This window comes from Gossypium arboreum, chromosome 8 (genome assembly GCF_025698485.1).
Source record: "Gossypium arboreum isolate Shixiya-1 chromosome 8, ASM2569848v2, whole genome shotgun sequence".
NCBI classification, from domain to species: Eukaryota; Viridiplantae; Streptophyta; class Magnoliopsida; order Malvales; family Malvaceae; genus Gossypium; species Gossypium arboreum.
Window position 1 is genome coordinate 21044544 of NC_069077.1, and position 72089 is coordinate 21116632.

Below are 72089 nucleotides of genomic sequence, written 5' to 3' on the forward strand. Positions count from 1 at the left end.
GTTTACGTTGAGGATTCTTTGTTTTCGAGTTTTCGGGATTTAATTTTTTTATCTTTTATACTTTTCGTTCTTTTGCCATTATAATAAAATTATCTTTATTCGTAGCTTTTTAATAAAAAAAAGTTGAAAAAACTCAGGCTGCTTTCATGCATCCGTACACATGCAAACACAACGCACAGGACTAAATTAGATACAAAAGCGATGAACTTAGATCAATATAATTTCTGTTTAGGTAGTTTTGATGACATGGATGTAAGATTTCTTTTCTCTATCAGGTTTTCAGATTAGGGGACCAATCTCTCTTGTATAACGATTTTAGTTTACAAGAATATAGTGACTCATCAGTTTAATAGTGTGAAAAATGTTCCACATTCCTGGGGTGTACAAACAGCTGAAATAACAGTGCAACACTTGGTAGGATAAGATAATTTATAGATTACTAGAGAGAAGAATTTGAGTCATTAGTCACCCTCGACATTGATGCAACTCGTTGATTACTGGTTGTAACAATGATTTTTCTTTCCACTGAACCTACTTCAAAAGAACTGAGAAGAATCATAGAATGATTATAGTTCTCATTCCAAACATCATCTAGAACTATCAGAAAGCCATTCTTAGACAGTTTCTCCTTCACTCTAACTTGCAGCTCGTTTAAGTCATTTACAGCAGAAGTCCTTGAAGTCAAGGATTCCGACAGCGTTCTCACTTTTCATCATCCTAACAACATCAAATCCTCAGAGACACAAACCCAGGCTCTCAAATTAAAGGGAGTCTCGACTCTGGCATCATTATAAACAAGTTGGCATCAAGTTCAAATCATAAGCCACCCTCAACAGCTGATCAGTGGCCTCAATACTGTAAACAGGCTGCACAAACAAACAAAAATGCAGTTTGCAAGGCAACATGGAAATGCAAGTTACTTTTAAGTGAGGAGAATCAGAAGAGACTAGTGTATGAAATTCATATAAGAGTTTCTGATTATAGAAATTTAATACCAGAGGCATAACAAAATACCTTAAGTAGCCATAATTCGGGCAAAGCTCACAAACTCAAAGAAGCAGAGTCTCTGATTATCAACATATTTAAAGTGGACTTGACTTCAGGACATTACTGAACAGAAGATGTCATGAATGTCAGTCACATAAACTATTATTCTTTAAAATCTCCTTCCATAACTATGTTTCCTGAGATGATTTCATTTTTTCTTTTTTCCTAAAGGGAAGTACAGTCTGCACTCAATGATATGGATTTCATAGCATAATTTGCTTTTATTTCTTCTATCATCAAACTGTTAACAGCAGTAATATATGTTTTCAATATATGATAACTTAATAACAATAAAAATGCATTAGAATTCTACCTAAAAATGAGTGTTTATTTGTCATGTTGATAGAAGTCCAAAGTTTTCTTATCTACTAAGTATGCTTATTGTGCTATGCAAGTATCTTTACCCTTTTCCAGGCTGTCTTAAAACTTATCTTCAGTTAAAGATTATGCTGTCAATTGGTGTACCTGAATGACATCGAGAAGGGTTACTCTGTAACACCCCTAACCCACATCCGTTGCCGGAACAGGGGTACAAGATGTTACCGAAGTTTACGGAATAATTACACATAAATTTCATTATTTATTTATATTCACATCAAAACTGTCCACTCGAGTTATAGTCACTAAATTATTTTTATCTTAAACTACATAATTCTAAATTAAGATCCATAAAAATAATTTGAAACTAGACTCACATATCTTTCTACCATAAAATTTTCAGAATTTATGGATTATCCAAAAAGTACAGTTTATTCTTCAAAGTTACCCTTGTTCTGCTATTTGATAGTTTTGACCTTTCTTTACTAAAAATTAATCATCTCATAGTACAGAATTAAAATGATGTTCTTGTTTATTTCTTTTGAAACTAGGCTCATTGATGATTCTAATCATATAAATTATAATCCATAAATATTTTTTTTACAATTTTTAATGATTTTCCAAAGTCAGAACAGAGGAGCTCGAAATCACTTTGACCTTGTCTCACAGAAATTCAAGTATCTCATAATATGAAAGTATTTTGCTTACACTGTTTCTTCTATGTGAAACTAGATTCAATAGGCTTTAATTTCATATCTTATTCAACCTCTAATTCGATTTCCATAATTTATGATGAATTGTCAAAGTCAAATTACTGCTACTAACCAAAAACTGTTTTAGTGCAAAATATTGTTAACTAGTTTATAACATCTTTGCTTTATTTCATTTAAACTCTATACATGCCAAATAAATCTTTAAACATAAGACAAAAGCTACCGAAATTGATCTGGATAGTGAGCTTTGTTGTGATGATCCAATCTACCAACTTCACTTCAATTCAATCTGTACAAAGACATCAAACACACACAGATAAGCTTATTGAAACTTAGTCAGTTCATAGGTTCAAAAGTAAAGCTTACCAACATAACATTTCCAAACAATAACAAAACATTTACTAAACTTCCCTGCCATCCACAACCACTGTTATTATATTTTACATAGTTGAACTCAACATTAGCAACTACACGATCCCTTTTCATTTTAGTTCACACCTTATATATTACTTATTATCAAATTAGGAAATGTCTTACGAAATTAAGTACGTCGTTGCTCAGTACCACGATTCACAACTCAGTATGGTTTTCCTCATTGAAATACCATACCTACATTTCACAAATCGGTATGGGAAATGCCATACCTACGTTTCTTAACTCAGTATGGATAATACCATACCAACATTTCACAACTCAGTATGGTTAATACCATACCTACGTTTCACACTTTGCCATGGATCAACCATGGTCTTATCCGTCAATTCATTACAAGTCACGATACGAACGTACTCTATCCTGCGTTTTTCTTAATTTGAATTTCCACCTTTATTCTTTCGTTTTATAAAAATTTTCACAATCCCACAGCAAATTCATATTTAATAGAACATTATATCATTCAATCATTCACAAATAAACATGTAAATTCAACCATATGAACTTACTCGACTGATTTGTAGAAGATATTGAAATTTGAGGACTATTCCGCAACTTTTTCTTTTCCTTGTTCTTCTTTGGATTCTTGATCTATAATGTAAAATATTTTCACTCATTAGCATTTATTTCATTTCTATTTTACTTCATAATTTATACTCTTCAATTTTTGAAATTGCACTTTTACCCTAAAATTTATAGTTTTTTTTACAATTTAGCCCCTGCTCAATTCACCCATCAATTGAACTAATTTTTCTCAATTAACACTGTATTTTATCATTATACACTATTTCACAACCTTTGATATTCTAAATTTCAACACCAACCTCTAATTCACAACTTTTTCACAATTAGGTCCTAAATACCATTTTCTATCAAAATCACTTAATAAAACCACCTTAATATGAAATTAGAACTTCAATTTCATAATAATTCATCATAAAATCCCCTTACTCATCTAGGATAACTTCCAATTTCACCCACCAAATAAAAAACTAATGAATTCTATAAGTGGACCTAATTGTAAAAGTCATAAAAACATAAAAATTATCAAGAAAAAGTAAGAATTAAACTCAAATGATGTAAAATATATAAAAAAACAGCTTTCTCCAGACCTCCTATGGTGTTTTTGCTGAGAAAATATGAAGAGATCTCTAGATTTTTCAATTTTGTCCTTATTTTAAAAGTTAAAATTGTAAAATTTCCAATTTTGCCCTTATTTCCCTTGTTTTTCTGCTGATTTTCTTGCCCTTGCCGTCCAGCCTATTCACTTTTAGGCTTAATTTCCCTTTAAATCCTCTTTCTTTTAACACTTGAGCTATTTAATCCTTCTAGCAAATTTTGTATTTGTTACAATTTAGTCCTTTTTATTTAATGGACTACCCAAATGTTAAAATTTCTCAACCAAACTTTAATACTAACTTAATGACACTCCATAAATATTTCTAAAAATATTTATGGCTCAGTTTTCAAATTCGAGGTCTCGATACCTCGTTTTTAACCTATTTAACCTAATAAATTCTTTTAATTCACCAATTCACAAATTCTTCTAAATTCTTACTTGACTCATAAATATTAAATTACTATCTTGTTCAATCTTACTTTTCAGATTTAATGATCTCAAATCACCTTTTTATGACACCACTGAAAATTAGGCCGTTACAACTCTCTCCCTTTAAAAAAAATTCGTCTTCGAAATTTGTTACCTGAAAATAGATTTGGATGCTGTGATCTCATTGACTCCTCTATTTCTTAGGTTGCCTCCTCCATACCATGTTGATTCCATAATACTTTAACCATTGGTAGTCTTTTATTCCGCAATTCTTAATATCTTCACTTGTTCCTCTGAAAAAGTCATATCTGGTTGAAGCTCAATTTCAGTATGAGGAATTATGTGTGAAGGATCTGACCTATACCATTTTAGCATAGACACATGAAACACATTGTGAATCTTCTCAAGTTCCGGAGGTAAAGCCAACCGATAAGCTATAGGACCAAACCTTTCCACAAATTCTGGCCCTATAAATCTCAGACTTAATTTTCCTTTTCTGCTGAATCGTAACACCTTCTCCAACGGTGAAACTGATAAGCCATAATATATACATATTTTTATCTCATGCTTGACATATTTTTGGATAATTTATCATAAGATTTAGTGAATTTGATGCTCCTGATCCTTTAATTTCATTTTTTTATACTCAAGTGAGCATAGGAAGGTGAAAAGAGTAAGAAACGGGCCAAAAACAAACAAAATGGGCTTATCTCAGTATTTCACATGGTCTAGGTATTTTCACACGGGTAAACCACACGCCTATGTGATACACACGGGCAGGCCACACGCCCGTGTGTCATGGCCGTGTCGACTAAAAACCAACTCAGAATTACACACGGCCTGAACACCATCACACGGGCATGCCACACGGTTGTGTCCCTGTCGAGCCCAAGTCTAATTCTATTCGGAAAAGGCTAATTTTGAGGGTTTTGAAGCATTCCAAAGTCTATATAAACACCCTAGAAGAGGATTAAAGGGGACACGCAGAGTAGAAATGAGAAAATACTCAAGGACAGCTATCGGAATCAGCTCGGAAGTAGGATCTACTTCAAGACTGAAGATCTCTATTTAATTTCCTTAAAAGTTCTTTGGGTTTCTTTATGTTTTGTTGTTGTCCCAATATTGAGATGTTTTCCATTATTATGAACTAAACTCCTTAAATACCTAAGGGAGATGAAACCTAAGACAGATCTTATTACTATTTGAATTATATGATAAATACTCGTTCTTATTCTTGATTGTGAGATTTAATCCTTGTTTTAATATTTCAGAATATTAATTCAGGTTTTGATTTGCTTATTCAGTGGAGCAAAAGTCCCTGTTTAAGAGTAGATCATTCATAATTAAGTAGAGTTGCATGCAATCCTAGAGATAGGACGACATGAATTTGCCGGATTAGAGTCAAATCTAATAAGGGAATCCCTAGATCGAGTTAATGCGATAATAGGGGTTTTAATTTGAAAGATATTTCGATTAATCAACCTAGAGTCAGTTGTTCTTAGTCTCGAGAGAGATATTAACATAAATTAGAGATTTCTACGGAATAAGTCAAGTGAATAAATTGTCTAATTCAGAAGTGATAAGTGAAGTCTAGGTGGATTCTTCCTTGGGTATTGTCTCCTCCATTGGTTTTCTAAAAAGTATTTTCCAATTTTTTATCTCTGTCGTAATTTTAGTTAATTAGATAATTAGTCTTAGTTTAAAACATTCTCTTAATTGTTAGCCTAGATAGTAAAAAGATAGCAATTATTAGTACTTTTAGTCCTTGTGGATACGATATTTCCAGTCTTACCATAACCATACTACTGTTCGATAGGTGTGCTTGCTGATGGTCGTGAAACTAACTAAAAATTTGACTTAAGGCAAGCGCACCTATCGAACAGTAGTATAGTTATGGTAAGACCGAAAATATCGTATCCACGAGGACTGAAAGTACTAGTAATTACTATCTTTTTATTATCTAGCCTAAAATTTAAGAGAATGTTGTAAACTAAATTAATTATCTAATTAACTAAGATTACGACAAAGATGAAAGTTGAAAAATACTTTTGAACAACCGATTGAGAAGGTAATACCCAAGAAAGAATCCACCTAGACTTCACTTATTACCTTTGACTTAGATGATTTATCCACTTGACTTATTCTGTAGAAATCCCTGATTTATGTTTTATCCCTTTTAAGACTAAAAAAAACTCCTGATTTGTGTTTTATCCCTTTTAAGACTAAAAAAAACTGATTCTAGGTTGATTAATCAAAATCTCTTTCTAATTAAAACCCCTATTGTCGTATTAACTCGATCTATGGATTCCTTTATTAGATTTGACTCTAATTTGGCAGATTTATGTCATCCTATCTCTAAGATTGCATGCAACTCCGTTTAATTATGAATGATCTGCTTTTAAACATGTACTTTTTTCTCCACTGAATAAGCACATAAAAAAAACCTGAATTAATATCCTGGAATATTAAAACAAGAATTAAAACTTACAATTAAGAATAAGAACAAGTATTTATCATATAAATCAAAGAGTAATAAGATTCATCTTAGGTTTCATCTCCTTTAGGTATTTAGGGAGTTTAGTTCATAATATTAATAGAAGACATCTCAAAGTTTGGAAAACAGCAAAACATAAAGAAACCTAAAGAGCTTCTAGGAAATTGGATGGAAATCTTCAGTCTTGATGTAGATTCTAGATCCGAGGTGATTTTGATGGCTATTCTCGAGTATTTTCTACCTCTAACTCTGCATTTCCTTTTTAATCCTCTTCTAGGGTGTTTATATTGGCTTTAAAATGCATCCAAACCCTTAAAAGTGCCCTTTTCCGAGTACAACTAAACTTGGGCTCGATAAGGACACGACCATGTGCCATGCTCGTGTGTAGGTGCTCAAGCCGTGTGTAATTCTGAGTTGGTTTCTAGTCAACATGGTCATGACACACGGGCGTGTGAATAACCTGTGTGGAAGTGCTTAGGCCATGTGAAACACTGTTTTAAGCCCAATTTGTCCATTTTTGGCCAGTTTCTTGCTCTTTTTGCTATCCTAAGCTCTCTTGAGTATAAAACATGAAATTAAAGGATTAGGAGCATCAAATTCACTAAAACCAAGGAAAAATCATTCATAAATATGCCAAGCATGGGGTAAAAATATGTATAAATTATGGTTTATCAAATATCCCCACACTTAAGCATTTGCTTGTCCTCAAGCAAAATCCTCAACTCACAATCAAAATAAATTCTTCTCAACTTATAATTCTCATCAATAATGTTCTAAATAATTCACAAGTAATGATACATTAAAAATTTAACTAAAAGAACATTAAAGTTTCAAATAGTCAAAGTTGAGCATTTTAATCATAAAATTATAGGCATCCCCCTTTATCTAAGCAATTATATTTAATTCCAAATTGACATTGATTGATAGCCTCACTAAAGGTTCACTCAAATCACTCAATATATTTAGGGTTCAATGATTAAGTGCTCATTAGTCAAACATGAAAAGTTATTACCATAGGCTTGCATGAAAATCAAATCTCCACCACTATAAATGAGATGATACACGAATCAAAAGTTCTTTGAAGGGTTGTAATTGGGCTTTAGGTTAAAGGTATGGATGAAGGCTGAAAAAAGATGGTTAGAATCGAGATTAAATTGATAAATTACCTAACTGGAAAAATAACTAACATCAACTGAATAAACATGAGCTTCTTCTCAGAATATGGAATTAAATACTTAAGCTCAAAAATAAAGAATTACTACTAATATGTATGTATGTATGTATGTATGTATGTATTTTTTTTTTTTAAGAATAAGAACAAGTACAAGTATAAGAGAGAATTAAATGATTCGAATGAAAGAAAATAGTTAGGCAATTAACCAAATCAAATCTCGACAAGAAGGGATCCAATAAATTAGGAAAAATTCTCAACGAATCAAAAAGTATGATATAGGGGTTAAAATTTAAGGTAAATTAAAAAAAAAATTGTTAAGCTCAAAGGGGTTCACTAAGTGTTAATTATGAGGGTAGATTTTTTATAGGGTAAATGGGTTAAAACCTAAGTGCCTTTATCATTTTTGTATATCAAATCAAATGTGTGGTCTCGACATGTATAATCAATGCAAGTTCTAGAATAACAAATCAATGTTGACACACTCATAATCAATAAAGTCAGTGAGCAAGAAAGATATATGCTGTAAAAGGCTCAAAATCTCACGAAAATTATGGGTATTTGATGTCAATCCTGTAAATTCAAAACTTCAAGATAATACCTCAATTCAGGGAAACAACCTAGCAATTTTAATTCTAAAAAATTTCAACTTATCATACTTGATTCTCTAATGTTTTAAAGTTTAAACAATCAATGCACAGTGATTATGATTTAATTCAAAACATATCAATAAAAATCATAGATTAATCAAAATTTACTCCAATAATGATATGAGAAAATTATTTGAGAACAAGATAAAAATTCAGGGATTTTCTGATAATCACATAGATAACCTCCCCACACTTAAGATGTACATTGTCCTCAATGTACAAAGATAGTTAATAACAATATAAGTATAATATCAGAAGAGAGGGAGAGAAGTGAAACTGCCCTGAATATTTGGATGAGATCCTTGGAGTAGTGAGAGCCAAAATTGTAGAAAAAGCCGAATAAATGGCATGATTCTGAGGTACTAATAAGAAAATAAACACCACTATGGAAGAGAATTAAGGTATAATTCGATAATAATCATAAAGATAAGCAGAGTTTAAAACATAAAACATAATTCTTCAAAAATAAATAAAGGAAAATAAAAAAATAAAAAAAATAAAAGGAACTCAAAGGTCCTCATCATCAGAGTCGTGAGTTGGTGGTGTTGGAGAAGACATATGAATGTGGTGGCAAATCTGTCGGAGAGTGGCATCGATATTGTCGAATCGCTCGAAACACTGTTGCTCAAAGCGAGTGAATCGCTCGGATAAACCTGTCAAAGTGGCAGCAGGAGGTCGGTGACTCGGTAGTAGTGGTGGGGGTGGGTCCTCGTGAGGGGGAGGGACACCGTCAGTAATGTCCTCTGGCTCATCCTGGTCAGCAGAGTGGATGAGTTTGTACTGAGGAGGGTCGACTCCATGGTGTCGCTCTATCATCCGCATGTGGATCATGCTGGAAATTCCCTGCGGAGACATCTGGTCGACTAATGTGAGTGTCGATGACATCTCTGGAATATCGAAGAGGCCGAAGTGTCGAGCGAGGAGAGTTACGTAAGGGCCGAGGCAGATAGGGCCTCTCCTATGGCGATTTGTCTGGTGGCAAAAGGCAAGGGTGATAAAATATGCCAAGTCAAATACATGGCCAGTCGCCATGCTCCACAGAAAGTATGCGTAAGTGGTGCTAACTACTCCGGTGCTCTCTCTCCTCCCAGTCAAAGTATGAGCCAAGATGGCATGGATATAGCATAGTGCTGGTGGGAGAGAAGTCGCCTTCGAGCGACTTGCGCCATAGGGAACCGTGCTCGCCGTAAGGTCGGTCCAACAACAAGATGACAAATAGTGTATGTGACGGTGAAGTTGTAGAAAATTCTCTGAAGCCATGAACTCCTCCGTGTATAGGCCCAAAGTAGCTCCAAATTCGGGTACACTCATATGCCTGACAAGTCCTTGAAGTCTAAAAACGATAGTACTAGCCTTGTCATGTGTGTTCATCACGTAAGTGAAAAGTAGTGTAGAACTCCAATGTCAACTCTGAATATGTTGGCTTGATGATTGCAAAGAACCGATCCCATGGGGTGGTATTGAGATGGAATCAAATGAGGTGAGAAAGTTGGACCTACTCCAAAGCGGCCTAGTAAATACATTGGCCCACTCCCAATGGTCGTACACATAGTAGCTGAAACAAGTTGTCCTGTGGGCTGGAGGAGAATCGAAGCAATGGGTGACGAGCTTCGGTCAAGGCGCATGAGGAGGTTGCGCCAGGACCTTTCCACTTTTTCGAAGCGGGAACATCAATTTTCTTGCCTCGTGTGTTTGTCATTATAGGCCTATAAAATAATAGAAGTTAAATATCGCCAAATATTGAACCATGAGTCAACAGAAATAAAATTCTAAAGTAATAAAGCTATAGTCCTAAAAAGAAGATTCTCTAACACTAATCATAATAAAGACTAGAATAATAAAATAATAGAATAAAAACAAAAAGTATTAAAGAATAAAAATGAAACAAGAACCAATAGAAGTTAGTACTAATACTAATCAACCTGGAAATAAAGCAACAAATTAGAGAACTATAATAAAGTAATAGTAATAATAATAAGAAAAATAATCATAAGAATGCTAACAAAATAGAATGAAAATTAACAATAATAATAAGGAGGAAAAGAACTAAGTAAAGAAAATAAACTAAAATTAAAATGGAAGAATGACTGAAAAAAATAACAAAGGAATAAATAAAAATAAATAACTAAAATAGTTCAAGGTAAAAGAGGAAACCCAAAAACAGTGGTCAGGGTGTGCACAGCAGTAGACGGAGCTGCTGGTCAGAGTCAGTGCGATTGTGGATGGTGGTGAGTGGGGGAGGACACGGGTGTGGGGAGGTAGGCCGTGTGACACGATATGGGGGCGTGGCGTGAAGGTGGAAGGGAAAGAAAGAGAGGGAGTTTGGAGAAGAGGGTCAGCTAGTGGTAGAGGCATTGGTCAGAGCTGCTGGTGGTCGGGGGGGTTCACAGGCATGGAGGAGAGTTTGGAGGGCTGCGGCGGTGAAAGGGGGAGAGAATTGGGGAAGAAGACAAGGGGAAAAGATTAGGGTTTGGGGGTTTTAAAAAGGGGCATGGCCGTGTGAGGCCCGTGTTGGGCCACACGGCCGTGCCACACGTCAGTGTGGCTCGCACCCAGCCCGTGTTTATCGCAAAATTTTGTTGCCCACTCGTCACACAGCCTGAGGACACGCCCATGTGGTCAGGCCGTGTGGTGCACACGGCCGAGTCGCACGGCCGTATGCCAAGTCCTTCGCGTCTCCCACGCCCGTGTGTCTGAACACATGATAGTGTGCTTTGCTCATGTGGCTCCCTGACTTATTTAAAATTTGAAAAATTAGTTCGAGTTTTCACACGGCCTAGGACACGCCCGTGTGTCTAGGCCGTGTGCTTCACATGGTGGTGTCGCACGGCCTGTAGCTCGATACTTGGGGAATTTTTAGCCTTGTTTCCATACGGCCAAGGACATGCCCGTGTGTCCAGGCCGTGTGCTCCACTGTACCTGCACAAAAACACTAAAATAGCTAAAATAAACTAGTTAGTGATGTTAGTGCTTGGGTTGCCTCCTGAGAAGTGCTTATTTAGGGTCTAAGCTCGACTTACCTCAATTTCGTGTGATTACGGCAGATCACGGAGTCGAGATTTTTCTTTCTCACTATCAATTCTATTATCCACATAAAGTTTAAGTCGAGTAATATTTACCTTAACGGTGCCGAATTGAGAATGATTTACCTCGACTGTACCGTATGGAAAAATATTCAGTACCGTAAAGGGAGTTACTCCATTTGTATTAAGCTCTAAAGTAGCAATTCGGGGGTCCTTTTCATCTAGCAATACTTTATGCTCAACTTTAATTTGCTTTGTTTCATCCCTATGCTCATCGTGGTGTCACTTTGATGTTTCGTGTGCTTTTGGTTTCTCATTAACATGTGTTTGCCATTCATCTAGTTCACTGATCTGAAGTCTTTGTTCTTCGTGAGTCGTTCCATTTTTGTGGCATGGAGTAGAATGAGGCTCCATTACGTTCTTCTTAGGGGACTCTTGTAAAGAAGTTTAAGTTGTAACATTATTTAAATTAACCGAATCGTCTTGATTACTAGATATTTTAGCAGAATCAAGAGCTTGGAGAATAATCATGTCATCGCCTACACGAAGTATCAATTCACCTGTGCCAACATCTATGATAGTTCTAACAGTTGCTAAAAAGGGTATTCCTAAGATTAAAGGCACATCACTATCCTCTTCCATGTCTAGAACAACAAATTCAATTGGGAATATAAATTTATCAATTTTAACCAACACGTATTCAATAATACCTCTAGGAAATCTAATTTTTTTATCTGCTAATTGAATGTTCATCCTAGTTTGTTTGGGTTTCCAAAGGTCGAGTTGTTTAAAAATTTGATAGGGCATGACATTAATACTTGCCCCTAGATCAACCAAAGCATTGTTAACATTTAAACTACCAATTAAGCAAGGAATCGTAAAACTCCCTGGATCTTTCAAACTTGTTGGGTAGCTTATTCTATAGAATGGCTGAGCAAACTGCGTTGAACTCTACATGTGACGCTTCATCGAACTTTCGCTTATTTGCTAAAAGCTCATTTAAAAATTTAACAGCGTTTGGCATCTGCGAAAGAGCTTTAATAAACGGTAAGTTAATATGTAATTTCTTTAATAATTTAAGGAATTTACCAAATTGTTCGTCCGTGTGGTTTTTCCTTGTCGCATTTGGGTATGGCACACGAGGTTTATATTCTCTACTTACCGATTTTTCCTCACTGTGGTCTACCTCATCCTTACCTTTACTTACCAAAATTCCTTGACTCGGTTCTAGTTCAGGTTCAATTAACCCTTCTTCATTTTAAATAGTAATCGCATTAAGCTGCTCCCTTGGGTTAGTTTCGGTATTACTTGGCAAACTACCTTGTGGTCGTTCGAAAATCAACTTAGCAAGCTGTCCTATTTAAGTTTCGAGCCCTGGAATTGACACATGCTGATTTTTAAGAGCTGTCTCGGTGTTTTGAAAATGAGTTTCTGACACGAATTTTGTTAGCATCTCCTCAAGGTTTGACTTCTTTTCTTGCTGATAAGGTGGTTGTTGAAAACCTGGGGGATGTTGTGGCCTTTGATTTCCTTGACCACCCCACGAGAAGTTGGGATAGTTCCTCCAACCTGCATTATAAGTGTTACTGTATGGGTTATTTTGAGGTCTAGAATTATTATTACCCATATATTGAACTTGTTCCTCCTCGGTGCTGGGGTTGAAGGTTGGATAATCTGTGTGGTGTACTCTTCCTCCATTTGAATCACACCTCATCACTGGATGTACTTGAGTAGAACCATACAAACCATCAATCTTTTTATTTAAAAGCTCTACCTGGTTAGATAGCATAGTAATCGTGTCGACGTTGAAAACACCAGCAGCTTTCGTCAGCTTCGTTCTCATGACTTGCCACTAATAGTTATTCAGTGACATCTCTTCAATAAATTCGTAAGCCCCTTCAGGTGTTTTGTTGTTCAATGTTCCATCGGCGGCTGCGTCGATAAGTTGCCTTGTTGAGGGATTCACACCGTTATAAAACGTCTGAACCTGCAGCCATAAAGATAACCCATGGTGAGGGCACCTTCTCAATAAGTCCTTGTATCTCTCCCATGCATCATAAAGAGTTTCTAAATTCATTTGTACAAAATCAGAGATATCATTCCTTAGTTTAGCCATTTTAGTCGGCAGCAAATATTTTAGTAAAAATTTTTCAGTCATTTGTTCCCAAGTTGTGATTGACCCTCGTGGTAACGAGTTTAACCACTGTTTAGCTTTGTTCCTTAATGAGAATGGGAACAATCGAAGGTGAATGGCATCATCAGAAACGCCACTGATCTTAAAACTGTCGCAGAATTCCAGAAAGTTTGCTAAATGAGTGTTTAGATCATCGTCCTGCAAACCATCAAACTGAACAAATTGTTGTATCATTTGAATCATGTTAGGTTTCAGTTCAAAATTATTTGCAGCAATAGTAGGTCTAACTATACTCGATTTAGCTCCTGTTAAAGTAGGTTTAGCATAATCATACATAGTACGAGAGCAGGATCCTGATTTACTAGGTTTGCAACAACCACAGGAGGTAATGGATTATTTTGATTATCAGCCATCTCCTTGGTTGTGGTTTGAATATCGTCCTCTTGCCCTTCCTCTATGTATCGTAGGCTTCGCCTTATTTCTCTTCGATTTTTACGAGCTGTGCTTTCTATCTCACTATCAAAAAGTAGAGGTCCTGACGGGTTTCTTCTAGTTATAAACTATAAAAACTTGCTAGAAGTAAATAAAAGAAAATTGAATAATTTAAGCAAAAATAAAATTAAATTGCAATAAAAATAAAAAATAGCTAAAGCAATAAAAATTAAGCGTTCCTAATATCTTAGTCCCCGGCAACGGCGCCAAAAATTTGATGGTCATGAAACTAACTAAAAATTCGACTTAAGGCAAGTGCACCTATCAAACAGTAGTATAGTTATGATGAGACTGGAAATATCATATCCACAAGGACTAAAAGTACTAGTAATTACTATCTTTTTATTATCTAGCCTAAAATTTAAGAGAATGTTGTAAACTTAACTAATTATCTAATTAACTAAGATTACGACATAGATGAAAGTTGAAAAATACTTTTGAAAAACTAATTGAGAAGACAATTCCCAAGAAGAAATCCACCTAGACTTCACTTATTACCTTTGACTTAGATGATTTATTCACTTGATTCTGTAGAAATCCCTAATTTATGTTATTATCCCTTTCGAGACTAAAAACAACTTACTCTAGGTTGATTAATTGAAATCTCTTTCTAATTAAAACCCCTATTGTCGCATTAACTCGATCTATGGATTCTCTTATTAGATTTGATTCTAATCTGGCAGATTTATGTCGTCCGATCTCTAGGATTGCATGCAACTCTGCTTAATTATGAATAATCTATTCTTAAACAGGGACTTTTCCTCCACCAAATAAGTACATAAAAAAAACCTGAATTAATATCCTGGAATATTAAAGCAAGAATTAAAACTCACAATTAAGAATAAGTATTTATCATATAAATCAAAGAGTAACAAGATTCATCTTAGGTTTCATCTCCCTTAGGTATTTAGGGAGTTTGGTTCATAATATTAATAGAAAACTTCTCAAAGTTTGGAAAACAACAAAACATAAAGAAACCTAAAGAACTTCTAGGAAATTGGATGGAAATCTTCAGTCTTGATGTAGGTTCTAGCTCCGAGGTGATTCTGATGGCTATTCTCAAGTATTTTCTGCCTCCAACTCTGCGTCTCCTTTTTAATCCTCTTCTAGGGTGTTTATATAGGCTTTAAAATGCTTCCAAACCCTCAAAAGTCCCATTTTTCGAGTAGAACTAGACTTGGGTTCCAAACCCGTGTGCAGGTGCTCAAGCCGTGTGTAATTCTGAGTTAGTTTCTAGTTGACACGGTCATAACACACGGGCGTGTGGTCTGCCCGTGTGCCTCACACGGGCATGTGGATAACCCGTGTGGAAGTGCTTAGGCCGTGTGAAACACTGTTTTAAGCCCAATTTATTCGTTTTTTGCCCGTTTCTTGCTCTTTTTACTATCCTAAGCTCTCCTGAGTATAAAACATGAAATTAAAGGATTAGGAGCATCAAATTCACTAAAACCAAGGAAAAATCATTCATAAATATGCCAAGCATAGGGTAAAAATATGTATAAATTACGGTTTATCACTTGCCTTAGTCGAATTTTTAGTTAGTTTAGCAACCATCAAGTTTTTGGCGCCGTTGCCAGGGACTAAGATATTAGGAACGCTTGATTTTTATTACTTTAGCCATTTTTACTTTTATTGCAATTTACTTTTTGTTTTTAGTTTAATTTTTATTTTTAATTGCTTCTGGCAGGTGTCTCTTGTATATGACAAGGAGGAACCCGTTAGGACCCTTGCTTTTTGACAGTGAGATCGAGAGCACAACTCGTAGAAACCGAAGAGAAATAAGGCGAAGTCTACAATATATAGAGGAAGAGTGAGAGGACGATATCCATACTACAACCGAGGAGATGGCTGATAATCAGAATAATCCGCTACCTCCTGTGGTTGTTACAAATCCAGTAAATCAGGATCTTACTCTTCGTACTATGTATGATTATGCTAAACCTACTTTAACAGGAACCGGATCGAGTATAGTTAGGCCTGCTGTTGCTGCAAATAATTTTGAACTGAAACCTAACACTATTCAAATGATACAACAGTTTGTTCAGTTTGATGGTTTGCAGGACGAGGATCTAAACACTCATTTAGCAAATTTTCTGGAATTCTGCGACACCTTTAAGATCAATGGCGTTTCTGACGATGCCATTCACCTTCGGTTGTTTCCATTTTCATTAAGGAATAAGGCTAAACAGTGGTTGAACTCGTTACCTTAGGGATCAATCACTATTTGGAGCAAATGATCAAAAAATTTTTACTCAAATATTTTTCGCAAAACGGCTAAATTGAGGAATGATAACTCTTCTTTTGTACGGATGAATTTAGAAACACTATATGATGCATGGAAGAGATACAAGGATTTATTGAGAATGTGCCCTCGCCATGGATTACCTTTATGGCTACAGGTTCAAACTTTCCACAATGGTTTAAATCCCTCAACGAGATAGATGGTCGATGCAGTGACCGGTGGAACCTTAAATAATAAAACACCTGAAGAGGCTTATGAGTTCATTGAAGAGATGTCACTGAATAATTATCAGTGGCAAGTCATGAAGACAAAGCCTAATAAAGAAACCGGTGTTTTCAACCTCGACGTGGTCACCATGTTATCAAACCATTACAGCTCTTAAATAAAAAGATTGATGGCTTATGTGTCTCTACGCAGGTACATCCGGTGATGCAGTGCAGTACAAATGGAGGAGGAATGAATAATACAGAATGCCTAGCCTACGACCTTAGCACTACAAACGAACAAGTCAACTATATGAGTAACAATTCTAGACTTCAGAATAACCCCTATAGTAACACTTACAATGCAGGTTGGAGGAACCATCCCAACTTCTCTTGGGGTGGTCAAGGCAATCAAAGACCACAACCCCCTCCAGGTTTTCAACCACTTTACTAGCAGGAAAAGAAGCCGAACCTCAAGGAGATGTTAACAAAATTCATCTCGGTGTCAGAAACACGTTTCTAAAACACCGAAACAGTGCTTAAAAATCAGCAAGCGTCGATTCAAGGTCTCGAGACTCAAATAGGTCAGCTTGCTAAGCTGATCTCAGAAAGACCACAAGGTAGCTTGCTCAGCAACACCGAGGCTAACCCAAGAGAGCAGCTTCATGCGATTACCGTTCAATATGAAGCAGGGTTAGTTGAGTCCACACGAGAACCAAGGCAAGAAACTACAGTAAGCCAAAATAAGGTGGATGAAAGCCAGAACAAACAAAAATCGATAAGTAGAAAATACATACCTCGTGTGCCATACCCTAAAGCGATAAATAAAGACCGCACAGACGAACAATTCGGTAAATTTCTTAACATCTTAAAAAAGTTACATATTAACTTAACATTTATTGAAGCTCTTTCGCAGATGCCCAATTCAGTGAAATTTTTAAAGGAGCTTCTAGCAAACAAATGGAAATTAAATGATTCTTCGCATGTGGAATTAAATGCAGTCTGCTCAGCAATTTTACAAAATAAACTTCCCAACAAGTTAAAGGATCCAGAGAGTTTTACTATTCCTTGTTTACTCGGTAGTTTAAATGTTGATAATGCTTTAGCCGATTTAGGGGCAAGTATAAATGTCATGCCCTATAAAATGTTTAAACAAATAGGTATTGGGAAACCTAAACAAACTAGGATGAGTATACAACTGGCAGATAAAACTTTAGATTTCCTAGGGGTATTGTTGAGGACGTACTCGTTAAGATTGATAAATTCATTTTCCCAGTAGACTTTGTTGTTTTAGATATAGAAGAGGACAATTACATTCCTTTAATCTTGGGACGACCCTTTTTAGTGACTACTAGGACTATTATTGATGTTGGTATAGGAGAATTAACACTTCGTGTAGGTGATGGCACGATTAAACTTCAAGCTCGTGACTCTGTTAGACTATCTAGTGATCGAGATGATATTATGAGTTCTTTCCATGAGAACAACATGTTGGCTCAGATTGTTGTGCAGGAAATCCTTAGGGATAAAGTGATGGAGCCACGAACAACTCTTGAGGGACAAAGATTACAAAATTGAGGAACTAGATGAATGGCGAACAACAATTAAGAAGAAACTAGGGATACACGATGAATCAAGACAGTGCCATGAAAAACCTAAAGATGAGTCGAATCAACTTAAGGTTGGAGACAAAGTACTATTAGATGAAACAGACCCTAGTGTTGCCACTTCTGAACCTAATGGAGCAACTTTTTTTTCGGTACTCAATGTTTTCCCATATGGTACAATCGAGGTAACTCATCCCAAATTCGATATTTTTAAGGTAAATAGTACTCATCTAAAACCTTATTTTGATAAAATTGATAGCAGGGATGAAGAGTTTCAACCCCTCGAACCACCATGACCGTGCAAATATAAGGTAAGTCGAGCTTAGACTATAAATAAGCACTTCTCGGGAGGCAACCCGAGTACTAACACCACTAATCCGTTTATTTTATCTATTTTTTATTTTTTTTACAGGTACAGTAACCCACACGGCTTGGACACACGGGCGTGTCCTTGGCCGTGTGGAAACAGGGCTGAAATGTCCCTAAAAAAGACATACACACTGCCTGCGATAAATCTACATGGCTGGGCGAAACGGCCGTGTGAAGCACACAATCAGTATACACGGGTGTGTCCATGCCTGTATGAAATCTGAAGCTTAATTTTTCAAATTTTAACGAGTCAGAGGTCGACACAGGACAGTGCCATGACTGTGTGTGAGACACGGCCGGAACATACAGGTGTTTGAGTGGTTACACGAGCATAGGAGAAACGAAGAATGTCCCACACAGCCGTGTGGAAAACTAATCATTCAAATTCACGATAAACAGGGCTAGAGGATAAGTCACACAGGCATGTAACACGACTGTGTGTTCGGACACGCGGGCGTATGAGATACCACACGGGCGTGGGAGAAGCGAAGGACATAGCACATGACTGTGTGACACGGCCGTGTGAACCACACAGCAGGACAACACGGGCGTGTCACAGGCCGTGTAACGAATGAGCATTTAATTTTCGTGATAAACACGGGCTAACCCTGATATACACGGGTGTGTGACATGACCGTGTGGCCCAACACGTGCCTCACACGACCGTGTCTCATTTAATCCCCCCAAAACCCTAAAATTTTATTTTTTTTCTTCTTCTCCAAATTTTCCCAACCAGTAGCTGCCACAAGTCCCTCTCCCTCCATCTCCGACTAACCGCCGACCACCACACTCCCCTTCCCTTTTTTTTCTTCCTTTCCTCCCTACCCTCACCATTTCTCTCTCTTCTTCTTTCTTTCTTTCCCTTTCGTTTCCCTTTTCCCTTTCTTCCTCTTCAACCGACCACCCACCACCCCGTCAACCCCCTTCTCTCCTGCACAAAATGCCAACCTCTGTTCGGTCCACACCACTCCAACCAGCCACCGCCATCAGCACCTCCGATCACTGCCCGTGGAATACTATGACAAATACACGAGGCCAGAAAACTACAGTCCCCACTTTGAAAAAGCGAAAGGGTCCTGGCGCAACCTCCTCGAGTGCCTTAACCGAAGCTCGTCACTCTCTACTTCGATTCTTGTCAGGCCCACAAGATGACTTGTTTCAGCTTCTTCGAGTGCAACCATTAGGAGTGGGCTGCTGCATAGATTGGACCGCCTTGGAGCAGGTCCAACTTGCCCACCTTGTTCGATTCCATCTCACTACTGCTCCGTGGGATTGATTTTTTGCGATTATCGAGCCCACCTATTCGGAGCTTACCTTGGAATTTTGCACTACTTTCTATCTTTAGCACGTGATGAATACCCGTGACGAGGCCGATACTATCATTTTCAGACTTGGTGGACTCATAAGACACATGAGTGTATCAGAGTTTGGAGCTGCTTTGGGCCTCTACACGGAGGAGTTTATGGCTTCCGAGGCTTTTTTACATATTCACCCGACACATACACCACTCGCCTTCCTGCTGTTGGACTGACCTTATGGTGAGTATGTTCCCTATGACGCAAGTCGTTCAAAGCCGACTTCTCTTCTTCCAGCACTACGCTACATCCATGCCATCTTGGATCACACCTTGATTGGGAGAAAAGAGAGCACCGACGTCATTAGCACCATCGATGCTTACTTTTTATGGAGCATGGCTACTGGTCATGTATTTGATTTGGCATACTTTATTACCCTTGCTTTTTGCCACCAGACAGACCGCCATAGGAGGGGCCCCATCTGCCTTGGTCCATATGTGACTCACCTAGCTCGACACTTCAACCTTTTCGATATTCCAGAGATGTCTTCGACACTCATACTAGTAGGCCAGATGTTTCCTCAAGGAATTTCCAGTGTGATCCACATAAGGATGATAGAGCGAAACCATGGATTCGACCCTCCTCAGTACAGACCTGTTCACTTTTATAATCAGGATAAGCTAGAGGACATTACTAATGATGTCTCTCTCCCTCACGAGGACCCTCACCCACCGCAACCACCGAGTTGCTGACTTTCTGCAGCCACTTTGACCGATATATCTGAGCGACTCACTCGTTTCGAGCAATAGTGTTTTGCGAGGTTCGACAGCATCTAGGCAACTCTACAGCAGATCTGCCAGCACTTCCATATCTCGCCTCCACCACCACCACCACCTCGTGACCCTGACGCATCTGAGATGAGGACCTCTGAGTCCATTTATTTTTTATTTTATTTTATTTTTGTTTTTATTTTTGTTTTTATTTATTTTTTGAAGACTTCTGTTTTATATTTTGAACTACGTTTATCTTTATGGTTATTATCAAATAATCCCTTAATTCTCTTCCATAGTGGTGTTTATTGAAACGGGATATTCGTGACAGGTTTTAAATATTTATAATGAATCGTTCTTGAAACTAACTATTATCACGATGAAGGCAAGTGTATTTATCGTACAGTAGTATAGCTTTAGTAAGACCGGATTGTCGAGCCCAAAAGAACTAAAAATACTAGTAATGATTGTCTTTTTATTATCTAGCCTAAGAATAATGGGGTTTGTTTTAACTAGCTAATTAACTAAACTAATAATTCACAGAAAATAGAATTGGGGAATTACTTTTGGAAAACTCGATTGATTAAGACAATACCCAAGGAAAAATCCACCTAGACTTCACTTGTTATTTGATTCTGAATCGGACGATTAATTCATTTGACTTGATCCGTAGAAATCCCTAAGTTATATTATTATCTCTCTCGACTAACAACGTCTAACCTTAAGTTGAATAATTGAAATCTCTTTCTAATTAACTCTCTAGGGTTGCATTAACTCGATTTATGGATCCCCTTATTAGGTTTCACCCTAATCTGGTAAAATCTTGTCACCCTATCTCTAGGCGCGCAACCAACTCCGCTTAATTATGACAAATGTACTCTTAGACAGGGTCTATTCCTCTTCTAAATAAGAGCTTAACTTGAATCAATATCCTGAAATATCAAAAAAGAATTAAGAACACATAATTAAGAACAAGTCAAATATTTATCATACAATTCAGATAATAATAACAAGATCTGTCTTAGGTTTCATTCCCCTTAGGTATTTGGGGGTTTTAGTTCATAACTAAAAAGGTAAACATCTCAGAAGAATAATGAATACAAAACATAAAGAAAAACCCAAAACTCCTAAAGGAAAATTGAGAGGAGATCTTCAATCTTGATGATGAATCTGGCTTCTGAGATGGATCAATCGGCTTTCCTTAAGCAGTTCCCTGCTTCCCTCTCTGTGTCTCATTTCCTTCTCCTCTAGAGTGTATTTATAGGCTTTGGAATGCCTAAGAACCTTCAAAATTGGCTTTTTCCGAATTGGACTAAACTTGGGCTCGGCAGGGACACGCCCGTGTGTGATTACTTCAGGCCGTAGTCAAGCCTGTTAAAGAGGCACGGACGTGTGATCCACCTGTGCGAGTCGTGCTTCGATTCTGCCAAATTAACACGGTCGTGTGGTCTACCTATGTGAGGAGGTCCAGGCCGTGTTGATTTCGTACGTTGGCCCATTTTCTCCATTTTTGGCCTGTTTTTCGTTCCTTTCACTCTCCTATGCTCACTTAAGTATAAAACATGAAATTAAGGCATTAGGAGCATCAAATTCACCAATTTAAGGAAAAATCATCCATAAAATGTGCTAAGCATGGGATAGAAATATGTATAAATTACGGTTTATCATTTATTTTCTTATTAGTAACTCAGAATCATGCATTTCATTAGCCTTATCTACAACTCTAGCTATCACCATTCAAAGGATTTCATCAAAAACATTCAGGGCAGTTTCGCTTCTCTCCCTCTCTTCTGATTCTATGCTTATATTATTATTATCTATATTCGTACATTGAGGACAATGTACATCTTAAGTGTGGGGAGGTTATTTATATGTTTATTAAAAAATCCCTAAATTTTTATCTTGTTCTCAAATAATTTTCTCATATTATTATTAGAGTGAATTTTGATTGATTTATAATTTTTGTTGATATGTTTTAAATTAAATCATAGGTAATTGTACATTGATTGTTTAACCTTAAGATATTATAGAATCAAGCATGATAACTTGACTTTTGAGAACTAAAATTCCCAGGTTGTTTCCCTGAATTGAAGTATTATTTTGAAGTTCTGAATTCACAGGGTTGACATCAAAAACCATAATTTTTGTGAGATCTTGAGTCTTTAGAGCATATATCTTTTCTTACTCACTTTTATTGTTGCTTATGAGTATGTCAATACAGATTTGTTATTCTAGAGCTTGCTTCGATTATACATGTCGAGACCACAACATTGATTTGATATACCAAAATGATAAAGGCACTTAGGTTTTAACCCACTTACCCCATAAAAAGCCTACCCACATAATTGACCTTTAGTGAACCTCTTTGAGCCTTAACCATTGTTTCTTGATTTTCCCCTTAATGTTAACCCACAACTTAACCCTTTTTGATTCGTTAAGAATTTCTCCCTTTTCATTGATTCCTTTTTATTGAGATTTGATTTGATTAGCTACCTAACTAATGTTCGTTCATTCTAGTTGCTGAATTATTTTTTATTATTTACTTTCCATTATTGTACTTGTTCTTATTCTTAAAAAAAAATCGTATATTTATATTCATATAATTACATATTGTTATAAAGAGCTTGGATAAGTTAAAGTTATTATTTTGAGAAAAGAAAGCTCATTTCATTAGTTTTGGATAATTTTAATTCTGGTAATTGTTTGTAATTCAGTAATTAGCTTTAATATTTCAATTTTGGTAACTTATTAAATTAATCTCGATTTTAACCTTCTTTTTTAGCCTTTATCCACACCATTAACCCAAGCCCCATTACAACCCCGTTAAAGACCTTTTGATTCGTGTATCATCTCATTTATAGTGGGGGAGATTTGATTTTCATGCAAGCCTATGGTAATAACTTTTCATGTTTGACTATTGAGTGCTTAATTATTGAACCATAAACACTTCGAGTGATTTGAGTGGATCCTTAGTGAGGATGTCAACTCTTGTCAATTTGGAATTAAAGGTGATTAACATACGATTTTATGATTAAAATGCTCAACTTGGATTGTTTGAAACTTTAATGTTCTTTCAGTAGAATTCTCAATGTGTGATTATCTGTGGATTACTTTGAAACATTATTGATGAGAATTATAAGTTGAAAAGAATTTATTTTAATTGTGAGTTGAGGATTTTGCTTGAGGACAAGCAAATCCGTAAGTGTGGGGATATTTGATAAGCCATAATATATATATATATATATATATATATATATATATATATTTATCCTATGATTGGCATATTTTTGGATAATTTATCATAAGATTTAGTGAATTTGATGCTCCTAATCCTTTAATTTTATTTTTTTATAATTAGATGAGCATAGGAAGGTGAAAAGAGCAAGAAACGGGCTAAAAACGGAAAAATTGGGCTTATCTCAGTATTTCACATGGCCTAGGTATTTTTACACGGGTAAACCACACGCCCGTGTGATACACACGGGCAAGCCACACGCCCGTGTGTCATGGCCGTGTCTACTAAAAACTAGCTCAGAATTACACACGGTCTGAACACCATCACATGGGTGTGCCACACGGCCGTGCCCCTGTCGATCCCAATTCTAATTCTAGTTAGAAAAGGCTAATTTTGAGGGTTTTGAAGCATTCCAAAGTCTGTATAAACACCCTAGAAGAGGATTAAAGGGGACACGCAGAGTAGAAAGGAGAAAATACTCAAGGACAGCCATCGGAATCAGCTCAGAAGTAGGATCTACTTCAAGACTGAAGATCTCCATTCAATTTCCGTAGAAGTTCTTTGGGTTTCTTTATGTTTTGTTGTTGTCCCAATTTTGAGATGTTTTCCATTATTATGAACTAAACTCCCTAAATACCTAAGGGAGATGAAACCTAAGACAGATCTTATTATTATTTGAATTATATGATAAATACTTGTTCTTATTCTTGATTGTGAGATTTAATCCTTGTTTTAATATTTCAAGATATTAATTTAGGTTTTGATGTGCTTATTCAGTGAAGCAAAAGTCCCTGTTTAAGAGTAGATCGTTTATAATTAAGTGGAGTTGCATGCAATCCTAGAGATAAGACAACATAAATCTGTCGGATTAGAGTCAAATATAATAAGGGAATCCATAGATCGAGTTAATGCGACAATAGATGTTTTAATTAGAAAGAGATTTCGACTAATCAACCTAGAGTCAGTTGTTATTAGTCTCGAGAGAGATATTAACATAAATCAGGAATTTCTACGGAATAAGTCAAGTAAATAAATTGTCTAATTCAGAAGTGATAAGTGAAGTCTAGGTGTATTTTTCCTTGGGTATTATCTCCACATCGATTTTCTAAAAAGTATTTTCCAATTTTTTATCTCAGTTGTAATTTTAGTTAACTAGATAATTAGTCTTAGTTTAAAACATTCTCTTAATTGTTAGGCTAGATAATAAAAAGATAGTAATTACTAGTACTTTTAGTCTTTGTGGATACGATATTTCTAGTCTCACCATAACCATACTACTGTTCGATAGGTGCATTTGCCTTAGTCAAATTTTTAGTTAGTTTAGCGACCATCAAAAACTTTTAAAAATACTCGATCACCCACTGCATATTCTATACCTCTTCCTTTCAAATCCGCATATGACTTCTGACGGTCTGAAGCAGCTTTTAGACTGTCTCGAATAATCTGAACTTTCTTTTCAGTTTCCCGAATCAAATCAACCCCAACTATTTTTTATTCACTCAATTCAGACCAACACAATGGAGTCCTGCATTTCATACCATAAAGAGCCTCAAATGGTGCCATTTTTATTCTAAACTGATAGCTATTGTTCTAAGCAAACTTAGCAAAGGTAAATACCTTTCCCAACTGTCACCAAACTCGAGTATACAACATCTTAACATATCTTCTAATATTTGAATCACTCGCTCTGACTGTCCATCTCTTTGAGGATGAAATGTTGTACTAAAATTCAATTTGGTATCTAAAACTTTTTGCAGTTTATTCTAAAATCTTGAAGTAAACCTCGGATCCCGATCCGAAATGATAGATACTGGAACTCCATGTAGTCTCACAATCTCTGACACATATAACTCTGCTAACTTTTCAAGTGAAAAATCTGTTCTGACTGGAATAAAGTGTGCTGATTTTGTCAATCTATCAACAACCACCCATATCGAATCTTTCTTTCTTGGAGTCATAGGCAATCCTGACACAAAAGCCATTGTAACATGCTCCCACTTCCATTCAGGAATCATAATGGGTTGTAATAAACTTGTTAGCACTTGATGCTCTACTTTAACTTGCTGACAAATCAGACATTTTATAATAAATTCTGAAATTTCTCTTTTCATACCAAGCCACGAATATATCTTTTTCAGATCACCATACATTTTTGTATTGCCCAGATGAATAGAATACATACTATTATGTGCTTCAGAAAGAATATCATTCTTCAAATCAGAATTATTTGGAACACAAATCATATTATGATAACGCAACATACTTCATCATCAATACTGAACTCTGAATCTAAATTATCTCGAACCATCTGTCATTTTAGCACCAATTTTGGATCTTCATCCTATAGCTTCTGAATTTGTTGAAGGAACATTGGTTTTACTTTCAATTCTACTAATACAACACCTTTTTTGTTAAAAGCCAAATGTGCATTCACTGCCCGAAATGCAAATAAGGATGACTTTCGACTAAGTGCATCAGAAACTACATTAGCTTTCCCTAGATGATAGTCAATAACCAAATCATAATCTTTCGGCAACTTTAACCACCGTCTCTGTCTTAAGTTCAGTTCCTTCTGAGTCATCAAGTATTTCAAATTTTTGTGATCCGTATAAATGTAACACTTCTCACCATATAAATAATGTCTCCAAATTTTTAAAGCAAAAACAATTGCAGCTAACTCAAGATCATGTGTAGGGTAATTCTTTTCATGTGGTTTTAACTGTCGTGAAGCATAAGCCACCACCTTTCCTGACTGCATTAACACACAACCCAAACCATTTAAAGATGCATCACTGTACACAACATACGGTATACCTGATTCTGGTTGAGTCAAGACTGGAGCTTCTGTTAATATTTTCTTTAATTGATCAAAGCTTTACTGACATTCATCAGACCACACAAACTCAACATTCTTCTGTAATAAACGAGTCATTAGTGAAGCAATCATGGAAAAATTCTTTACAAATCGGCGATAGTATCCTGCTAATCTTAGAAAACTTAGCACTTCAGTTACATTCTTCGGTGTTTTCCAATTCACCACTACTGAAACTTTACTTGGATCCATACGAATTCCTTTAGCTGATACAATATGACCCAAAAATCCAACCTCATGAAGCCAAAACTCACATTTACTAAATTTTGCACATAACTGCTTTTTCTCTCAAAGTCTTAATATTTGAAATTGAATGTGAACAAATTGAAATTGAATGTGATTTGAATTAAGTAATTGAATTATGAATTATGTGAATATTTTAAAGGATATTGATTGGAAACTAAGATTGATTTGAATTGAATCAAATTGAATTGAATTGAATGAAGAAAATATGTGAGTATTTGAAATGTATATTGATTGAAAAGTAATTAGTGATTTAAATTTGATTGGAAAATGAATTAAAAGTATGAATTGAACAAAAGTGAATTAAATTATGAATATGTGTGAATATGTAAATTGTGATTGAATTGAAAGTGAATTTGAAATAGAAAAATGATTTGAATACCCTATTAACTAGTCGGACTGAGTCGAATATAGTTGGCATACCATAGGATTGGAAGAGTACGGAGGCATTACCGATCAGACACTTTTTGTGTAGTTTTAGGCACCTCATGTGTCGTTTTAGGCACTTTATGTGTAGTATACTACTTATGATATATTGATCAGGTACTGAGTACCGTTTTAGGCACAATGTGCCATACTGGTGTGTTTGGTTGGAATCTGTGTATTCGCCAAGGTCCGGGTTTGTTAATAGAGTGAATAACTAAAATGAGAAAATTAAATAAATTTGATTGATTGTACTATTAAAAATATGAGAAAGAAATTATGAGTTAAATTGTGAATTGAATTGAAATGTGAGATTTGAATTATGAACTTAAGGTTCATGAATTTGCTAAAATATCGAATAATTGATATTGAAATCAATTGAATAAATGAAATGAGAAAATCAAATGAATTTAATCGATTGAATAATTGAAAGTATGAGAAAGAGAAAATATGAATTGATATGTGAATTGAATTTGAGATATGAGATTTGAAAGCATGAACCTAAAGTTCATGAATTGATCAAAATGCAAAGTGTTGATATATGATAATTGTTGATAAATTGTTATAAATAAGCTATTAAGTTGAATTTAAAATTTGTTCTTATGATTTACTATATTACAAGTTGATGATAAAATTTATTAAAATTATATTGTTTGAATTATGGTAATACCATTGAGTATAGGCATAATCAGCGTACGGTTGTTTTCGTGCGCAGGTCAGTAGAAGTCAAGGTCCCGGTTTAGCATCTAAAGCAATCCCGACTTCAGTACAAAATTGGTGATGTAATCTTCCTTTTGGTGAAAGTGGCATGTACTTAGGTGTAGTATAGGTCATGTATATAAGTTTGTAGGGAATGGTATATAATGTTTGAATTTAGATTTAATGAAATGGTAAGAAAATTTATATTATATACATGGTATAATTGGTGCTAAAATTGGAATGAATGAAATTATAAGTTATTTTTTTTAATGGTAATATGATTGTTCATAGAGTAAATTATCAAATTAATCTTATAAGTATGATTTAAATACGATTAAATATGAAATTGCATTGGTTGAAATATTGGTTTTGGATTGGTCTCGGTTTGAAACTTGTAGGGAATGTTAGATATTTATAAAGAGGTTATATTGAGTTCACAAAAAAATAATAATAAAATAAAAATTCTAGAGCACCGAACAAGTCCCGATTCACCCCTATTACATATTTTTGGGCCTTTAGAGTCCATTAAAAGGACTTTATGATTAAATTATATTAAGTTTGTTAATTAATTATGAATTTTTCGTAAGTTGTTCGATTTGTCTGATAATGCTCCGTAACACTGTTCCAACGACGTTTAGGGTTAGGTAATGTTACATGCTAAGCTTTCGTTGAGAGTGAAAGTACAGTCTCTGAACCTTCCAAGCATCATAAATATAGGTGAATAGAAATTATCTGCGACTCATCATGTTTGTAGTGTGGGCTATATCAGGAAAAACATTCATGGGAATTTATTTTATGATCTATGGATCCCTCCAAATATCACTGCTTTGGAAGGCAATTCACCTCAGCATATGAATCTTCCAATGGCAGCAACTTGTTTTTTTGTCATGGATCAAATATGTTTGAACTACAATCCAAGATGGAAATCATGATTCAAATCGTCACTAAAGCAGTTAGGAAGTTTTATAAATTAACTTGCTTCAAATTGCACTGAATAATAAAGATGACAAAACAGCTGCAGACAATAATTTTATACTAGTCTGGGTTAGGTGGGGAGAACCACCAATTCAGTTAGAAACATCTTTTAGACTACATAACGAATACTTCAACTATTTACTAAAAGAATATAAACAGTTAGAAAAAGCATTAATATATAATAATGATGAGTCGAGGAACGTTGGAGCTCTACATCAGAAGTCAGAATGGCACATTATACTCGTTCGGTCATATTTGAGAGAATTTTTTCTTCTTTTTTTCAACAAAATTTCGCTTCAAATGTTAAGTGTTGACATCTGAAATTCCCTTTTTCTGTTAACCTAAAAAAAGGAGCAAGCAGGTTTACTAATATTGAAAAAGAAGTACGATGCTAATGGCCATACCTGTATGGTGACGACAGAGGAGTTTGCCTTTTATAGCATCTGAACTCCTAAACTTTCTCCATTTCATATAAACAGAAGATAGCTGGAATCTAGAATTCTGGTAATGTAGAACTAGGAGGCAATACTCGGCTAAGAATCTAAATTACGTGCAAACATTTATGGTTTTCTTCTGAAAATCACTACATTAGAAGGCACCACTTAGCATATGATCTCCTGAGTAAAACAGCAGCCATTTCTTTAGGATCAAAGATGATCAACCTGCAATCTATAACCAAACAGATTCATCATGCATGTGATATTAGCCAGAACTAGTAAGGTGAAATGTTACTATTATCATTCTCTTGAAAACAAACCGAGAGAGACAATGTCCTAACAAGAAGGTTACAGTGTGACAGTGCTAGAGGATTAATGTGACCTATGATAGGGAGAGGCTAACCCAGTTATCAGATGCATATAATGAATTTTGAAATATAAAACTAAAGAAATATATGAGAGTGTTTTCATGAGTATGTTCATTAATGAAACTGTTTCTTCTGGAGGGCAACAGTGTCATGCAACATGCCCCTCGTGAGTTAGATGCAGAAATAGATAGGGAGGTAATATAAATTGTTTCTAAGTCTTCTTTTACCCAAAATGCACAGAAAAAAATATGCATCAGTAAATGTTTGCAAGTTGAGGGCCAAAGGAGTAGTTCAAACAAGGATTTACCTGGTTGAACAGGAGGAACTAGCAATTGGTTTTCGCTGTCCGTCTAGGAATGCAATCCGCTTGTGCTTGTTCAGAAGATGTCAACATAACTTATCCTCACAAGTGAAGGTGAGAAATAATAGGCCAATGTGCAGCTTTCTTTGCTATCCATCTAGAAATGCAATCTGCTTGTTCTTGTTCAGAGGATGTCAACATAATTTATCCTCACACGAGGAAGGTTAGAAATAATTGGCCAATACGCACCTTTCTCATTTCGGCATTCTTCTTCAAGTAGAGGACATTTTCTGATTTGAAGTACACCGAGTGTGATAGGCAGGCCCTTTTCTGGCAAGCACTGGAGGTTATCGCAATTCCGAACATCTAATGCTTCAAGAGAAATAAGGTCCAGGAGCCCCTCAGATATAGATTTCAGCTTAGGTAGATTCTGGATTTGAAGGTGGACAAGATTTGGAGGAATCGTGAAGTCTTCTGGAAAGGAAACCATATCCCTATCAAAATCACCGACAATTAAGTTTTTAAGAAAAGTGAGCTTGTGCAGGTGCCACATTGCAAAGTGTAACTTGAGTTGCTTGCAACCCAATATAGTAAGTGATAGCAGGTTTGGGGGAAAACCACCCTCTGGAAAAGTCTCTATACATGGACAACCAAACACTGTCAGATGTTGTAGAGTTGTGAGGTCATGCATCCGATTGGGTAGGGACTTAATATTCTCACAGTCGGAGATTAACAGTGTTCTGAGGTTATGGATGGGCAACCCGCTTTCTGGGAAATACTCCAAGGAAGAGCATTGATTTACATGCAACTCTGTGAGATGTTCAAAGGTGGAAAGGCAATGAGGTAAGGCTCTCAAATTTTTGCAGTTTCCAATACGAATGAATTCAAGTGATCTACCGTTCGGCAGCAACCTCTCTGGAATAGAATCCAACCAATTGCAATCCCAAATCTCAAGGTGCTTAAGAGCAGCTGGTAACTCATCAGCTGGAAAAAATCGGAGAGACCGACATCCCAGAATCTCCAAGTGTTCAAGATGACATCTGGTGATGCTGCTGCTACCATTGTGGACCAGTCCTTTAGGTAGAGACTGTAATGAGGCACATTCCAAGATTACCAGATTCTTTAGAAGAGAAGGAAAACTTTCACTTGGAAAAGACAATAGTTTGGGGCACCATTTAATACTTAAGTCTTTCAATGTTCTAAGCTTTTGCATCCCATTTGGAAGCTTCACCAGGTTACTGCAATCTTCTATTTCAATATACTCTAGGCTGGAGGGCAGCTCTTCATCTTCATCTATCAACTGCAACAGTTGAGGACACTTCATGACTGCCAAGCGCTTCAAACAAGAAAGGTTTTTAAATCCGGCACTTTCTTGCCACAGGGATCTCAGTTCACCACAATCTTGAACTTCAAGAACTTCCAGTGATACCAAGCAGGTAAAGTCTTGGGGTAAGCAAGAAAGATTGGAAATGTTCTCAATCTTCAACCTAGTGAGAGCAGTGAGGTCCTTGAATCTTGTAAGAAACCGCTCATCACATTGTTCTAAATTCAACTCACGAAGAGAAGGGAGACTCAGATTTGGTGCTGTGAGCAATGGGCACTCAAAAATGGAAAGCTTTATGAGGGAAGTAAGCAGCTTGGGCAAATTGCCTACCAACTTTGGACAACTCTGCAACACAAGTTCATGAAGATAAGGAAATATTTTTTCTGTAGCTTCAAACTCCAAAGGTTGAAGCCATTCCTCCCACTCCGACATTTCTCCAAATGTTAGAGTCTCTAGGGATGGAAAAAGCTTATCAGAATAAGGAGTAGCCCCGTAAAATTCAGAATCCACCAGACTTACTCCACACATTCTCTCAATGTGTAAGTCCTTGAGGAGAGGTAATCTCCCAAGTGAAGGTAATGATGTGATGTTTGAACAATCACAGAGATTTAGGTACACCATATTAACAAAAGAAGGATTCCCAATCCAAGATGGGAACTTTGATCCTTCATAAAAGAATATGCTGAGTTTCTTTAGATTTTGATGGGGTTCTAGCATGTCAAGAACTTCAAATTCATCTACTTCACTCTGAATATTGTTCGGAGCACTACTCCATTTCATTACTAAATCATCAAGTCCACGTTTCTCCTTTAAATTGGCAACCCTTACATCTCGAATCTCTGGCACATTTTGCAGGTCATATAATGAAAGCTGCCCTTGAAGATGAGACAGGCCTTTCAGCTCTGTTATCCTACGCCCATTGCCTTTTGCCACAATAAACTTTGACAGCTTCTTGAGATTGATCAACTTACCGATATGAAGTGGCATCTCTGTCATATTATCAGTTCGTACAATATTTAGATAATGGAGGCTAATTAAATTCCCCATTCCTTGAGGCAATGTAGTAAGTTTCTTACAATGACTCAAGTCTAATGTCTGTAAATTGCAGAGAGCACACAGTGACTCGGGTAAGTATCTAATTTTAGTGCGAGACAGATTCAAGTACCGTAAGTGACTGAGATCGCCAATACAATCTGGCAGCTCACTGATGCAATAACCAGTCAAAGATAGTACCCTTAAGCAACCAAGTTTTGCCAGCAGGTCTTGGAACACTTTATTAGTTAAATAGCATTCTACTTCCAGATCTGGCACAAAGACAGGTAAAGCTAGGAATGTTCTTAAGCATTTTGTTTTGTAGAAGGGTTCAAATTTTCTGAAGACATCATACTTCTGACGAATGAATGAGGAGTGTCGAACCCTCTCAGAAACATTGTACTGCCCATTGCTATTAACCTTGTCCTCCAACCTAAAGCAAACTTCCCCAGCAACATATTGAGCTAAATCGTTGATGAGGTCATGCATCATGTAACAAGATTTACTAACACATGATTGTTGAAAAAAGGACCTTGATAATAAATCATGAAAATACTCAGAACCCAAGTCTTCCACTTCCTTCATTCCCTTTGGTTGATGGATAAAACCTTCAGCTATCCATAAATGAACTACTTCATCCTTTTGAAATTCATAGTCCTTGGGGAACAATGAACAGTAAGCAAAACATTGTTTCAAATGAGAAGGAAGATAATAGTAGCTCAACCTCAGGGCTGGTAGAATATCACAATTTTTTTCTGGTAAATCCCATATCTTGCTATTCAGTATATCTTCCCATTCATGATAACCTGTCTTGCAGCGCAATAGGCCTGCAAGGGTTTTCACAGCCAAAGGCAAGCCCTTACACCTTTTCACAATTGCCTCACCAACTACTTTTAAATTTGGATGATTATCAAAATTTGTACTCCCTAAAGCATGTTGTGCGAACAAAGACAAACAATGATCATACGACATTTCTTTCAAGTCGTGAGCAGAAACAGTTCCCATCATTGATGCAACTTGTTGATTACGGGTTGTAACTATGATTTTACTTTCTGGAGAACCTGCTTCAAAAGGACTGCGAAGAGCCATCCAGTCGTTATAGTTCTCGTTCCAAACATCATCTAGAACTATCAGAAATCTATTCTTAGACAGCTTCTTCTTCACTTCAACTTGCAGCTCGTTCAAGTCATTCTTATCTGAAGCCATTGAAGTCAATGATTCTAACAACGTTTTCATCACCCTAACAATATCAAATTCCTCAGAAACACAAACCCAAGCTCTCAATTTAAAGAAAGTCTTAACTCTATCATCATTATAAACGAGCTGAGCAAGAGTAGTTTTCCCCAAGCCCCCCATTCCAACTATGGGAATCACACGAACCCCACCCTCACATGATTCTTCCTCCCCGAAAAGACGTTTATTAATAATGAAGTCTTTATCACTCTCCCTGCCAAACACAAGAGATTTATTCACTAAAGAAGTACTGGCAATCCTTCGCTGCCCCCTATTACGGCTACCCCCAATTCTTTCTATCAAACCAAGTTCATCTTTCTGCTTAACAACCTTTTGCATTCTTGCGGTTATCTCCTTTATTTGAGCTGCCAATGAGTATTTAAAAGTAAATTGATCGAAAAAGGAATACATGTATTTTCGTATCTTGCCGATAATTGTTTGACTTTCTTCCTTTGACTTTTGACGCAGAGCCACCGTGGAAAAATCATCAAGCACATCCTCGAGATCGTAGGCCAAGTCTTTGAGTTCGTTAAGCCATATCTTAACGAGACGCTCAGTGAACTGCCTATCCTCTGCATCTTCGAGCACGGCCTGGATCTTGAGGAGAATGGTTTGCCAATTATTGAAATGGTTATGGAGCTTTTCTTTGCTAGCAAACTCCAGCAACATAGGGGAGACCAGTTCCTCGGACAAACTCTCAAGGAGAGAAGAGATAATGTTCTCAACCACCACAGCGGTTCCACAGTCCATGGAACGGAAGCAGAATCTTTCGATCGGAACACAAAAAGGCGATGATGGTAGTAAAAAATAGAGATGGCCCACAAAATTAGGGACGACTGAGCAGGAGTTAAAGTAGAAAGGGTGAAGAAGGAGGCGTGCTTGCTTTACTTTTAACTCTTTTTGAGTATAAAGGAAGCTCAAGTTTTAGTGGGTGTACGAAAAGCCACTTTTTATATATATATATATACAAGTACTGTAGGCTGTATGAATTAACCAAGGATTGAGTTAAACAGCCATGGTTGCCGCTCACTGGAAATGAAATCTCTGTGTTTCGCCTTCATAATAAAGTTATGATAGGTGTTGAATAAATTGAGGAATTATCTGCTTCGTTCTCAAAGTCAATACAACTGATGGATAAGTTTTTAGTACAAAAATTAGGTTTTGGCAAATCTAAATGTTAAATAAAAATTATAAGGATAATTTAAGCTTCTTGTCGGAAAGCAGAAAGGAATCTCAAAGTTTTTTTTTTTTTGTGTAAAAAAAACATAACTAAACAAAATACCTAAGCTACCCCGCGGTTCCAATAGTTTCCTAAAGGAATCTAAATTTAATTTAAGGTAAACTAGTCAATCTGTATGATGCTTTTCATTTTGTTGATAAAAGAAATTTTTGTAATTTCGTTATTTACATTTTAGAGTAATTTTATTTTAATCTTTTTTTTTTTTTGAAAAAGAGACTGTTTATTACTTAGGTTTGAAAAACTAATTAGAGAAGTCCATTGCAGTCTCAAAACAAAATATAAAAAAACCAAAAACGGGAAATAACAAAAAGAGAGAAAAACTAAAAAAGGCATGGTCTTCTCCATCCAGCAATCTTTCAGACTCTTTGCGTGTCTACAATCCCTAAAAATAAACGGCTAAATCTTCCAAATTCTGACAATGAATCGCCCAGAAAAAGAAGCTGTTGAGACAAGCAACCATATTTCGAAGTTTTTCAACTCAATCGATATCACAGAGAAGAAATTATGGAGGTCGACTGAACCAACGATTAGAATCGACCACTTCTAAAGCTTTTAATGGCGCATCTTCAACCCAGAACGAATCTCCTTCAGTTCGTAAAGCTTCAACAGCCATTGTATGCACTGCTCTATTCCCTTCTCACGCAATGAATTGAAATCGACAGAAATGGAATTTCCTCGCCAGATTCTTCGCGTCCCAGGTAAATGGTTTGGATTCCGAGTAATCCTCGCTCGTTTGTTGAATATTTTGAACAACCAGTCTTAAATCACTCTCAAGAATAGCATCCGTAAATCCCAAATCGAGTTCAAATTAGAGCATACGTAGAACAACAAATGCTTCAGCAATCACCATTGAACGAACCAAGTTATGACCTTTAAACCCCGACCCTATTATAAAACCTTTTTCATTTCTAATAAGGAAACATGAAACTGCACGTTTTTTGGCAACAGAAAGTCCCGCATCTACATTAATTTTCACCCACCATTGCAGAAGGGGCATCCATTTTACCATGGATCGCGGCTGAGGATGCTTCAAATTCAAAGCGCTACCTCGATACTCCAAACCGAAACCCCTAATGAAGGTAACAATCTCCTTCGAACTTTGCATCTTTTTCTCATGTACAAATTTGTTTTGAGAGAACCAAAGTGGCCAAATTGTTATGGCAATCACATCTTTTCTTGTTACTAGCTGAATTCTTCAAAAGCCAATTCAACCACTCATTAAAATTCAAATTTGCCATTGAACTCAGCCACTGAACATCTAACTTGGACCAAACTTGTGCAACAGACAAGCAATCCCGAACAGCATGAGTAGATGATTTGCACAACTGTCGGCAACGCGAATATTTGTTATCAGTGATCAATGCAACGCGAATATTTGTTATCAGTGATAAATCTCCTAAAATGTAAGTTCTGATAAGTAGGTACATAATTTTTCACAAATTTCCAAAATAAAATGCAAACTTTTGAAGGACACTTTAAGCTCCTTATCTACTTGAAAAGCTTTTGCTCATTTAAGTTCACATCAGGGGGATCCAAAAGCATTTTCTAGCCGTTTTTCACAGAATAGATGCCTGAGTTTTCGCTAAACCAAACTACTTTATCAGATTGATTAGTAATAGGAATAGGAAGACTCACCATCTGATCTGTTTCTTCCATCGTGAAGGTCAAGTAAATGAGATCTCTATTCTATTGATTAGGATTTTACAAAATTAAACCAACCATCCAATACATACTAGCCACCCTATCTGTAGAAAAGAAGTCGTTGAGCGTTCCCTGGCAACCAATAATCTTGCCATATTGACATCGATGTTCCAGACCCAATCCTCCATTTCAAACTATAACCTAAAAGTCCTTTGGTACACCTAATACTTTTCCAAACGAGCGATGGATTCGCCCCTAAAGAAGCCTCCGTAAAATTTGAACCGTTAAAGTACTTCGCTCTAAGCAAACGCACTATTAGCGAACTTGGGTTTTCCATAATACGCCATCCCTGCTTCGCTAGGAGTACAATATTGAACTTCGCCAAATATCGAAACCCTTTCCCTCCCTCCTCTTTTGGCACTAACAACTCCTTCTACGAACACCAATGAAGAACTTTTCTTCCAGCTTTCTTTTACCACCAGAATCGGGCTATGACCACTTCCAAATCTTTGCAATCAGATGACGGTAACAAGAAACAATTCCTAGCATACAAAGGAATAGCCTGGAGCACAGCTCTAATAAGAACTTCCCGCCCCCCATAGAAAGTAATTTCGAGCTCTAACTGGATACTCTCTTGACTAACTTCTTTTTAAGCTCCTTAAAAGCCCTCTTCTTGTTGCGCCCCACTATTGAAGGAAGACCAAGGTATTTTTCCATATTAATGCTCCAATTAACCCCCAAAACATGACACACCTCCTCTCTTCTAATCTAATTAACATTGGAGCTGAAGAAAATCCCCGACTTATCAAAATCGACTTCTTGGCTTGAACACTGAGCATAAACCTCTAAATTATCTTTGATTACTTTAGCCCCATCAACTGTTGCATCTCTAAAAATAAAGCTATTATCGGTAAAAAATAAATGGGTGACTCGTGGAGCTTGCCTATTTACCCGAAAGCCATTAAGAACTCCCCTTGAAGCTACCATTCTAAGTTGAGACGACAAACCTTCTTCGCATATAAAGAATAAATAAGGACTAATAGGGTCCCCTTGACGAAGACCTCTTGACGAGATAAAAAAATTACCCACTTCCCCATTCATAACCACATAATAAAAGACCGATGCCACACAATATATGACTTTCTTAATCCACAAATCCGAGAACCCCATCCTTTAAAGCATAACTTTCACGAAACACCATTCAACCCGGTCATATGCTTTACTCATGTCAAGTTTTAAAGCAAATGACCCCTTTCTCCCTACCCGTTTTCTCTTCATAGAGTGTAAAATTTCATATGCTACTATGATATTATTCGTGATAAGTCTTCCCGAAGCAAAAGCACTTTTGTCGATACACAAATGAAGGATCTTTTGAAGCTTATTCACCAGCATATTTGAAATGATTTTATATAAAATATTACAAAGACTAATAGGTCTAAATTGAGTCATGCAATGAGAAGAACTAACCTTAGAAATCAAAACAATTTTTGTACTGTTAATATCAGCCATATTGTGCAGCCCCTGCAACGTCTCTATGCAGAAATCAGCCACATCTTTTCCCACAATGTGCCAAAACGTTGGTAAAAAATCGCCTCTAAACTATCTTTCCCAAAAGATTTTAAAGGGCTCATTGCTTTTAAATCCAAGCACACCTCTTCATAAGTAAAATCCTTCTCAAGATCCTCATTCATTTGTTGAGATATACATGGCTCAACACCTTCCAAGATAGAACTTGGATCTCCAACACTTTTTGATGTAAATAAAGTGTTAAAATAATCAGTGGCCAGCCGTAATAAATCAGCATTGCGCTCATGAATATTCCCCTCACCATTCACCAGCTCTTCTACCCTATTCCTCTGACGACACTCTGTTGCTAATTGATGGAAAAAATAGGTATTTCCATTCCCAATTTCTAGCCAATTTGCTCTAGCTCTGTGCTCCTCCCTATCCGCCTCCATGTTAAGCTCCAGTTTAGTCTCCACAATTTCTCCCAAAACGTCATCCGTGAGAATAGCTTCATTCAATTGAAGCAACTACTTTTCCAACTCTTTCTTTGTAAGAGACTTTTTTTAAAATTTTTTGGAACCATTCCTCAAGACCCACTCCCATTGCCTTTATCTTGTTTGGAACAGCCCCCAAACTCTCAGCCCAAATCCTACTCACCTCTATTTCACATGATTCCTCTAGCAGCCACGTAGCTTCAAATTTGAAATACCATTGCTTTGAATGTTGGTTTCCAAAATTTGAATTAAGTAACAAAGGACAATGATCTGAAAACGCATGTGACAAATGACATAATTTAAAATTGGGAAATAAATCCCACCAAGGAGAATTCGCAATACCTTTATCAAGGTGTTCCCGAATATTATGAATTCTTGTACGACCTTTTTCCCAAGTAAACCACTGTCCACTGTAGCCAATATTAGTAAGAGAACAGTTTTCCATGACTTCCCCAAAATCTACACATTTGTCTTTCCTTCCTTGGAAGTCCTCATTTCTTTTCAGTTGAAAATGCAATTTCATTGAAATCCCCTACAACAACCCAAGGAATATGTGGGGAGTCATTCAATATTTGTAGCAAATTCCAAGATGCTTTACGCATATTCTTCTCTAGCGCTCTGTAAAACCCCGTACATCTCCAAGTTTTCCCCTCTAAGTCCTCATCAATCATAACATCAATGTGCCTTCTTGAAAAAGATCGAAGAGTGATTTTACAATCACTGTTCCAACCTAACGATAAACCCTCACTTCTACCATCCGAATCAACATCAATTCCATTAGGAAAACCACACTTATGCATGACCTTTTCTATCTTGCAACTCTGAAGCTTTGTCTTAATTAAAAATACCATCGTGGGATTTATATCTCTCAGCATATGTCAGAGATGATTGACAATCCGAGGCCTCCCCAAACCCTGAACATTCCAGCTTAGGAGTTCATTGCTCCCAGCTGGTCTGTTTAGTAAAGCCTACCGATCTTGTATTATTTTGTATCTGCAATGAAGTACAAAAAGTTTCATTCGAATTATCATATTCAAAAACTCGTGAAATATTAGATTGTACTCGGGGTCGTTTTAGTCTATCACTATACATTATTGGACTACTCGCTTCTTCATGGGCTACCATTTCCTCATCAAAATCATCATTGTGTTGGTCCATTTCCCTAAGTTTTAATAGGTCTAGAGTAACAGTATACTTTCCTTTGTCTTTTACAGAAGCAGAAATAGAATCTTTTGAGATAGAAACCCAATTATTGCCTTTATTTACTAAATTTGATGTCAGAATCCCTACATTCTTTCTTTCCCCCGTTGATCTCGTGTTACCAAAATTGGTAAACAGAAGGTTTACCTTCATCATTTTCCACTAGCTATTTGCTCTTCCATGTTTGGCCCTTCCTTGGTTAAGCACGTGGAGAAATATCCAAATTAAAAACATGTTCTGACTGTGGTTGGATAACTCTAATTGGACAAAAACTTTCCTAATGTCCTAAATTGCCACATAGAAAGCAAAATAAAGTCAGTTTTTTGTACTCAAAGCGAACATAAACAGGTTCGCCATTTTTAAGTGTAATCCTCTTTTTTTCTCTTGAGAGGCTCTCTAACATCCACTTCCACCCTGACTCTCATTATGCGTTTATATCCAAAATTAAATTGCAGCAGTGTCATACTCAATAAATTTCCCTATAAAATTTCCCAACTGGTGAGCAACGGGATCTGCCATAAAACCAAGAGGGAGATAATATATTATTATCTAAAACTCCACCCAAAGTAATTGAACAATTAAAGGATCCTCACCAATCTTCAATCGATAGAGAATTAGTAGATAAGAATTAAAATTCCATGGCCCATTCTTCATTACCCTCTCCACATCCACTTCAAAATAAAAATGAAACAAATACCTCTCCCTTCCCAGATCTGAGATTGATACACCCCCTATTGGATGCCAAAAACTTGCCAAAGTAGATCGCATTGCTTGAAAATGAACAACACTAGAAGTAAGAAATACTCCCACTAAACAGTTCACATACGAGATCTTTTGATTTGTCTCTTCCACCTCCAGTTGAATAATTTCATCTTCTTCATCATCCAGTGAAAGTCCCGCAATTGAATCCTCTATTATTTTCCTACCAATAAGACAAGCAGACTACCCAAAAACAGGAAAGAAAAACAAAACGGGACCTAGTCTAGAAGAAAAAACGTGTCAAAAGACAGAAAAAGCGTGTCAAAAAATAGAGGACAATCATTCTATGTTAAAATAATGATAGTTGATTGTATATGTCAAATTATTTTCGTATCATGTTTATATGTGCACGTTAGTCACCTAAGTTTTAGGTTAGTTTTTATAGTTGAACAAAAAAAATCTTTTAAACCCCTAATCCGGGCTAACAAAAATTAAAAATTAAAGTAAAAAAACGATAAAAATTAAACTAATACATCATATTTATCTCATTGGTGAAAATTTTAATACATTATTAAAAATTTTAAATTTATTAAAATATCAAAATATCAAAATTTATTAAATACATTATTGAAAATTTTGTGTCTTTCATAATGTGAGCCAATTTATTACTATAATATTAAAATAATTTTTAATTTAAAATCAACTCAAGGAACTCATCTTTGCTGAAACTTCCCAGCATCATCAATATAGGTGAATAGAAATGATTTGCGACTCATCATGCTTGTAGTGTGGGATATATCAGGAAATACCTTCATGGGAACTTGTTTGATGATCTATGGAATCCTCTAAATATCACTGCTTTGGAAGGCAATTCACCTCAGCATGTAAATCTTCCAATGGCAGCTGTCATGGTAGTTAGGAAGTTTTATAAATTAACTCGCTTCAAATTGCACTGAACAATAAAGATGACAAAATAGTTGCAGACAATAATTTTATACTAGTTTGGTTAGGTAGGGAGAACCACCAATTCAGGAGCTTTAAAAACATCTTTTAGACTACATAACGAATACCTCAACTATTTACTAAAAGAATATTAACGTTAGAAAAGCATTAATATATAATAATTGTTGGATATTTGATGAAGAAATGACTGAAACTAAACCAAAAACAAGATAAAATGGAGAACTTAAATAGTGCACAATTTTTTCATTACCAAAACTACTTTTTAATTTACATAAACTATTACGCTTAAATAAGTAAATAATAATTATAATATAATTACAACTTGGCTTAATCTTGCAATTTTATTTATACAACTTGCTTTTTTATTGGCTGATTTCAGCCTAATCAGTAATCAAAATGTCTTATAAAAAATTATCACTGTTTTAGTGCAAGTTGGCAACTTGCAAGTAAAGGCTTGCATGTATAAGCTTTCTTAACAAAGCTCGCACTTTTGAAGACTTTGCAGCTTTGATGAGCTCGCACTATTGGAGAGCTCGCAGTCTTGAGTGAGCTTGCAGCTTTACGATCAGTATTTGCCATTGCATGGATGGCCACTTTGCAACACTCCTTTTTGGCCTTCATGCTGCAAACCCTAATATTATAACATAGCTTTAAGAACTTCATCTTCCCAAGAGGTTTTGTTAGAGTATCAACAAGTTTGCATCTTATCCTACTCACGAGCTTGTACTTTGATAAGCTCGTATTTTTATGATCTCACACTTTTGCAGCACACATTTCATTCATCTTGTAGCTTGCATTTTTCATAGCTCGTACATCTATCAACTCGTACTTTTGTTGAGTTCACAACTTGCATTTTGGTGAGCTTATAAGCTCACACTTCATCTTGCTACTTGCTACTGCATGATTAGCCAACTTGCAACACTCTTTCTTGATCATTTTGTAGCAAACACCAATGTTGTTTTCTCATGCAACTTCTTTAAAAATTGTAGGCTCCAATACTGCTAAGTCACATATGTGATAAATTTCAACAATAGACCTGGTACCTTTAATAAGACGATCATCAAAGCTTTCATCTTCATATTTATCTTCAACTTTATTTATCTTCTCAACTATTTTTATTTGCACATTGGACTAAGGAACTTATAGTTTACATGTCTCTATCTTTTGTGCTAACTATATGATTCATCCACTGAACTGATATAGGCTTTCAAGGCCTTAAAATTCCAATCTAGCACAAAGTTTCTATTATTCATTGAGATTGTTACAACTTCATGTCCCAATGAATCAAATATAGTGCAACATTTATCTTTGAAAATAATAGTGTATTTCTTCTCAATTAATTGACCAATGCTAAGGAGTTTATGATCTATTTTAAGAACTAAAAGCACTTTTGTAATTACTTTAATACCTGTAGGAGTACTAATTAGCACATCTCATTTTCCTATTGCTTCGATGTACTGACCATTTCCAACTTTAACTTTTGAAACGCAAATTCTGTCAATCTACTTGAAGATGCTTTCATCTGAAGTCATTGTGCAACCATGGTCAACAAGCCAGTTCTTTCTTTCTTTGTTGGAAGGCTTGCATGTTACTGTGAACTTGGCTTTGCAAGAAGGTTTGCAAGGTTCAACGAGCTGGGCTCTATAGGGAGGTTCATAGGATTCTACAAACTCACTTCGTATGAAGTTGCGAACATAAATTATTCTTGGCTTACTTCAATAGTCTGTGCCTGAGTGTTTTGTTGTTGAGCGTGCCTCTTATTCTTGTGCACATTTTCTTCATGGCTAAACTACTTGCAGTTTTTGTTACACCCTTAACCTATCTCCATCGCTGGATTAGGGTAACAAAGTATTACCATAAAAATCAAATCACTTAACATCACATAGAAATCAATTAACCAATTCGAAATATTAAGATTCCATTCCAACATTTATTCAAAGCATAAATACATTTATAAAAATTAAACCAAGCCTATGGAGCCTTAAAAATAGTTTGGGAACAACCAGGGACTAATTTGAAACAAAATAAAAAATTTTAGAAAAATTTGAAAATTTTAGAAATAGGGGTCACACGACTGTGTGGCCAAGCCATGTGATATATCTCAGATCGTATGGCTCAAGGACATGGCTGTATGGCTACTCCACACACCCGTGTTCTCAGACTGTGTAACTAATTGTGACCGTGTGAAAAATCCTGCACCTAAAATTTATGAGCACATGGCTGTGTGTAACAGTTCGTTTTTAGTGAAATCAGAACAGTGGTTTCAAGACCACAAATCTGATGTAGAAAAATTTATTTTTCTATTATTATGTGATCTACAGCATGATAGTATGATAGTATAAAAATTTCGTTAAGAAATTTTACCGTTTATATGCTCAATTCGATGAAAATGACTTAATCGCATAAAGTGCAAAAGTTGTGTTCTATTAGCTAATGGGATTAAATAGCTATAGAACTTAAATGTGGAGGTCCTTATATGGTAGTTAGACCATTAAAGGTGATAGTGGATGAGCATGGATTTGTAATCATGACAAATAGTAAAGTTGTAAAGGAAAATTTAGAATTTAATAATTGTTGATAAAATAAATAAAACATTAAAGGCATCATCTTTTCTTCTTCTTCTTCAACTGAGTGTGAAGGGAAAAAGAAGCCATTTTTCCTCCTTAGGGTTTGACATCTTTGAAGCTCAATTGGTGAGTGATTCTTGTCTCATTTTTGATGATTTTTATGTTTTTTGGAATCATTATAGCTTAATCTAGCTAAATAGGGGACTAATTTGCAATATGGTTGAAAGTCTAAGGTTTTTCCATTGGAGAATATTGGCTGTTTTTGAATTTTAATGGAAGAAAATAAATCCTTGTTGTTGATTAAACAACTTTTGTTAAGTAATTTTTAATGAAATTGTCAAATAGGGATTTAATTGAGAAATGTGATAAATTGTGCGGTAAAAGTGTGAATATGTAAAATATATGGGCTGATATAAGCATGCTTAATATTCAGCTAGGTTTGGATAGTGATAAAATTGAATGAATTTCATTTTTCGAGCCTAGGGACTAAATTGTAAAGAATTAAAAGTATAGGGTCAAAATGATAATTTTACCAAAAAAATGTGTTGGACTAAATTGAATGGGATTTGTATTGAATTAAATTGAAATTCATTCGTACAGATCCGGTTATACATCATACGAAGTTAGAACGAGCCAAAGAGAAAATCTCGTATTAATCGCCTTCAAGTCTATATAAACTTGTCGAGGTAAGTTCGTATAATTAAATTACATATTTATATGCTTTAATTGGAATATATGTATGTGGATTGTATAATTACTATGTATAATCATCAAACACATAATCGATGTTGTACGAAAAATACCGAGCGCTATTTGAACCTTAAGAATTCGTAGGAGACAAATGACAATGTCATTAAGGTTACCGATTTGGTCAAGATCCTGCATATGTTGCGAACTCACTACAGCTCGTAAGAGCTTACTGATATTTAGCTTGGAGGACCTTACCGATTTGCAGCTCGTATGAGCTTACCGATATTCAGCTCGGATGAGCTTACCGTTTACTGCTCGTATGAGCATACATGTATAAGAATTGACGGATTACCGTTCAATACACTTCGTATGTAGTACCCGCGTATCCTACGATATTCTAAGTGGTTCAATGGGTATAGTGTTATTAAGAGATTATACAAGTTCGATACGAACTAGTATAGATATTTACATGAAAATGGTTTATATATGATATATGGATACACGGTATATATATGTTACATATACATAGAATTAATAATGGTTAAAATCATACATAATTCTGTTATGATTTTATATAAGTTCAATACGAACTAGCATAGGTATTTACGCAATTACACGGAAATGGTTTGTATATGATATATGAATACATGCCTAATTTGGTAAATGGTTCAGCGGACAAGGTTCTAATATGATATGACATGAGTTCGATACGAACTATTAGAGGTATAGATATGTATTACATAGAGAATGATATTATATGGTGTATGGATATATGAAATAGATGATACATGTGTAAGAAATTTGAGTAATTGTCGAGTTTATCCGTGTTTTGGTTTATATATATTGTTTATATGACACTATATCGGAACTGGATAAGACCATAGTTAAAAGAAACTATGGTATCATACCAGAAATGAGTAAGACCATAGCTGAAAGACGTTATGGCATCACGATTCTAACAAGTAAGACCTTATTTGAAAGATGCTATGGCATCATAAATCTGACGAATAAGACCATTGTTGAAAGACACTATGGCATCCTTTAACCATTTGTTATTTAGCTAACATGTTTTGGGCGTGGTATGTATCATAAGATTAGTATAGGTATTTATAGGAAATATATGAAAATTTAATTAATTCTTGAGTTCATCCATGATTGTTGATTCATAGGTGAATTTACATGACTAACATGATTGGTATATATGTGCTTCAGCTTTGGCTAAGTTGTGGTTGGATTATACCATGTTAAATTTATAAGTTATGCATTGAAATGGTAATTGCCTAAACAGAAATATACTTGTGGTCATGAAAAGGGGATTTTCAGTTTTATATGAATACATGGCTATCTTGATTGATGATTATATTTTACGCTTTTGAGCCAAATTAAGTTGTGATATTTAACCTTGAGAGGTTATTGTTGTTTAGGATCAGGCTAAGACATGTTGGATTGACTTAAATGGATTACGCTTTATTTTTTTTAGTTTGCGAACTTACTAAGCTTAATTGCTTAGTTTGTTTATTTTTTTCCGTGGTTTATATATATTTAAAGCTCGTTTAGGTTGAAAGTTGTCAGAGATTTCATCATACTATTTATCGGCTATTTTGGTATTTACAGTTTATAATTTTGGTTATAATGGCATGTATAGGTTGTTTGGCTAATGTAGCCTATATGATTTGGTCAAGTATTTTGCCATTTGATTTGGCTTGTTTTGATACATGTTGTCATGTATATATATGTAAATGGTCTTGTCATATTGATATACATATCATGATGATGTATGATATTATAACATGTTATAAGCTTGATATTGGTTGGCTTTGGATGCCTAATTATGCCATGATTATATGCAAATTGTTGTTTTTAGGTTGGTACCAATTTGGGTGAGAAATATGGCTTGGAAAATGACCTATTTATGTCCATACAGGCAAAGACATAGGCATGTGTCTCAGCCGTGTGTAACACACAGCCATGTGCACGAGTGTATGGTTTGGCCGTGTTTCCCTTGCATCTTTAAAATTTAGAAACAGAATGCTCAGAATGGTTAACATGGGCAAAGAAACGGGCGTGTGTCTCGGGCGTGTGTCTCAGCCGTGTGTGGCACACGGCCTAGCACATGGGCGTGTGGCTCGACTGTGTGACCAAAGTCAGAGGGTTACACGGGGATGGACACAAGCTGGGACACAGTCGTATGCCTTACATTGAATGCCTACACGGCCTAGGAAACAGGAATGTCACTTGGCCGTGTGAGCCACATGGCATGGACTCACGGGTGTGCGACCCCTGTACCTTGAAAATTTTTAATGTTTTTCTAAAAATTTCTTGGGTACTCAGTTTAGTCCCGAAACACTTTTAATGTTTATTTTTGGCCTTGAGGGCTCGTATTAGGGACTAATGAATGTATATGAATGGCTTTTTGATAAACCGTAATTTATACATAATTTTATCCTATGCTTGGCACATTTATGGATGGTTTCTCCTTAGATTTGGTGAATTCGATGCTCCTAATTCTGAAATTTCATGTTTTATACTTAGGTGAGCATAAGAGAGTAAAAAGAGCGAGAAACGGGCCGAAAACGGAGAAAATGGACACATATGGGAAATCAACATGGCCTGGACTTCCTCACATGGGTAAGCCACACGGCCGTGTCCATTTGGTAGGATCGATGCACGACTTACACGGGTAGACTACACGCCCGTGCTTATTTAACAGCCTGGACCACAGGCTGAGCAATTGCACACGGGCGTGTCTCTGTCGAGCCCAAGTATAGTCCTATTCGAAAAAGGCCACTTTTGAGGGCTTTTAGGCATTCTAAAGCCTATTTAAACACTTGAGGAGGCACTTAGAACACACACACTGAGTAGGAGGCAAGGAATTACTGAAGGGAAGCCGATTGATCCATCTCAGAAGCTGGATTCATCGTCAAGACTGAAGATCTCCCTTCAATTTCCATTCAGGGGTTTTGGGTTTTCTTTATGTTTAGTATTCATTATTCTTCTGAGATGTTTTCTTTTATAATTATGAACTAAACCCCCTAAATACCTAAGGGGAATGAAACCTAAGACGAATCTTGTTATTATTATCTGAATTGTATGATAAATATTTGACTTGTTCTTAATTATGTGTTCTTAATTCTTGTCTTAATATTCCGGGATATTGGTTCAAGTTAATGCGCTTATTCAGAGGAGCAAAAGTCCCTGTCTAAGAGTAAATTTGTCATAATTAAGCGGAGTTGATTGCACGCCTAGAGATAGGGTGACAAGAGTTTGTCGGATTAGTGTAAAACCTAATAAGGGAGTCCATAGATCGAGTTAATGCAACACTAGGTGTTAATTAGAAAGAGATTTCAATTAATCAACCTAGGGTTAGACGTTATTAGTCTCGAGAGAGATAATAATATAACTTAGGGATTTCTACGGATCAAGTCAAATGAATAAATAGTCTGATTCAGAGTCAAATAAAAAGTGAAGTCTAGGTGGATTTTTCCTTGGGTATTGTCTTAATCAATCGAGTTTTCCCAAAAACTTTTCCCCAATTTCTCTTTGTGCACTCTTAGTTTAGTTAACTAGTTTAGATAAACAAATCCCTTAATTTATAGGCTAGATAATAAAAAGAAAGTAATTACTAGTACTCTTGGTTCCTTTGGGTTCGACAATTCGGTCTTGCTAAAGCTATACTACTGCTCGATTGGTACACTTGCCTTTATTGTGATAATAGTTAGTTTCAAGGACGATTAATTATAAATTTTTAAAACCTGTCACGAATATCACGTATCAAGTTTTTGGCGCCGTTGCAGGGGAACTAAGATATTAGGAACATTCAATTTTTATTACTTTAGCCATTTTACCTTATTTGCAATTTAAATTTTTATTTTCTTTTCTAATTTTTTCTTTTATTCACTCTTGGCAGGTTTTTATAGTGTATGACTAGAAGAAACCTGTCAGGACCATTACTATTGATAAACCATAATTTATACATATTTTTACCCCATGCTTTACACATTTTATGGATGATTTTTCCTTAGAATTGGTGAATTCGATGCTCCTAATGCTTTATTTTCATGTTTTATACTTAGGTGAGCATAGGAGAGCGAAAGGAACGAGAAATGGGCCAAAAACGGAGAAAATGGGCCAATGTACGAAATCAACACGGCTTGGACTTCCTCACACGGGCAGACTACACGGCAGTGTCAATTTGGCAGAATCGAAGCATGACTTACATGGGTAGAACACACGCTCGTGCCATTCTAACATGTTCGAGTACGGCCTGCAGTAGTCACACGCAGGCGTGTCCCTGCCGAGGCCAAGTTGAGTCCAATTCGGAAAAGGCTAATTTTGAGGACTTTTAGGCATTCTAAAGCCTATAAATACACCTGAAGGAAGAGGAAAGGGGCGGAGAAAAGGAGGCAGGGAACTACTCAAGGGAAGCCGATTGATCCATCTCGGAAGTCGAATTCACCATCAAGACTGAAAATTTACCCTCAATTTCCCTTTAAGAGCTTTGGGTTTTCTTTATGTTTTGTATTCATTATTCTTCTGAGATGTTTTCCTTTTTAGTTATGAACTAAATCCCCTAAATACCTAAGGGGAATGAAACCTAAGACGAATCTTGTTATTATTTTCTGAATTGTATGATAAATATTTAACTTATTCTTAATTATGTGTTCTTAATTCTTGTTTTGATAACCCAGGATACTGATTCAAGATAAGCTCTTATTCAGAGGAGGAATAGACCCTGTCTAAGAGTACATTTTTCATAATTAAGCGGAGTTGATTGCGCGCCTAGAGATAGGGTGACAAGATTTTGCCGGATTAGGGTGAAACCTAGTAAGGGGATCCATAGATTGAGTTAATGCAACCCTAGGGTGTTAATTAGAGAAAAGTCTCAATTATTCAATCTAGGGATTAGTCATTATTAGTCTTGAATAGGGACAATAACATAACTTAGGGATCTCTACGGAACAAGTTAAATGAATAAATCATCCGATTCGGAGTCAGAATAACAAGTGAAGTCTAGATGGATTCTTCCTTAGGTATTGTCTTAATTCAATCGTTTTTCCAAAAGTAATTCCCCAATTCTATTTTCTGTGAATTCTTAGTTTAGATAATTAGTTAGTTAAAATAAAACCCTCTTATTCTTAGGCTAGATAATAAAAAGATAGTCATTACTAGTACTTTTAATTCCTTTGGGTTCGACAATCCGATCTTGCTAAAACTATACTACTGTTCGATAGGCACTTGCCTACATTGTGATAATATTTAGTTTCAAGAACGATTAATTATAAATATATAAAACTTACCTGTCACGAAAATCGAGATCAACTGTTTGATAGTGAGATCGATCGCACAATTCACAAAAACTGAAGAGAAATAAGGCAAAACTTAAGATACACAGAGGAAGAGCAAGAGGACAATACTTCAATCACAACCGAGGAGATGGCTGAAAACCAAGAAAATCCGCTACCTCCTGCGATTGCCGCTGATCCAGTAAATCAGAATCCTGTTCCACGCATTGTGTATGATTATGCTAAACCTACTTTAAAAGGAACTGAGTCAAGTATAGTTAGGCCTGTTGTTGCTGCAAATAATTTTGAACTGAAACCTAACACCATTCAAATGATCCAACAGTTTGTTCAGTTTGATGGTTTGTAGGACGAGGACCCAAACACTCATTTGGCGAATTTCTTAGAGTTTTGCGACACTTTTAAAATCAATGGCGGTTCCGATTATGCCATTATCCTTCAGTTGTTTCCCCTTTCGTTGAGGAATAAGGCTAAAAAATGGTTGAACTTGTTACCACGAGGGTCAATCACTACTTTGGAACAAATGACCGAAAACTTTTTATTAAAATACTTTTCACCGACTAAAACAGCTAAATTACGTAATGGTATTTCTTCTTTTGTGTAGATGGATTTAGAAACTCTCTATGATGCATGGGAGAGATACAAGGACCATTTGAGAAGGTGCCCTCACCTTGGATTACCACTTTGGCTACAAGTTCAAACATTTCACAATGGCCTGAATCCTTCGACTAGACAGATGATTGACGCAGTTGCTAGAGGAACTATCAATAATAAGACACCTAAGGATGTTTATGAATTTATAGAAGAGATGTCACTGAATAATTATCAGTGGCAAGTCATGAGGACAAAACCAACGAAAACATTCGGCGTTTTTAACGTCGATTTAGTCACCATGCTCTCTAATCAGGTAGAATTTTTGAACAAAAAAATTGAAGGTTTTCTTGGTTCTTCACAGGTTCACCTAGTAATGCAGTGCGAAGCAAGTGGAGGTGGATCAAGCAATCCAGAATACCCACCCTATGGCCACAACATAGAGAACGAGCAGTTAAATTACATGGGTAATAATCCTCAATCTCAAAATAATCCTTATAGTAACACTTACAATATAGGTTGGAAGAATCACCCAAATTTTTCATGGGGAGGCCAAGGAAATCAGAGACCACCACCACCCCTAGGCTTTCAACAATCACCGTACGAGCAGGAAAAGAAGCCAAACCTTGAGGAGATGCTAAAAAAATTCATCTTGGTGTCAGAAACTCGTTTTTAGCATACTGAGACAGCACTTAAGAATCAACAAGCATCAATCCAAGGGCTCGAAACTCAGATAGGATAGCTCGCCAAATTAATATCTGAACAACCACCAGGAAGTCTACCTAGTAACACTGAACCCAACCCAAAAGAGCACGTGAAAGCAGTTACACTAAGGAGTGGGAAAGTGTTAGCTGAATCTAAAAAGAAGCCACCACAAAAAGTTGATAGAAAGGAGGTTGAACCCCAAAACAATGACAATCTAATGCCAAAAGAATATAAACCACTAATCCCATACCCAGCAAAGTTGAAGAAAGACCGCATAGATGCACAATTCAATAAATTTCTTGAACTTTTTAAACAACTACATATTAACTTACCTTTTGTTGAAGCTATATCGCAGATGCCTACATATGCAAAATTTTTAAAGGAGCTTCTAACAAACAAAAGGAAGTTTGAAGACTTATCTACAGTGGAACTTAATGAGGAGTGCTCAGCCATACTCCAAAATAAATTGCCAACCAAACTGAAAGATCTAGGAAGTTTTACTATTCCCTGCTTAATTGGTAGTTTGAATGTTGATAAAGCACTAGCTGATTTAGGTGCCAGTATTAATTTGATGCCATATAAAAAGTTTAAACAACTTGGTCTTGGGGAACCTAAACCCACTAGGATGAGTATTCAATTAGCTGATAAATCTGTTAAATATCCTAAGGGAATTATAGAGGACATACTTGTAAAAGTAGATAAATTCGTATTCCCTGTTGATTTCGTTATGCTAGACATGGATGAAGATGTTGAGGTGCCTTTAATCTTAGGTCGGCCATTTTTAGCTACTGCTAGGGCTTTAATTGATGTGGTTGAGGGTAAATTGGTACTTAAAGTAGGTGACGAAGAGATTATTTTTAAAATTTATGATGCCATAAAATTTTCTAATGAATAGGATGACTCATGTTATTTTATCGACTCTATTGATCATGCCACTCAAGATTCTTTTCAGGAAATCGTACACAAGGACACGATGGAACTGTGCCTCACCCAAGGAGAGGGGGTGGATGATGATTCTGAGATAGGAACCAAACTAAACTCTAATGAAACCTCTCCAAAACTAGCAGAATATGAGGGAATTAAGGTAAAAGATAAACTTAAGCAAAAACCCTCTATTGAAGAACCTCCCAAATTGGAACTTAAACAATTGCCGAATCACTTGGAATATGCATTCCTTGGAAATAATTCTACATTACCGGTAATTATTATATCCAACTTGCAACCTAAGGAGAAAGATGAATTACTCCAAGTATTAAGAGAGCATAAAAGGGCCATAGCTTGGAAAATTTTTGACATTAAAGGGATCAGCCCTTCTTTTTGCACCTACAAAATTTTAATGGAAGATGAATATAAACCATGCGTGCAAGCTCAAAGACGACTGAACCCCAACATAAAGGAAGTTGTTGAAGCTGAGGTAATTAAACTCCTAGATGCTGGAATTATTTATCCTATTTCTGAAAGTTCTTGGGTGAGTCTAGTGCAGGTTGTTCCTAAGAAAGGAGGCATGATTGTTGTAGCCAATGAGAAGAATGAATTAATCCCAACAAGGACAATCAGAGGTTGGAGAGTGTGCATTAATTATAGGAAGCTAAATGATGCCACAAGAAAAGATCACTTCCCCCTTCCATTCATTGACCAAATGTTGGAAAGATTGTCAGGGCACATGTACTACTGCTTTTTAGACGGACTCTCTGGCTATTTCCAAATCCCAATAGCTCTTGAAGATCAAGAAAAGACGACTTTTACATGTCCATATGGTACATTTTCTTATCGTAGAATGCCTTTTGGATTATGTACTGCTCCTGCTACTTTTTAGCGCTGCATGATGGCTGTAAGAGCCCAAATTTAACCGGGCTGAAAGCAGAATATGAATAAATAAATATTTATTTAAAATGTCCATTAAAAGTCTATTTACAAATAGACAGGCCTCAAAGCCTGGTGAGCCCAAAGCCCGTTACACTTGTAACCCAATCAGGCCTAAACTACCCAGCAGACCCACAAACACCCGTGACCCAATTAAAACTAGCTAGCCCAAATTCAAAAAGCCCAATTGGCCCAGCTTGTTACACCAAGGCAGGAAACCCTAGGGTTTCTGCCTTTCTCCTCGTGCCGCAAGCAGAAGCTTCCAGAAGTAATTCTAAAGGATGCGTCTGCTCGTCTCTCACGACGTTTCAGTAACCCTCCATCAGCGCCGTGATCAATGCACGTGTCTACACCAGCATGGTCACTACCGGATCCCTCGCTCGATTGCCTGCAAGAAAAGGAAACAAATAGCAGATACGCGAAAAAGCAGAGTAGAAAATGGAAAGGAAATTACAGCATATCAGTCAAAGATACAATAGGCAAAAAATCAGAGATTTCTTTCCTTATGTAACAAATCAGTAGGCTATAAAAAAGCCTTTGTAACCCTTGTAACGATTACGCATACAGAAATAAAAAAGAGAATACAAGTAGTTTCAAAGAAAAGGTGATTGAACTTTTTTTTATTCTAGAACATATGCATGCATGTAAACTGTTTTTTAGCAAAAATATAGATTACAAAAATGCAAGGAAGAAAGTTACCTGATGAACGACGAGTGAAAGGAGGGGTTTTTAAACCCTAGCCACCGTGTACGGTGGTCCTTAGGGTGGCGCGTGGGCGCGTAGGCGGTGTGTGGCCAACGGAGGCCAGAGCCCGGAGCTCCCTCCTTTCTCTCTTTCAGAGAGAATTCTTAATTTTTTTTTTTAAAACCGGTTTCAAATGATTTTAAGGCTAATAACCTGGCTTATATAGCCTTGACAAAACGGCATCGTTTTCTGACTCAGGGATCCGCGCGTTGACCCGATTACCCGGGGAGGATCCGCGCATTTTTGAGAGTTGGGTTAATTACCCAATTGATCCTTCTATCCCTTTTGTACTTACAATCAAACTTTATTTTATTTTATAATTTGGCCCATTATTTTATTTTAGTTTTAATTTAGTCCCTATGGCTATTAAATTATATTTTGGAAAACGTCACCATTTTAGGAATAGGGTTATTTGCCTAGTGACCCCCTTTTATTTTGCGGGCATTACAAATCGGGCCTTAATTTGGTTTTAACTTTTAAATTTGTCTCGTAATTTTACAAAACTTTAAATTTGGTTTTATTTTTTATTTCTATATATTTTATTTGATTTATTTTTACTTTTATACATTAAAATTATTAAAAGTGTTATTTTTATTACTATTATATATTATTTTCCTCAAATTATTATTATTTTTATATATTATTATATTCTCACATATATTATATATTTATTAATTATATATATATATATATTGTTTTACATGTTATTTTATATTATATCTATTATATTTCTTATATATTTATATTACATTTTATTATATAATATTTTCTTTTATGTTATGTATATCATGTATCGCCAATTATATTTTTTATGATTACATTATATATATTATTATTATTATTAAATCATATTTTAACCCACACTATATATATATATATATTTGTTAATTATTTATTTATTTACTATATATTATTTCATTTTAAACTAATATTGTTATATTATGAAATCTCTTACATACTCCTAAACTAATATATTATCATATAATTCTTTTATTCTTGTTATCCTATTATCTATTAAATATTATTTTAAAATGGTTATAAAATGTCTTGTTTTTAATTGTATGAATATTTTGTTAGCAATCGATTTTTTTATATATTAGTTCTTCTATATGTTTTATATTGTATGCATCATGTATGTGTTAAGTTTATTTTATTATAATTATGTGCAAATTGACACTATATTTCTTCTATTTGTATATCATACATTATTTGATTATGTTTTTTTATGTCATGCATCATTTAAATATTATTTCGTATGTTTATATACTTTGTTTATTCGTTTTCAATACATGCTATATATATCTTTGTTTGCATTTTTTTGCTTTATATGTATTATTCTTTTATCGTAGTATTCATTTTTTTATCTACCTAGTACGATAATATATTATTATGATTTATAATGTAATACAATTCTCCACACATCTTTAAAAAGACAAGGCTCCAAAATTTTCAAAAAAAATATAAAGGCAATGCTTGATGTTTGGAAATTTCGAAAAAGTAGTGCCCTAACTTATTGGGTTGCAACTTTTCTCGTTAAGTTCGAATAGTCAAGTGCCCTTCTAAGTTTTTAAAGGTTTTCAAAATATAAGTAACTATCTTGGAATTGCAAAGTGATATGTCCTAACTTACTGGATGTAGCATTTTGCTGTTTCGAGATAGGGGTTTCTAAAAGGCTAACTTATAGCCAATACTTTGATACAAGTGAACCCAAATTTTCAAATACTTTGAAGAGGATCACATCTTAAGATTTTTTAATTTCCGACATTAAAAACATTTTGATAATCAATTAGGTACCAATTTTTGGGCGTTACGAGGTGCTAACCCTTCCTCGCACGTAATGCACTCCGAACCCATTCTTTTGATTTCGTAGACCAAAACCAACGATTTTAGAACAAATGTTTTAAAGGTGATCCAATCACACCTAAAAAGGTTGGTGGCGACTCCCGTTTTCGTTTTTTAAAGTCGATTCCCATTTACCAAAACTCGATTTGAAAATGGTTTCGATAGCTTGGCGACTCCACTGGGGACTTTGAGAGGGTCAAGCCGTGTAATTGATTATCTCTTGTCTTAATGTCGGAAATTTAAAAATTTTAAGATTTAATCCTCTTTGCATTACATGTGTTTGTATTATTGCATGTGTTGCTATATTCTAATACGCATTGCATTTGCATGACCGTTGTGGTCACCACCTTAAGTGGGAGTGAGAAGCTACGCCTTCGTGAGGTTTTCGCCTCCGTGCAGGATAGTGGATCACTTTCGGGATACATCCGTACCTATGGTTTCGTGAGATTTTCATCTCCGTGTAGCCATAGGGAAATGCATTCCCCTGAACTGAACTCGATTCAAATGAGCCTATAATGGGGGAGGATCGAGGAATTTGCTGGTTCAGGTACCTCAAGCTTTAGAACCAACCTCATATAGAAAAAACCGTAAGAGCCCAACTTAGTTAGAGTTAAACTTTAGATATTACCCTTATAAATTATTGTTGAGATTTATTGATATCATGTGATACTGACTATTTCTTTTCTTTTGTTTGCATGACATTTTGCATTTACAAAGGTATCGATTCACGGTCAGTGTCTAAATTAGAGAGTTTTATTATGGAGAACGGACTTCTTGATAGAGTGGAGGGCAACGCCAACGTCCATAGATGGTCTGAGCAAACTCAGTTAGAAAAGGGAGATAGTATAGCTACGGGATATATGTCGGAGCTGTCAGGATATACTCGCATCAGTGTTACGCAGAATAATCTCCAAGAGCTTAAAGAGATTTGGGATCAATGGGGCAACGAGACTAAACAATTATTCTACGGTAATTACGGAGAGACTAAACAGTTATTCTACGGTAATTACGGAGACTTACCTTACTTGCTCGATGTTCAAATAGATGAGCATTTGTTCCGAGCCCTCGCTTAGTTTTGGAATCCAGCGTACAGTTGCTTTACTTTCGGGGAGGTAGACTTGGTGCCTACCGTAGAGGAGTACACTGCCTTGTTACGTTGTCCCAGGTTCCAGGTAGATAGAATCTATTCTCGAGCTGTTAATGTCCCTACCTTTTGGAAGAAGTTGATGGCTATTACAGGGATGAGCGAGCAGTGGATTACTGCCAGAATTAAAGAGAAGGGCGAGTGTAAGTGCATTTCATGGGATGCTTTGAAGGATCTGATTTTGACACACCCTGATGAAGCAAAGAGGGTAGATGTTTTTGCCTTAAGTTTGTACGGATTGATGGTATTCCCTAGGGCTTTGAGATATGTGGATGAGGCAACCACAGATCTTTTCCATAGACTCAGTAAGAGGGTCACCTCTGTCCCTGCAATTTTGGCAGAGACATTCAGGTCTTTAGGCACATGTAGGAAAGCTGGTGCAGGCAGGTTTGTTTGTTGTGTACAATTGCTTCTAGCTTGGTTTTATAGTCATTTTCGGTTGATAGATAAGGTCGTTTGTCGGGTTTTCTTCGAGGATTACTCACCGCTGAAGGACATAGTCGCTTCAACTAGGAGATTTGATGTTCCAGAGGAGAATTGGATTGCACTACTTCAAAATCTTCAGTCGAAAGATGTTGAGTGGAGAGCTCCGTGGATGATTCCTGGTGAGATTCTTTATCGTTGCGGTAGTTTCGATTGGGTCCCTTTATTGGGAATTTGGGGTGCCATTGGTTATGCCCCCTTGCTCGTGTTAAGGTAATTCGGTTTGAGGCAGTTCGTGCCAGCAAATCATAGGCTAACTCAAAGTGAGTTTACATATAGAGGAGCCGATTACAAGAAAAGGGTCGGTGAAATCTCTAGCACTTGGAACAAGATGTGTCGGCTGAAAGGAGTAGCTATTGGCCCTGCTACGACTCCAAAATATGTTGAATGGAGAGGTAGAAGGATTAATGATAATATTCCTGAGCCAAATATGGAAGGAGCTCTACCGATGGAGGAATATCTGCAAGTGATGCCCTCGGAGTTAGAAATTTTGAAGCAAGAATTTGAGAGGAAAAATCTGGAGCTCGAGAAAAGGATAGCAAAGCTTGAAGAAGAAAAGATGTACTTGAGTTTAGATATTGATGTCCAGAATATGGAGGTCGAAAAAGAAAGAAAGGAAAAGAGGAAGATTGAAGAGGATAGAGATGACTTGAAGGAACACTACAAAAAGGCACAGGTATCCTTGAGAAGAGCGAAAGTAGGAGGATCTTCAGATCAGTTGTAGAAAGAGGTTCAAGAAGGCAAGGCTAGAGCTGAGTACTTAGAGAAGAAGTTTCAGGAGATGCAATCACGGAATTTGGCATTAGAAGAAGAGAACAAAGGGTTGAAGTCTAAAATAACTGAGCTTAGAAGATCCCTTCGTTGGCATCGCAACCATGATTCTACGGTCGAGTTAAAAGAGCTAAAGAGTAAAGTTGAAGATTTGGAAGCGGCATTGCAGGAAGGTAAACTTCAGATCGAGCAACTCGAGACGTAGGGAGATTATCTAAAGGGAGAGCTTCATCAGTCTAGAGTGCAGATTAGAGAAAGGGATCATGTCATGGGAGAAGCCATAGTTTAGATTCGAGAGGTTGCTGAATATATGCAAGACTTGGCAGTACGAGCCAATGTATTGAGTATGATGTGTGGGACGTCGTCAGACATAGGAAGAGAGTTAGCCCTTTTATTAGATAGAGTTAAAACTTTGGGCATTAGGCGCGGCGCGCATTTGTAATCCATTTATATGTAAAGATATTCTTTTTCTAAATAAATTTTTCTAAATGAGATTGAATCGAAATTGATGCCTTTGTCGCATTCATACATTTGCGTTACATCATATCATATGCATTCAAGGTTATAGAAAGACCCTAATTAGTTAAAGTTTCTTTATAAAGGTAGAAAAGAAAAACTGGAAATTACACATCCTTACGGCACTCGCACTAAAACGAAGAACATGGATCAAAGGTTTGAGCAGTTGCAAAAGGATATGCAAGACCAGTTGCAAGAGTAGTTGGCTAAAATGCAGAATGAGATGAGGGAACAAATGATGGAAGCTCAGAGGAATATAATGGCCAAAATGGCTCAGTTACTGAGGGCCACTGATAAAGGAAAGGCTCCTATGACCATCACTGAAGAGGAAAATGAGGGTCATCCTCCAGGTTTTACACTGCCGCATGTATCATTGCAAACTGAGGCACCTCCTAGAAGGCCATCTACTACTGTGAGGCCTCAGCATGGGCCAATTGATGCTGGTGTCCATGTGAATTTCCCGATTGGTTCAGGACTTAATATGGGTGACAATCTTACTAATCCTCTTGTTCCTGATCTAGATATGGTGGAAAAGGAGGATTTGAAGGCTGAAGCTGCAAGGCAATTGGATGAACGTTGCAGATGGTTAGAAGAAAATTTCAAGGCTTTGGAAGGCACTGGCAATAATCATAGGGTTGATGCCAATGACTTAAGTCTAGTCCCAAACCTAGTGTTACCTCACAAATTCAAAACACCAGAATTTGAAAAGTACAATGGCACTACTTGCCCAGAGGCCCACATCACAATGTTTTGTAGAAGGATGACGGGGTATGTAAACAATGATCAGCTGTTGATCCATTGTTTTCAAGATAGTTTGATAGGAGCGGCAGCCAGATGGTACAATCAGTTGAGCCGGGCTAGAATAAGTTCATGGAGGGATCTTGCACAAGCCTTCATGCAACAGTACAATCATGTAACAAATATAATCCCTAACAGAATTACCCTGCAAAACATGGAGAAGAAGCCTAATGAGAATTTTAGGCAATATGCACAGAGGTGGAGAGAGGTAGCGATGTAGGTTCAACCACCACTGTTGGAGAAGGAGACCACTATGTTATTTATTAATACTCTGAAAGCCCCATTTATTACTCATATGATTGGAAGCACTACTAAAAGTTTTACGGACATAGTTATGGCAAGAGAGATGATAGAGAATGCCATAAGAGGAGGAAGAATTGAGGGGGAAGCAGTCAAAAGATCAGCCCCAAAAGAAAAGACAATGAGGTAAACAATACAAGTGGTTTTAATTCAAAAGCAGTCACAGTTAGCCAGTCCAAAGTAGCCACAGTTGGGCAACAAGACTCTCAAAAACAGGAATCCAACACTAGGCATGAGAGGATGCAATTTACACCTATACCTGTGACGTATAGGGAGCTCTATCAAAATCTATATGATGCGCATGCTATAGCCCCTTTCCATTTAAAATGATTACAACCTCTGTATCCTAAATGGTATGATGCAAATGCTAGATGTGAGTACCATGCTGGAATATCGGGGCACTCAATCGAGAATTGTACTGGATTCAAGAAAGCCGTAGAAAGGTTGATCAAGAATGGGGTTTTGAAATTTGAGAGTACCTCAAATACTAAGAATCCTTTGCCGAACCATGACAATCAGGGAGTAAATGCCATTGGTGAAGCCGGTGAAAAAAGGGAAAAGGAAAATGTTGATGAGATAAGGATGCCTATGAGGGTAATATGGGAGGAGATGATAAAGAGAGGTATGTTGACCTCTAAAAATACGAAAGAAAGAACGTGGGACTACGGTGAGTTCCATGAAGATTACGAGGAATTCAAGGCCTTGGTGCAAGGCTTCATAGACAACAAAGAGCTACAGGTTTATGAAGGTAGCTCTAGTGAAAAGCAAGTATGTGTGCTGGAAAATGAACAGCAAAGAACTGGTAGACCAAGGATCATTATCTCCCTGCCAGAGAATAATGAAATGGGGACACCAGCAGCGCCCAAGGTTATTATCCATACACCTACTCCTTTCCCTTACAAGGATAGCACAAAAAGTACCATGGAGTTATGACTGTAGCGTGATGGTGCCGGGAGAAGGAAACATAGCCAGCACATCTAAGGATGTACGAGATGAAGGTTCCCATACGCGGAGTGGGAAGCGTTATGATATGGGGGATGTCAGAGTGGAGCCCACAAAGCCCAAGAATGTTGAAATTGAGAAAAAGAGTGAAGTATCTGTTAACGAGCCAGTGAAGGAGGAGGAAGCTAAGGAATTTCTAAAGTTCCTTAAGCATAGTGAGTACAGTGTGGTCGAGCAGTTGCGTAAGCAACCAACACGCATATCGGTTTTAGCCTTACTGCTAAGCTCTGAAGTGCATCGAAAAGCATTGTTGAAGGTACTCAACGAGACATATGTCACTCATGATATATCTGTCAATAAGTTGGACCGGTTGATTAATAACAACAGTGCTGATAATTTCATCTACTTCAATGATGATGAAATTCCACTTGGGGGCATAGGGTCAACTAAGGCTTTGCATATCACCACTCATTGCAAAGGGTACACGCTTCCAAGTGTACTCGTTGATAATGGGTCCGCTTTGAACGTTCTTCCATTATCTACATTAAACAGATTACCCATCGACAGTTCGCACATGAAGACATGTCATAATGTGGTAAGAGCCTTTGACGGAACTGAAAGGAAAGTAATGGGACGAATTGACATCTCTCTGGAGATTGGACCAAATACATATGAAGTTGACTTCCTGGTAATGGATATTAAGCCCTCCTATAATTGTTTGTTGGGGAGGCCATGGATACACTCGGCAGGAGCGGTGCCTTCTTCACTGCACCAAAAATTGAAATTGGTGACAGATGGACGCTTGATAACCATCAATGCAGAGGAGGACATCATAGCAGCTGTCACCAGTAAAGCCCCTTATGTGGAGACAAATGAGGAAGCTATCGAGTGTTCTTTTCGTTCCTTGGAAATTGTTAATGCTACCTTCATTTTGGAGGGAAGTGAGGTGCCGATTCCCAGAATATCTAGAGCAACAAGGATGGCCCTGCGAATAATGATGGGGAAAGGAGCATTGTCAGGAAAAGGACTAGGAAAACAATTGCAAGGAGGGATTCAAGTCCCAAAATTGATGGACAAGAAGGATCGCTTTGGTTTGGGTTTTAAGCCAGACCATAAACAAAAGAGACAGGAGATGGAAAAGCGTCAAACAAGAAGGAAGGCGCATTTGAACAGAGGAGAAGTAGAGTGGGAACTGATGACGTTCCCACCTATATCCAAAACCTTTAAGTCAGGAGGGTTGCTAGTAGAAGAGAATCATCAAATCAATGTTGTACATAATGAGTGGTTTGGACAGGAAAACCTTGAGGGTATTCACCCTTATGAACCGGGAGCTCTCGAACAATTGATCATGGAGGATCTTCCGTAGTCTTTAGAAATTTTTCGAGTAATTCTCAAACATGTTTATCACTCTAGGGCCTAGGAGTAGTAAGATTACATTTGTGAAAATAGGCTTATGTTCATCTATTATTATTCAAATAAAACATAACTTTTACCAATTTAAAAGAGTATTGTCTCATTTTTATCAACCAATATTCCTTTAAATTCTAACAATTCTTATTCTTTTATTCATAGCACATAAACGATCATTCTCAAATTCATTCATTCTTTGTATATTCTTTCATACCCCTCACAGGTCTCTAGATATCAATGATATGAGCGCTAATACTGCCGCTCCAGATTTCTCTTGTGAGCAAGACATGTGTTTAGAGGAGCCTCAAGATTTTGAAGATGTTCAAGATTGTGACGTATCTCTCGATCTATTAAGAATGGTAAAATAGGAGGAGAAACAAATCATGCCACATGAAAAAGAGGCAATAGAGAATATAGCCCTAGAGGAAGGGAATGAGGTGAAAATTGGAACACTGATCGCTAATGATACAAGGCGTAGCTTGATTGAGTTGCTTCAGGAATTCAAGGATATCTTTGCATGGTCTTATCAGGATATGCCCGGATTGAGTACTGACATTGTAGTACATCGCCTTCCGATAAGACAAGAATGTAGACCGTCCAACGAAGTTATGAAGGATGCGCGGACATTGTCCCGAAAATAAAAGATGAGGTCAAGAAGCGCTTTGATGCGTGATTTCGCAGGAAGTGAAGTACTCTGAATGGGTAGCTAATATTGTACTGTCCCTAAGAAAGACGGAAGGTACGAATGTGCGTTGATTACAGAGATCTAAACAAAGCAAGCCCAAAGGATAATTTTCCTCTGCCACACATCGACACTTTAGTAGACAACACAGCGGGATATTCGTTGTTCTCATTCATGGACGGCTTCTCAGGATACAATCAGATAAAGATGCATCCAGAGGATATGGATAAAACTACTTTCATAACATTGTGGGGCACCTTTTGTTATAAAGTAATACCGTTTGGGTTGAAGGACGCAGGGGCAACATACCGACGAGCCATGGTAAACTTGTTTCACGATATGATGCATAAGGATATTGAGGTATACGTTGATGATATGATCGCCAAGTCGCGAACAGAAAAAGAACACATTAAGGTCTTGAGAGGATTGTTCTTAAGATTGAAAAAGTTTCAGTTGAATCTCAATCCAGCAAAGTGCACCTTTGGAGCCAGATCGGGGAAGTTATTAGGCTTCGTAGTCAGTGAAAAGGGAATTGAAGTTGACTCAGACAAGGTCAGAGCCATACGGGAGTTCCTCCACCACGTACTCAAAAAGAAGTTCGAGGATTCCTAAGAAGGTTGAATTACATTGGTCGGTTCATTTCACAATTGACTGAGAAATGTGATCCTATCTTTCGTCTCCTCAGAAAGCACAATCAAGGTGCTTGGGATGAAGAATGCCAGAATGCTTTTGAGAAAGTCAAGCAGTATTTGTTGAATGCTCCAGTGTTATCTCCACCTAGTCCAGATAAACTATTAATACTAATCTTGTCAGTGTTCAGCAATTCTATGGGATGTGTGCTTGGTCAGTATGACAAGTCAGGGAAAAAGGAAAAGGCAATTTATTATCTCAGTAAGAAATTCACTAACTGTGAAATGAGATATTCGTCAATCGAAAAGTTGTGCTATGCGTTGATTTGGACCACACGGAGATTAAGACAGTACATGCTATACCATACAACTTGGCTCATCTCAAAATTAGATCCATTAAAATACATGATGGAATCAACGGCTCTAAATGGAAGAATGGCGAGATGGCAAATTTTGCTTTCAGAGTTCGATATAGTCTATGTAAGTCAGAAGGCTATCAAAGAAAGTGCGGTGGCAGAATTCTTGGCCAGTAGAGCTTTGGAGGATTACGAGCCATTGAATTTTGATTTTCCAAATGAGGAGCTAATGTGTATAGCAGCAACTGAAGACTCTCCATGGAAGCTAAATTTTGATGGGCCTTCTAATGCAGTCGGAAATGGAATTGGGGTAGTCTTGGTATCCCCGAATGGTGACCATTACCCGTTCACGTGCAGGTTGGATTTTGACTGTACAAATAATATGGCTGAATACTAAGTATGCATCATGGGGCTCCAAGCGGCCATAGAAAGAGGCATAAAAACCCTAGAAGTATATGGAGATTTTGCGTTGGTAATCTATCAGCTAAGAGGTGAATGGAAGACAAGAGACCCTAAGTTGATCAATTATCAAATGGTAGTTTTGGGGTTACTAAGAGAGTTCGATGACATCACCTTCAACTATCTCCCACGAGATAAGAATCAGATGGTAGATGCTTTAGCAACCTTGGCTTCAATGATTAAGGCAAACAAAGAGGAAGATATGAGACCAATTCAAATGAGTGTCTATGAATTTGCAGCTAGCTGTTGTAACCTTGAAGAGGAAGAAAAGGATGACAATCCTTGGTATCAGGATATATTGCGATATGTAAGAGATCATAAATATCCAGCACAGGCATCCGAAAATGACAAACGAACCCTGAGAAGATTATCTTGTGACTATGTTTTGGACGGGGATGTTCTGTACAAGAGAAGGAAAGACCAAGTACTTTTGAGATGTGTCGATGCTGTGGAAGCCAAGCTAATTCTAGAAAAGGTCCATGAAGGTGTACGTGGTACGCATGCAAATGGGTTCACGATGGCAAGACAAATCATGAGGTTTGGCTATTACTGGGCCACTATGGAAGGAGACTGTATCAATTATGCCAAAAAATGCCATAAGTGTTAGATTTATGGGGACAAAATTCATGTACCACCTCACCTTTACATGTCATGACGTCTCCATGGCCATTTTCCATATGGGGCATGGATGTCATCGGACCAATATCGCCGAAAGCTTCGAATGGACATCGGTTTATTTTCGTAGTTATTGACTACTTTACAAAATGGGTAGAGGCTGCTTCTTACGCAAATGTTACTAAGTCAGCTGTAAGTTGATTTTTGAAGAAGGAAATCATTTGTCGGTATGGAGTACCTGAGAGGATCATATCCGACAATACATTGAATTTGAACAACAAAACAATAGTAGAGGTTTGCGACCAGTTCAAAATCAAGCATCACAACTCTTCACCTTATCGTCCAAAGATGAATGGGGCAGTGGAGGCTGCCAATAAGAACATTAAGAAACTAGTGGGAGAGATGACTGAGACTTATAGGGATTGGCCTAAAAAGCTACCGTTTGCACTCTTGGCTTATCGAACATCTGTTAGAACTTCTACTGGGGCAACTCCGTTCTCGTTAGTTTACGGGATGGAAGCAGTTTTACCTATTGAAGTGGAAATACCTTCTCTCTGAATTTTAACAGAGATAAGGTTAGATGAAGTGAATGGGTTCATCTCGATATGACCACTAAACTTGATTGAGGAAAAGAGGTGAAGGCTATCCAACATGGTCGATGTACCGAAGCATATGATGCGAGCTTATGATAAAAAGGTTCGTCCAAGGGAATTCCATGAGGGGGACCTTGTGCTAAAGAAAATCCTTCCCATTCAGAAGGACTTTAGAGAAAAATGGATGCCAAATTGGGAGGGGCCATACGTCGTGAAGAAGGCTTTTTCTGGTGGTGCATTGATTTTGACAGAAATGGATGGAAAGAGCCTACCCAATCCGGTGAACTCAGACTCAGTCAAGAAGTACTTTGTCTAAAAGCGAAAAGAATCCAAGGTGAAAACCCGCAAAGGGCGCCTTAAATTTTGAAAAAATAAAAATAAAAATAAAATAAAATGGAGAGGCCAAGGTGAAAACCCACAAAGGGCACCTTGTGACCAAAGAGATTTTGAGTTGAAAACCCGAAATGGCAGCTCAAATTTTGAAGGGCATACGACAACCTTGCTATATTTGACTTGACAGAGAGTGAGGCACAGTGTACATTGGGGCATCAACAAAGTACTTTGGATCTTTTAAACATATGTCAAACTAAAGAAAGGCTTCGGGGAACTAATGTATAGATGCTCAAGCGGCGATATTTAGAGCATCTGATTTCTATCCTGTTTGCTATCTTTAGATTCTATTTCTTCTTAAAGATATGCTATCAGACTTATTTCCTTTGTACTGTTAACAATTCAAATCCAATTATTCTCAAAGATTTACTCATCTCCCGATATTTTTAAAGTATGTTGCATTGAAATAATGATAGATGAACCAAAATATTTTCACAAACGAAGTTTTGCACATTACTTTGGAATTTCTAGATAAATACAAGAAACTAAAACAGGACAATTGTTCGAGAAATTCACGTAAGTAAGGGATGAAGGAACTCGAGGGATTTCTTTCTTCCAGTCCAAAAAGAAATGGATGATTCAATTCTTACAGACGTCCTCAATAGATCATAGCATTAGAGGAAGGCCTACAAGCTTAGTAAGAATAAAATTTTGAGAAAGATAAATGAAGGAATAAATGATGACACCTGAGATAGGGGTCATATTCACAGCACTTTGCATCATAACATGTTCGACTCATTTCAATCATAGCATACTTAGACATAGGCACATACTCATCTTACAAGTCATGTCCTCTAGGGAACAATGAAGATCAAAGATTTCAACATGGCATCCCTGTGCTTATGGGAAACAAATTGAAGACAGCAGATCTAAACTTCAGACATTTATGCTGAAGCAGATCCAAGATGATTTGGTATTCTTGTGTTTACAAGAAACAAATCGAGGACATAACAGATTTGACTCTCAGACATTCTCAAATATAGCATATCTAACCTTCAGATGTTTATACTAAAGCAGATCCAAGATGATTTGATATTCTTGTGTTTACAAGGAACAAATCGAGGGCATTGCAGATATGACTCTCAAATGTTCTCCAACAGACTCAAGATGGTTTGGCATCCTTGTGCTTACAAGGAACAAATCGAGGATATTGCAGATATGACTCTCAAATGTTCTCAAACAGACTGAAGATGGTTTGGGATCCTTGTGCTTACAAGGAACAAATTGAAGACATTGCAGATATGACTCTCAGACGTTTTCAAATATAGCAGATCTAACCTTCAGATGTTTATACTAAAGCAGATCTAAGATGATTTGATATTCTTGTGTTTACAAGGAACAAATCGAGGACATTGCAGATATGACTCTCAAATGTTCTCCAACAGACTCAAGATGGTTTGGCATCCTTATGCTTACAAGGAACAAATCGAGGACATTGCAGATATGACTCTCAAATGTTCTCAAACAGACTCAAGATGGTTTGGCATCCTTGTGCTTACAAGGAACAAATCAAGGACTTTACAGATATGACTCTCAAATGTTCTCAAACAGACTGAAGATGGTTTGGGATCCTTGTGCTTACAAGGAACAAATCGAAGACATTGCAGATATGACTCTCAAATGTTCTCAAACAGACTCAAGATGGTTTGGCATCCTTGTGCTTACAAGGAACAAATCAAGGACATTGCAGATATGACTCTCAAATGTTCTCAAACAGACTCAAGATGGCTTGGCATCCTTGTGCTTACAAGGAACAAATCAAGGACATTGCAGATATAACTCTCAAATGTTCTCAAACAGACTTAAGATGATTTGACATCCTTACAAATCGAAGAAGCAGACTCAGTTTGATGGAAAGCAGATTGAAGATCATGGAATCGGTCAAATTTGGGACTTTCTATGAGTCTTTGCTCAATTCCTATCACATAGCAATGAGCAAAGAGGGGCAGCTGTAAGAGCCCAAATTTAACCGGGCTGAAAGTAGAATATGAATAAATAAATATTTATTTAAAATGTCCATTAAAGTCTATTTACAAATAAACAGGCCTCAAAGCCTGGTGAGCTCAAAGCCCGTTACACTTGTAACCCAATCAGGCCTAAACTACCCAACAGACCCACAAACACCCGTGACCCAATTAAAACTAGCTAGGCCAAATTCAAAAAGCCCAATTGGTTCAGCGTGTTACACCAAGGCAGGAAACCCTAGGGTTTCTACCTTTCTCCTCGCGCCGCAAGCAGAAGCTTCCAGAAGCAATTTCAACGGATGCGTCTGCTCGTCTCTCACGACGTTTCAGTAACCCTCCATCAGCGCCGTGATCAGTGCACGCGTCTACACCAGCATGGTCACTGCCGGATCCCTCACTCGATTGCCCACAAGAAAAGGAAACAAACAGCAGATACGCGAAAAAGCAGAGTAGAAAATGGCAAGGAAATTACAGCATATCAGTCAAAGATACAATAGACAAAAAATCAGAGATTTCTTTCCTTATGTAACAAATCAGTAGGCTATAAAAAAGCCTTTGTAACCCTTGTAACGATTACGCATACAGAAATAAAAAAGAGAATACAAGCAGTTTCAAAGAAAAGGTGATTTAACTTTTTTTTATTCTAGAACATATGCATGTATGTAAACTGTTTTTTAGCAAAAATATAGATTACAAAAATACAAGGAAGAAAGTTACCTGATGAACGACGAGTGAAAGGAGGGGTTTTTAAACCCTAGCCACCGTGTACGGTGGTCCTTAGGGTGGCGCGTAGGCGGTGTGTGGCCCACGGAGGCCAGAGCGGAGCTCCTTCCTTTCTCTCTTTCAGAAAGAATTCTTAATTTTTTTTTTTAAAACCGGTTTCAAATGATTTTAAGGCTAATAACCTGACTTATATAGCCTTGACAAAACGACATCGTTTTGTGACTCAGGGATCCGCGCGTTGACCCGATTACCCGGGGAGGATCCGCGTATTTTTGAGAGTTGGGTTAATTACCCAATTGATCCTTCTATCCCTTTTGTACTTACAATCAAACTTTATTTTATTTTATAATTTGGCCCATTATTTTATTTTAGTTTTAATTTAGTCCCTATGGCTATTAAATTATATTCTGGAAAACGTCACCGTTTTGGGAATAGGGTTATTTGCCCAGTGACCCCCTTTTATTTTGCGGGCATTACAAATCGGGCCTTAATTCGGTTTTAGCTTTTTAAATTTGCCCCGTAATTTTACAAAACTTTAAATTTGGTTCTATTTTTTTTATTTCTATATATTTTTATTTGATTTATTTTTACTTTTATACATTAAAAATTATTAAAAGTGTTATTTTTATTACATTATATATTATTTTCCTCAAATTATTATTATTTTTATATATTATTATATTCTCACATATATTATATATTTATTAATTATTTATATATATATATTGTTTTACATGTTATTTTATATTATATCTATTATATTTCTTATATATTTATATTACATTTTATTATATAATATTTTCTTTTATGTTATGTATATCATGTATCGCCAATTATATTTTTATGATTACATTATATATATTATTATTATTATTATTAAATCATATTTTAACCCACACTATATATATATATATTTGTTAATTATTTATTTATTTACTATATATTATTTCATTTTAAACTAATATTGTTATATTATGAAATCTCTTACATACTCCTAAACTAATATATTATCATATAATTCTTTTATTCTTGTTATCCTATTATCTATTAAATATTATTTTAAAATGGTTATAAAATGTCTTGTTTTTAATTGTATGAATATTTTGTTAGCAATCGATTTTTTTATATATTAGTTCTTCTATATGTTTTATATTGTATGCATCATGTATGTGTTAAGTTTATTTTATTATAATTATGTGCAAATTGACACTATATTTCTTCTATTTGTATATCATACATTATTTGATTATGTTTTTTTATATCATGCATCATTTAAATATTATTTCGTATGTTTATATACTTTGTTTATTCGTTTTCAATACATGCTATATATATATATATATATATCTTTGTTTGCATTTTTTTGCTTTATATGTATTATTCTTTTATTGTAGTATTCATTTTTTATCTAGCTAGTACGATAATATATTATTATGATTTATAATGTAATACAATTCTCTACACATCTTTAAAAAGACAAGGCTCCAAAATTTTCAAAAAAAATATAAATGCAATGCTTGATGTTTGGAAATTTCGAAAAAGTAGTGCCCTAACTTATTGGGTTGCAACTTTTCTCGTTAAGTTCGAATAGTCAAGTACCCTTCTAAGTTTTTAAAGGTTTTCAAAATATAAGTAACTATCTTGGAATTGCAAAGTGATATGTTCTAACTTACTGGATGTAGCATTTTGCTGTTTTGAGATAGGGGTTTCTAAAAGGCTAGCTTATAGCCAATACTTTGATACAAGTGAACCCAAATTTTCAAATACTTTAAAGAGGATCACATCTTAAGATTTTTTAATTTCTGACATTAAAAACATTTTGATAATCAATTAGGTACCAATTTTTTGGGCGTTACGAGGGTGCTAACCCTTCCTTGTACGTAACAGACTCCCGAACCCATTCTTTTGATTTCGTAGACCAAAACCAACGATTTTAGAACAAATTTTTTAAAGGTGATCCAATCACACCTAAAAAGGTTGGTGGCGACTCCCGTTTTCGTTTTTTAAAGTTGATTCCCATTTACCAAAACTCGATTTGAAAATGGTTTCGACAATGGTCATTTTTGACGAACTCGTAGAAGATGTCATGGAGGTATTTATGGATAATTTCTCAGTTTTTGGTAACTCTTTCCATCTCTGCCTCAAAAATTTAAAACGAGTGTTAATAAGATGTGAGGAAACAAATCTTGTTCTTAACTAGGAAAAATGTCACTTTATGGTTCAAGAAGGTATTGTGTTAGGACATAAAATTTCTAGTAGAGGGATTAAGGTTGATAAATATAAAATTGAAACCATTGAAAAACTACTTCCCCCTAATTCGGTTAATGCTATTAGAAGCTTTTGAGGACATGTTGGGTTTTATAGAAGATTTATTAAAGACTTTTCTAAAATAGCTAAGCTTTTGACTAAATTACTAGAAAAATATGTGCCTTTTAATTTTGATCAAGAGTGTTTAGAAGCATTTAATACTTTAAAAGATAAACTGACTAAAGCTCCAATTATAATTGCACCTGATTGGAATTTACCTTTTGAACTAATGTGAGATGCGAGTGATTTTGCAGCAGGTGCAGTTTTGGGACAGCGAAGAGATAAACATTTTCAACCTATCTATTATGCTAGCAGAGCTTTGACAGCCGCACAAGAAAACTACACCATCACAAAAAAAGAGCTGCTAGCTGTGGTTTTTGCATTCGATAAATTTAGGCCATATTTAATATTGTCTAAAGTTGTCGTTTATACTGACCATTCTGCTTTTCGCCACCTTTTGACTAAAACTGATGCAAAACTTTGACTCATTCAATGGATCTTATTATTGCAAGAATTTGACTTGGAGATTAAGGATAAGAAATGAGCTGAAAATCTCGCGGCTGACCATCTCTCTAGGCTTGAAAACTCAAGTACCAAAGAGCCAGATGACATTGAAATAAATGATTCATTCTTTGAAGAACAATTTTTTGCTATATCTGATTCTGAGGTACCTTGGTTTGCAGATATTACAAATTTTTTAGCTGCTAACATTATCCTAAAAGGGTTGACACATCAGCAAAAGAAGCGATTCTTCACTGATGTGAAAAACTACTTCTGGGAAGACCCTTTTCTTTTCCGTAAATGTGCAGATCAAATTATTAGGAGATGAGTTACAAGGACAGAAGTATTGAAAATCTTGGAACATTGCCGCTCAGGACTGACTGGAGGACATTACGGTGGAAATAAGACAACATATAAAGTCCTCGAATCAGGTTTTTATTAGCCCACTCTATTCAAAGACACCAACAGGAAGTTACTTCTTGTGACAAATGTCAAAGGATAGGTAATATATCCAAACGTGATGAAATGCCTCAGATATATATGCTCTCATGTAAAATATTTGACGTTTGGGGTATCGACTTCATGATTCCATTCCCTAGTTCATTCAGGAATAAATACATCTTAGTAGCTATTGATTATATGTCCAAATGGGTTGAAGCCCAAGCTTTACATACTAATGATGCTAGAGTAGTAATACGATTCCTTAAGAAAATTTTCTCTCGATTTGGTTCACCTAGAGCAATTATCAGTGATAGGGGTGCTCATTTTTGTAACTCCCAATTTGACAAGACCCTTAAGAAGTACGGAGTT

General features: G+C 36.3%; 1 protein-coding gene, 2 long non-coding RNA genes and 3 other non-coding genes across 6 annotated transcripts; 3 read left to right on the top strand and 3 right to left on the bottom strand.

The window, feature by feature from the left end:
- The first annotated feature begins 13400 nt into the window (after positions 1-13400).
- Positions 13401-13507, top strand: LOC128280060 (small nucleolar RNA R71). Its single transcript, XR_008270241.1, has one exon. It is a non-coding gene; the product is annotated as a small nucleolar RNA R71 (small nucleolar RNA).
- A 2792-nt stretch (positions 13508-16299) lies between these two features.
- On the bottom strand, positions 16300-16406 carry LOC128280084 (small nucleolar RNA R71). Its single transcript, XR_008270265.1, has one exon. It is a non-coding gene; the product is annotated as a small nucleolar RNA R71 (small nucleolar RNA).
- Positions 16407-28942: 12536 nt separating this feature from the next.
- Positions 28943-34950, bottom strand: LOC108467396 (putative disease resistance RPP13-like protein 1). Its single transcript, XM_017767995.2, has 3 exons — positions 30312-34950; positions 30069-30232; positions 28943-29625 (listed from the first exon to the last, which is right to left on the bottom strand). The coding sequence occupies exons 1-2, from the start codon at positions 34399-34401 to the stop codon at positions 30165-30167; spliced, it is 4158 nt and encodes a 1385-aa protein (XP_017623484.1). The 5' UTR covers positions 34402-34950; the 3' UTR covers positions 28943-29625; positions 30069-30164.
- A 164-nt stretch (positions 34951-35114) lies between these two features.
- Positions 35115-36362, top strand: LOC108469333 (uncharacterized). The gene is made up of 3 exons (XR_008287148.1): positions 35115-35589; positions 35880-35970; positions 36177-36362. It is a non-coding gene; the product is annotated as an uncharacterized LOC108469333 (long non-coding RNA).
- Positions 36363-44603: 8241 nt separating this feature from the next.
- Positions 44604-49305, top strand: LOC128296531 (uncharacterized). The gene is made up of 2 exons (XR_008287149.1): positions 44604-44647; positions 48725-49305. It is a non-coding gene; the product is annotated as an uncharacterized LOC128296531 (long non-coding RNA).
- Positions 49306-50523: 1218 nt separating this feature from the next.
- On the bottom strand, positions 50524-50629 carry LOC128280101 (small nucleolar RNA R71). The gene has a single exon (XR_008270283.1). It is a non-coding gene; the product is annotated as a small nucleolar RNA R71 (small nucleolar RNA).
- Positions 50630-72089: the final 21460 nt, after the last annotated feature.

What these genes read in the sequence shown, in the direction of transcription:
- LOC108467396 (XM_017767995.2), bottom strand. Translation starts at nt 34,401, where the DNA reads ATGGACTGTGGAACCGCTGTGGTGGTTGAGAACATTATCTCTTCTCTC. An exon ending in AGAATGCCGAAATGAGAAAG is followed by an intron (nt 30,233 to 30,311) that starts GTGCGTATTGGC and finishes AAGAACAAGCAG; the next exon opens with ATTGCATTTCTAGATGGATA.